General features: G+C 44.3%; 2 protein-coding genes and 2 long non-coding RNA genes across 15 annotated transcripts; all 4 read left to right on the top strand.

The window, feature by feature from the left end:
- The first annotated feature begins 3,044 nt into the window (after nucleotides 1-3,044).
- LOC127003867 (uncharacterized) lies at nucleotides 3,045-8,733 on the top strand. The gene is made up of 3 exons (XR_007757458.1): nucleotides 3,045-3,354; nucleotides 7,097-7,175; nucleotides 7,394-8,733. It is a non-coding gene; the product is annotated as an uncharacterized LOC127003867 (long non-coding RNA).
- A 398-nt stretch (nucleotides 8,734-9,131) lies between these two features.
- LOC127003866 (uncharacterized) lies at nucleotides 9,132-14,718 on the top strand. Of its 8 annotated transcripts, none has more exons than XR_007757457.1 (6): nucleotides 9,132-10,381; nucleotides 10,588-11,067; nucleotides 11,193-11,317; nucleotides 11,368-12,181; nucleotides 13,967-14,084; nucleotides 14,481-14,718. It is a non-coding gene; the product is annotated as an uncharacterized LOC127003866 (long non-coding RNA). The 8 variants fall into 8 exon arrangements; XR_007757452.1 differs by having other exon boundaries at nucleotides 11,193-11,571; nucleotides 11,801-12,181; XR_007757453.1 differs by having other exon boundaries at nucleotides 11,193-11,621; nucleotides 11,801-12,181.
- A 3,030-nt stretch (nucleotides 14,719-17,748) lies between these two features.
- On the top strand, nucleotides 17,749-33,284 carry LOC127003865 (dnaJ homolog subfamily C member 21-like). 3 transcript variants are annotated; one of them, XM_050870962.1, is made up of 12 exons: nucleotides 17,749-17,887; nucleotides 21,906-22,034; nucleotides 24,905-25,036; nucleotides 26,060-26,168; nucleotides 26,553-26,655; nucleotides 27,308-27,421; nucleotides 27,596-27,712; nucleotides 27,899-28,042; nucleotides 28,338-28,522; nucleotides 31,516-31,640; nucleotides 31,890-32,353; nucleotides 32,656-33,284. In XM_050870962.1, the coding sequence occupies exons 2-12, from the start codon at nucleotides 21,938-21,940 to the stop codon at nucleotides 32,785-32,787; spliced, it is 1,722 nt and encodes a 573-aa protein (XP_050726919.1). In that variant the 5' UTR covers nucleotides 17,749-17,887; nucleotides 21,906-21,937; the 3' UTR covers nucleotides 32,788-33,284. The 3 variants fall into 3 exon arrangements, with proteins under 3 accessions (XP_050726919.1, XP_050726921.1, XP_050726920.1); XM_050870964.1 differs by lacking the exon at nucleotides 17,749-17,887 and adding an exon at nucleotides 18,063-18,084; XM_050870963.1 differs by lacking the exon at nucleotides 17,749-17,887 and adding an exon at nucleotides 18,096-18,241.
- A 2,562-nt stretch (nucleotides 33,285-35,846) lies between these two features.
- LOC127003864 (zinc finger CCCH domain-containing protein 14-like) lies at nucleotides 35,847-54,224 on the top strand. 3 transcript variants are annotated; one of them, XM_050870961.1, is made up of 17 exons: nucleotides 35,847-35,973; nucleotides 38,652-38,694; nucleotides 39,721-39,918; nucleotides 40,851-41,420; nucleotides 42,428-42,708; nucleotides 44,193-44,399; nucleotides 45,329-45,508; nucleotides 46,654-46,725; nucleotides 48,173-48,328; nucleotides 48,700-49,012; nucleotides 49,140-49,263; nucleotides 50,030-50,162; nucleotides 50,827-50,977; nucleotides 51,162-51,246; nucleotides 52,309-52,439; nucleotides 52,677-52,789; nucleotides 53,434-54,224. In XM_050870961.1, exons 1-17 carry the CDS (start codon nucleotides 35,935-35,937, stop codon nucleotides 53,617-53,619), a joined length of 2,982 nt encoding a protein of 993 aa, XP_050726918.1. In that variant the 5' UTR covers nucleotides 35,847-35,934; the 3' UTR covers nucleotides 53,620-54,224. The 3 variants fall into 3 exon arrangements, with proteins under 3 accessions (XP_050726918.1, XP_050726916.1, XP_050726915.1); XM_050870959.1 differs by having other exon boundaries at nucleotides 50,027-50,162; nucleotides 52,680-52,789; XM_050870958.1 differs by having other exon boundaries at nucleotides 50,027-50,162.
- Nucleotides 54,225-63,743: the final 9,519 nt, after the last annotated feature.

Here is a 63,743-nt window from a genome sequence, read left to right as displayed (position 1 = left end):
GAGACTACAATCGCACAATGCAGTTTATTAAGGTGACTTCAAACTTTAATTATTTTTTGCATGAGAGAGAGAGAGAGAGAGAGAGAGAGAGAGAGAGAGAGAGAGAGAGAGAGAGAGAGAGAGAGAGAGAGAGAGAGAGACTACAATCGCACAATGCAGTTTATTAAGGTGACTTCAAACTTTAATTATTTTTTGCATGAGAGAGAGAGAGAGAGAGAGAGAGAGAGAGAGAGAGAGAGAGAGAGAGAGAGAGAGAGAGAGACATACCCCGAGTTCACTTCCTTTTGAATCATCCATCTGTCACATAACTTAGCTCTTTCTCTCTCTCCTTTTTATATAGGTAACAGATTCTCGTGTCATATGAAATGCCTTCTATATCTCCTGTGTCCCCTCCCCCACACCCAGGAGCTGCCGTGACCAAGGCCTATCTCAGCGCCTGTGTCCCCTCCCCCACACCCAGGAGCTGCCGTGACCAAGGCCTATCTCAGCGCCTGTGTCGCCTCCCCCCACCCAGGAGCTGCCGTGACCAAGGCCTATCTCAGCGCCTGTGTCCCTCCCCACACCCAGGAGCTGCCGTGACCAAGGCCTATCTCAGCGCCTGTGTCCCCTCCCCCACACCCAGGAGCTGCCGTGACCAAGGCCTATCTCAGCGCCTGTGTCCCCTCCCCCACACCCAGGAGCTGCCGTGACCAAGGCCTATCTCAGCGCCTGTGTCTTGTCCCACACCCAGGAGCGGCGATGATACTGTTCAATGTGCTAGGGAGGATAGGTCATCACTGGTTAGCTGGTGTTGGGAGAGCGGGGCACCACCACAGATATAAAGTTCTTTATATTACAGCAACACTTATAAAGTAACTCAATCCCTTTCCCTTGAAGCAATAGTTCCAACACCTTTGATTTAGTGATTGAATGTTTCCTTCCCACACTTTTCATTTCCTTGTTTCCTCTGACCCATTCTCTCTCCTCCTCCTCTTCTCTGTCTATCTTCATTCCTTCCTTCCTTTTAATTAATGTCTAAGTTATCCTTTGTGTGATGTTCCTTCTGGTGGTCAAATCTTGCATCTAATTTCCCTTCGTCTATTCTCTCTCTCTCCTCCTCCTCCTCCTCCTCTCTGTCTATCTTCATCCCTTCCTTCCTTTTAATTAATGTCTAAGTTATCCTTTGTGTGATGTTCCTTCTGGTGGTCAAATCTTGCATCTAATTTCCCTTCGTCTATTCTCTCTCCTCCTCCTCCTCCTCCTCCTCTCTGTCTATCTTCATCCCTTCCTTCCTTTTAATTAATGTCTAAGTTATCCTTTGAGTGACGTTCTTTCTGGCGGTCAAATCTTGCATCTAATTTCCCTTCGTCTATTCCCTCTCCTCCTCCTCCTCCTCCTCTTCTCTGTCTATCTTCATCCCTTCCTTCCTTTTAATTAATGTCTAAGTTATCGTTTGAGTGACGTTCTTTCTGGCGGTCAAATCTTGCATCCTATTTCTTATCGTCCATTCTCTCTCTTCCTCCTTCTCCTCCTCCTCTGGCTATCTTCATCCCTTCCTTCCTTTTAAGTAATGTCTAAGTTATCTTTCGCTCAAGGTTCCTTCCAGTGTGTTTGTGGTGCCCGGCTCTGCTTGCTAGTTTGTTTTGTCACTGTATAATTGTCAATCCTAGTTTTTGTCATTGTATAATTGTCAATCCTAGTTTTTGCCACTGTATAATTGTCAATCCTAGCTAGTTTTGTCACTGTATAATTGTCAGTCCTAGTTTGCTTTGTCCCTGTATAATGGTCGGTCCCAGCCAGGCGCCTCTTCCATGTAAAGATATCGGCAGCTTCAAGTCTTGCCGATATCTCAATCCGTACGTGAATGTAAATTAACCGAAATCCTTGTTACTAAGCCCTGCACGGTGCTCTCTCACATAATGCTTCTTTAAATTTTCAGTCTCACTTAACTTCCGGGGTTAGTAATATATTTTGCCATAAGTTAACTCCCCGTGATGGCCAGTTTCATGTACTATATATAAGTAATTTGCCTTTTGCATGGCTATAATTCTGCATCCGTGTCTAAGGCCCAGTTTCACAGTTCCTCATGATGGGTTAGTAAGCTCCAAAACCAATACCAGAGCCTTCGAAATTTCCTTGTACAGTGTCTGGAGTTTATATTCAAGTTCACAAATTTGACGAGACTATACAGGAAAGGTCTTGTGTGTTTATGCTACGAAGGAAAGGGAGGAGAAGGGAGATGAGATTGGGAGACGAGTGAGCTGAGATCCTGTTTATATTCAAGTTCACAAATTTGACGAGACTATACAGGAAAGGTCTTGTGTGTTTATGGTACGAAGGAAAGGGAGGAGAAGGGAGATGAGATTGAGAGAGGAGATCCTGTTTATAATCAAGTTCACAAATTTGACGAGACTATACAGGAAAGGTCTTGTGTGTTTATGCTACGAAGGAAAGGGAGGAGAAGGGAGATGAGATTAGGAGACGAGTGAGCCGAGATACTGTTTATATTCAAGTTCACAAATTTGACAAGACTATACAGGAAAGGTCTTGTGTGTTTATGCTACGAAGGAAAGGGAGGAGAAGGGAGATGAGATTGGGAGACGAGTGAGCCGAGATCCTGTTTATATTAAAGTTCACAAATTTGACGAGACTATACAGGAAAGTTCTTGTATATTTATGCTACGAAGGAAAGGGAGGAGAAGGGAGATGAGATTAGGAGACGAGTGAGCCGAGATGGTGTTTATATTCAAGTTCACAAGTTTGACGAGACTATACATGAAAGTTCTTGTGTGTTTAAGGTACGTAGGAAAGGGAGGGGAAGGGAGATGAGATTGAGAGACGAGTGAGCTGAGATGGTGTTTATATTCAAGTCCACAAATTTGACGACACAATACAGGAAAAGCTCTTTGTATTTAGTGTGTCATCGAAGACCGCGCCATTTTGAACAGTATGGGATTCTATAGCTTGGTTCGGGAGTGTTACAAAGACCATGATGGACTGTGGAAGTGGCCTTTAATGTTCCCTTTTCTAATATGCCTCTCTGTTTTTGCAGGATGCATGGACGGACCATGCAGAGGACTCATCGCGACGACACCAACGGTTTGGTTAAGTGGGTTCTTTTGTGTGTGCGTCTGTGTGTGAATGGCAGGCCTGTCGTATGATTGTGTGTGTGTGTGCGTTGGCGTTATGCCTTCGCACTATTATTTTGTTAGGATGTATTTTTGTGTGTGAACTTTTTGCACGTAATCTTTTTTTATACCCATAGCTAGCGTTTGTTTGTGTGGCAGTGTTCCGGGAGATGGACGCCGGGGGACATGGGCTTGGGGAGGCGCACATGACCTCCTCTGTCCGTGACCTCTTCAGCTGGGGAGACCGGTAAGCATTTCCACCAAGTTTAGTAGAAAACACTCACTTGTCATGCATGGTGGGTTGCGGTATGCCACAACCACCTACAATTAGCTTGAATCAGGGGATTTATGGCGAGCCCTTTTTAGGGTCCACCATACCACAGCCATGACTCGTGAAAGCCCAGAAAAGGGTCTGCCGATGTTCTTGGGTTAATCGTTGCTCCTACAGAAACAAAAGTTATGAGCGGCTGAAAGGGAGGTCAGTTTCGGGAGGAGAGGCGTCTCGATACGTCATTCCTCGTGAGAGAATTCAAGTCGAAGGCAGGAGGAGATATAGACACAGGAAGGGTGCTCCAGAGTTTACCAGTGTTAGGGATGAAAGAATGAAGATGTTGGTTAACTCTTGCATAATGGGTTTGGACAGTATAGGGATGAAAGAGTGGAGATGCTGGTTGACTCTTGCATAATGGGTTTGGACAGTACAGGGATGAAAGAATGAAGATGTTGGTTAACTCTTGCATAATGGGTTTGGACAGTATAGGGATGAAAGAATGAAGATGCTGGTTAACTTTTGCATAATGGGTTTGGACAGTATAGGGATGAAAGAATGAAGATGCTGGTTAACTCTTGCATAAGGGGTTGGACAGTATAGGGATGAAAGAGTGAAGATGCTGGTTAACTCTTGCATAAGGGGTTGGACAGTATAGGGATGAAAGAATGAAGATGCTGGTTAACTCTTGCATAATGGGTTTGGACAGTATAGGGATGAAAGAGTGAAGATGCTGGTAGACTCTTGCATAATGGGTTTGGACAGCACAGGGATGAAAGAATGAAGATGCTGGTTAACTCTTGCATAATGGGTTTGGACAGTATAGGGATGAAAGAGTGGAGATGCTGGTTGACTCTTGCATAATGGGTTTGGACAGCACAGGGATGAAAGAATGAAGATGCTGGTTAACTCTTGCATAAGGGGTTGGACAGTATAGGGATGAAAGAGTGGAGATGCTGGTTAACTCTTGCATAATGGGTTTGGACAGTATAGGGATGAAAGAGTGGAGATGCTGGTTGACTCTTGCATAATGGGTTTGGACAGCACAGGGATGAAAGAATGAAGATGCTGGTTAACTCTTGCATAATGGGTTTGGACAGTATAGGGATGAAAGAGTGGAGATGCTGGTTGACTCTTGCATAATGGGTTTGGACAGCACAGGGATGAAAGAATGAAGATGCTGGTTAACTCTTGCATAAGGGGTTTGGACAGTATAGGGATGAAAGAGTGGAGATGCTGGTTAACTCTTGCATAATGGGTTTGGACAGTATAGGGATGAAAGAGTGGAGATGCTGGTTGACTCTTGCATAATGGGTTTGGACAGCACAGGGATGAAAGAATGAAGATGCTGGTTAACTCTTGCATAATGGGTTTGGACAGTATAGGGATGAAAGAGTGGAGATGCTGGTTGACTCTTGCATAATGGGTTTGGACAGCACAGGGATGAAAGAATGAAGATGCTGGTTAACTCTTGCATAATGGGTTTGGACAGTATAGGGATGAAAGAATGAAGATGCTGGTTAACTCTTGCATAAGGGGTTGGACAGTATAGGAATGAAAGAATGAAGATGCTGGTTAACTCTTGCATAAGGGGTTGGACAGTATTGGGTATATGTAAGAGTAGTATTTATATATATGTGTGAAAAATTATTTAAATGGATATATAATGTTAGGAATTGCAAAAATGATTATATATGCATAATAGAGGAGATCGGTGATGACAACCATTTTTAGTTTAAGAAAAATTCAATTAAGTATGGAAGAGACAGAGATGGAATTTATACATTCTTAAAAATACTTAAAACTACTTATCCTCCCTAATTTCTATCTTTCCCATACTTAACTAAATTTTGGCATTACAATTTTGTTGACCTTAACCCGGTGGTAGCAGCAGGGATCATGTTTCTTAATGGTCCCTCCAAGCGAGAAAAATTAAAAAAATCACCCTCACACAAACCATTTCATAATATATATCAAAGCATTTGTGATCAGATTATGCATCATCTATTTTGGGGAGTTTAAATCATGGCACAAATTTGGCCCGTCGCTGCTACACGGTAAAGCCACAAATTTGGCCCATCGCTGCTTCACAGTAAAGCCACAAATTTGGCCCGTCGCTGCTACATGGTAAAGCCACAAATTTGGCCCATCGCTGCTTCACAGTAAAGCCACAAATTTGGCCCGTCGCTGCTACATTGTAAAGCCACAAATTATAGCCGGGAGCATTCTGGACCATCTAGAAAAGCATCATTTAATTCATGATTCACAGCATAGGTTCACAAAGGATAGGTCTTGCCTTACCTGTTGTCCTTCTACACTAAAGTAATAGAGGCGGTTGACCGAGATGAAAACTATGACATATTGTATCTAGATTTCAGTAAAGCGTTCGACAAAGTCCCTCATCACCGGCTATTACTAAAATTACAGGCTCACGGCGTAGCTGGTAAAGTTTTGAACTGGATCAGGGCGTGGCTCAGTGGTAGGAAGCAGACAGTGCAAATCAATGGTAAAAAATCTGAATGGGGCAGTGTTACGAGTGGCGTCCCTCAGGGGTCGGTGCTGGGTCCTCTGCTTTTTATTATTTACATCAATTTCTTGGACACAGGAATTAGTAGTGATGTCAGCAAGTTCACAGATGATACCAAGATCGGTAGTGTAACCCAATCAGACAGGGACGCTACCGTTTTCCAGGATGAGCTTGACAGACTATATGATTGGGCGGGGAAGTGGCAGATGGAATTCAATGTCGGGAGGTGTAGCATTCTGAGTGTAGGCAGGAACAACCCCTCACACAATTACTCCTTAAATGGCACTCCTCTAAGCAGGTCTGGGCTTGAGAGAGACTTAGGAGTCCTAGTGAGCGCTGACCTCCGTCCTAGGGCTCAATGCATTCAGGCCAAAAATTGGGCCAACAGAGTACTTGGTTTCATCTCAAGGAGCGTAAGCAATAGGAGCGCTGAAGTCATCCTCAAACTTTACTTAGCACTAGTTAGACCTCATCTCGATTATGCGGTTCAGTTCTGGTCCCCCTACTATAGAATGGATATCAAGGTGTTAGAATCTGTACAGAGGAGGATGACAAAGATGATTCAGGGGGTGAGAAACTTGCCTTATGAAGACAGGCTGAAGCAGTTAAATCTACACTCGCTAGAAAGGCGAAGGTTGCGAGGAGACTTGATCGAAGTGTATAAATGGATGAAGGGATTTAATAAAGGGGATGTCAATAAGATTTTGATAGTTAAAGAGCCAGGTAGGACGCGTGGCAATGGTTTTAAGTTAGACAAATTCAGATTCAACAAAGACATAGGCAAGAATTGGTTTACTAACAGAGTGGTGGATGAGTGGAACAGGCTTGGGGGCCATGTTGTGGGTGCCAATACCATAGATACATTCAAGAAGAGGTTAGATAAAGCCATGGCCTTGTATAACCTAACCAGCCTCTTGCAGACTCCTTATGTTCTTAACTCTTGCATAAGGAGTTTGGACACACAAGCCATTTCATAATATATATCAAAGCATTTGTGATCAGATTATGCATCATCTATTTTGGGGGTTTAAATATCATGGCACGAACTTGGCCCATCGCTGCTACACGGTAAAGCCACAAACTTGGCCCGTCGCTGCTACCGGGTTAATGGAGCAGCCACCTGTGTCTGAGCCAAGATGTCTGGATGTCTCTGCCGCTGCCTCTCCGCATGTCTGAGTCTCCCTGTACTTCCAGCGTGTTGCCCCGCCTGGAGAGACACGTTGATGGAGGTGGCCGTGTGTGTCACCCTTTGCCGGTATCCTCTGGCGCCCAGGTAAACAATGATAATGATTATGATAATACCAATAATAATAATGAATATAATAATACCAATAATAGTAATGAATATAACAATACCAATAATAGTAATGAAATGATAATCAGTCAAATAACGAGATCATTAAATACTGTTGCTCTTGTATAATTTTCATCATGTGTCTAATTCTCGTCACTGTCTCCTGGGTTGTGTCTAAGTCGGTCTTGTTCTTTCAGAGGCGCGTAAGTGGAGAGCATCGGCGCAGCGCGGGAGCAGCACGTCAGGGTGTAGGGTGTTTGTTTAGCTGGTGTAGGGTGTTAGGGTGTTAGGTGTAACAACGGTTGGCTCTTTCACAGAACGGGTGTGATTCCGTTCTGCGTTTGAGTCTTCCACCTTCAGGCGGTCTCCCTCCGAGATGTCTGAAGTTTTTTTGTCGGTTTTCTCTGTAGGAGGAAGCCGACTCTAGCTACTCTGGCCTCTCTTCCGGGGGTCAGAGCGGTCGGGCTCTGCTTGGCCAGGCGTTGCCTTTCGCGTTGTCTCCGCCGACGTTTTGCCAGACTCTTCCGTAAGGTTGAGCCTGGCTTTTTTATTAGGTGGATCAGGCTGCCTTCTTCCAAGGAGTCTGATGGGAGTGGAGTCTTTTTTTTGGTGTATGTCTGTGGGTACTTAGTGGGTAAGGGAGGGTGGGGTAGAATGGTTGGTGGGCTGGAAGTGGGTTGGGGGATGAGTCTCCTGGGATTTGGGTTGTGTCGAGCCTTACCGCCTGGTGTGTTGGGTAACCTTCACGCCAGGGGGGGGGTGCCAAGACCATATCCATCTCCTGGGCAGGGCGATTCCCCTTTCCCATGCTGGCCCTCCTCCGTCTGCCTCCCCAAACCCCCGCTGAGTGCTTGTGTGTGTTATTTTATTTAGGATGTCTTTTTTTTCTATGCCTTTTTCCCGTGTGTTTATACCCAATAGCTAGCGTGTGTGTGTGGCAGTCCGGAGGCGCGTGCAGCGAGGACATCACATCACGTCACTACGGTATATCCACGGTATTTGGTTTAGTGTGTGCTGTGTGTGTTTGTGTGTGTGATGGCAGGCCTGCCGTGTGTTTGACCTTTTGCTGTGTGTTGCTGTGTGACTGCTAGGATTTCATTTCTATGCATGTTTTTTTCCCCATAACCCCCTTCCTCCCTAGCTCTTTAGCTGTTGTCCCTGCTGGGTGGATGCTGCCGGGCGACCAACGGCGGTGGCGGTGTGCAACGCGGGAGCTGCTGAGGTTTGGGGTAGCACTACGGTGCAGGTTATGTAGGGTGTGTGAGTTTTTTTTTTGTGTGAGTGTCTTTTTTTTGTGTGGGGTGTTGGCGGGGGACTTAGCTAATCACTGTGTCAGGAAGGCATGGGCGTGGCCGTCTGTCCATCAGGCCGACGGGCGGGTGTGCCACCTGGCAGTCAGGCTAGCAGGTGACAGGCAAGCTGTCTGGTGGTCAGGCTGTAAGTCAGGCCATCAGATAGGTAGGCAGGCCACCTTGCGGTCAGGTTGTCGGGCGGGCACCCCACCCTCGGTCAGGTAGGCAGGCAGCAGCGTCTACGCTGAACCGTGACGGCCACACGCGAACGCACGGAACCCAGACGCTACGTTCCGCCGCACTGACGCTCGTCGTACCTCTGCTCGCACGCTTTGGCGGGTAGGGGCGGGGCGGATGGGCGGACGGGCGGGCGTTCGTGGGAACGGGCGGGCGGACGGGTGGTCGGGCGGGTAGGGAGTCGGAGCAACGCTTGAAAGACGCGCAGATAGATGTCAGATTCTCCCGTAGGGAGGTCTGGCAAGGTGATAGTTTAGGCGGCGGAGTTGTACACGGGCCAGTCTGTGTTACAGCTTTGCCGTCAGGGTAGCTCCTTACGAGCTGCCCAAACTGAGGACCAGTTTTCCTCACAGGAGGAGGCTGGTGGGGCCTAGGGTGTTAGGGGTACAACGGTTGTTCTTTTCACAGAACGGGTGTTTTCCGTTCTGCGTTTGAGTCTGCCGTCTTTGGGCGTCTCCCTCTGAGATGTCGGTTAGGATTTCTTTTTTTTATATGTCCGTGTGTGTAACTGTTGCCTTTTAGCCTGTTGTGTTCCTGAGCAGCAAGAAGAGGCGGCTGTGGTGACCCGCCCGATGCGGAAGGCTTCTGGGCCCTGTCGGCGGGGGCGCACCTCTCTGGCTGACTGGTTGACCAGGCTTTGACCAGGTGGCCGGGGAGGCGCATCCTCGCTGGGCGGGGTCTGGGGGCCCTCCGTCTTGGGGAGGTCGCTGCAGCAGGAGGAGGTAACTACTGCTGGTTTTGTAAGGCATTGTGGTTGAGAGCACCTTGCAGCTGTAACGCGAATTTCGTTCCGTAATAAACAATGTACCGCCATGCTGCCTGTCCTTCCTCCCTCCCAGCACTGTGTACGTCTGTGTGTGCGTGTGTGTTGCTTGATTCTCCCTCACTGCACTGTGCGTACGTCTGTGTGTGTGTGTTGCTTAATTCTCCCTCCCAGCACTGTGTACGTCTGTGTGTGTGTGTTGCTTAATTCTCCCTCCCAGCACTGTGTACGTCTGTGTGTGTGTGTTGCTTAATTCTCCCTCCCAGCACTGTGTACGTCTGTGTGTGTGTGTTGCTTAATTCTCCCTCACTGCACTGTGTACGTCTGTGTGTGCGTGTGTGTTGCTTAATTCTCCCTCCCAGCACTGTGTACGTCTGTGTGTGTGTGTTGCTTAATTCTCCCTCACTGCACTGTGCGTACGTCTGTGTGTGTGTGTGTGTTGCTTAATTCTCCCTCCCAGCACTGTGTACGTCTGTGTGTGTGTGTGTGTGTTGCTTAATTCTCCCTCACTGCACTGTGCGTACGTCTGTGTGTGTGTGTTGCTCTGTCTCTCTCTCTCAATCTCTCTCTCTGTCTCTGTCTCTCTCTGTCTGTCTCTCTATCTCTCAATCTCTCTCTGTGTCTTTCTCTCTCTCTAGTTAGTAAAGAACGGGCAACGTTTGCCATGGAAGACTCTACAGTATACATAAGAGTCTACAGTGTACATCCCAACCCTCTACGGCCGTTGCTGCTCCACCCGGGCATTACCACATCCACCCGGGTCTACAAGAAACCTCCACGGCCGAGCCTCAACCACAGAACACACCGCTACCGTTGATGAGGTTCCACGCCCCGGACTACCGCCATGTTAGCCTCCATAATAGTCCTCGGCGCACTTGTTCTGAGACGTCCTGGTTAGTGAGTGTCCTAATTGCCTTTACTGATAATGTCGCAGGTACCCAATGGTTCAGGTGTGGCTTCGGATATTTTTGTTATCGTGTCGTAAATATCCAGTGATTATTTCCGAGTCGCTGAATGTTCATCGCACACAGTTTGTCTTTGAGTAGAAACACTGATTAATATCCATGATCGGTTAGGTTACAAACTCCCTCGATTTCAGACTGGAGAGCTACACAACACTGGTCATCCGCTGAGTGGTTGAATTCCTGGTCTACCGGCCCCTGGAGGAGTGGTTGATTGCCTGGTCTACTGTGGATATGAGTGGTTGATTCCCTGGTCTACCCCTGGATGACGCGGCTGTTCCTATGCAGGGGAAGACTCACACAAGCGATAAGGTAAGGTTTTAATGGCTGGGTTTACAAGAGGTTTTAATGGCTGGGTTTACAAGAGGTTTTAATGGCTGGGTTTACAAGAGGTTTTAATGGCTGGGTTTACAAGAGGTTTTAATGGCTGGGTTTACAAGAGGTTTTAATGGCTGGGTTTACAAGAGGTTTTAATGGCTGGGTTTACAAGAGGTTTTAATGGCTGGGTTTACAAGAGGTTTTAATGGCTGGGTTTACAAGAGGTTTTAATGGCTGGGTTTACAAGAGGTTTTAATGGCTGGGTTTACAAGAGGTTTTAATGGCTGGGTTTACAAGAGGTTTTAATAGCTGGGTTCAAGAGAGGTTTTAATGTCTGGGTTTACAAGAGGTTTTAATGGCTGGGTTTACAAGATGTTTTAATAGCTGGGTTTACAAGAGCTTTTAATGTCTGGGTTTACAAGAGGTTTTAATGGCTGGGTTTACAAGAGGTTTTAATGGCTGGGTTTACAAGAGGTTTTAATGGCTGGGTTTACAAGAGGTTTTAATGGCTGGGTTTACAAGAGGTTTTAATGGCTGGGTTTACAAGAGGTTTTAATGGCTGGGTTTACAAGAAGTTTTAATGGCTGGGTTTACAAGAGGTTTTAATGGCTGGGTTTACAAGAGGTTTTAATGGCTGGGTTTACAAGAGGTTTTAATGGCTGGGTTTACAAGAGGTTTTAATGGCTGGGTTTACAAGAGGTTTTAATAGCTGGGTTTACAAGAGGTTTTAATGTCTGGGTTCAAGAGAGGTTTTAATAGCTGCATGGGTTTACAAGAGGTTTTAATGGCTGGGTTTACAAGATGTTTTAATGGCTGGGTTTACAAGATGTTTTAATGGCTGGGTTTACAAGATGTTTTAATGGCTGGGTTTACAAGATGTTTTAATAGCTGGGTTTACAAGAGGTTTTAATAGCTGGGTTTACAAGAGGTTTTAATGGCTGGGTTTACAAGAGGTTTTAATAGCTGGGTTTACAAGAGGTTTTAATGTCTGGGTTCAAGAGAGGTTTTAATAGCTGCATGGGTTTACAAGAGGTTTTAATGGCTGGGTTTACAAGATGTTTTAATGGCTGGGTTTACAAGATGTTTTAATAGCTGGGTTTACAAGAGGTTTTAATAGCTGGGTTTACAAGAGGTTTTAATGGTACATATCTACTGAATGTTTCTGTGTTATGTATCTTGACATGCTCTCAGGGTAAGGAGCGTTCTGATATGGTCCCTTCCCTCCCCAGCACCTGTCGGACCTGGAGACTCCCCCCTGAGCCTGACGGTGGAGCTGTGGGCCCTGCACCAGACCCCCACACCCCCCCACACCACCCACAGCAGGGGCAGGGCGTTGAGACTCCCCCCACAGGCTAAGACAGGGAGGGACTTGAAGATCCGGGTTTTTGTCATCTGCACAGGAATTGACACATGGTATTTGGGACCAGCGAGTAGCGGGCTTTTTTAATAGAGTTTCCTTTTTTGTGTGTGTCCTTGAGCTGTCTCCTTTGTTGTAGAAAAAAAATACTTGACAAGGCTTTCATAGGTGTTTGGGGCATTTCCAGGGGTAGTTTAATGACCCTGGTGGTAGTCTGACCCTTCCTCTGTGCAATGAACTTGAAAAAACGCTCAAAAACATGCTTATTAACCCAGTAGCAGCAGGGATCATGTTTCTTAATGGTCCCTCCAAGCGAGAAAAATGAGAAAAATTCACCCATCACACAAACCATTTCATATATATCAAAGCATTTGCGATCAGATTATGTATCTTCTATTTTGGGGGGGTTATATCATGGCTCACAACCAAGAGAGCCCGGGCAAAGTGGAAAAATTTGGGTAGCTTTTCCGATACCCTACGCCCCTGTCCACCCAGCAGTGATTGGGTACCAGGTATTAATCGGGGGTTGTGTCCCGTCTCCTGGGGTCTGTTCCCTTCTCCTATAATTCCTTCCCCTTCTGTCTCTCTCTGGCATATGATCACCGATGTTGCGCTGCCCACTAAACAAAACTTTCCAACTTTCCAACAGTTGAATTACAGTTTGATCCAAGTGTTGTCCCTGTGGCTCACCCTCCTAGAGAAATACCTGTTGCTCTGAGAGGTAAACTTAAGAAGGAATAGACCATATGGAAAGATTAGGTATCATTGTTGAAGAAAATACACCCACAGACTGGCTCAATAGTATGCTTGTAATTGACAAAGATAAAAAAAAGCCACAAATTTGGCCCGTCGCTGCTACTCGGTAAAGCCACAAATTTGGCCCGTCGCTGCTACACGGTAAAGCCACAAATTTGGCCCGTCGCTGCTACACGGTAAAGCCACAAATCTGGCCCGTCGCTGCTACACGGTAAAGCCACAAATTTGGCCCGTCGCTGCTACACGGTAAAGCCACAAATTTGGCCCGTCGCTGCTACACGGTAAAGCCACAAATTTGGCCTGTCGCTGCTACACGGTAAAGCCACAAATTTGGCCCGTTGCTGCTACACGGTAAAGCCACAAATTTGGCCCGTCGCTGCTACCAGGTTAAAGGTTTTGGGCAACTTAAATTTGATGAGACTTCTAAATGGGTGACCTTTAATACCTGTTTTGGAAGATATAGGCCTACCTTAGACTTACATTTGGAGTAAGCAGCTAGCTCTGAAATATACCAGAGAAGGATGCATGAGGCTTTTGGTGAAGGTGTAGAGATCATGATGGATGACATTTTGGTGCATGGGCAGCGCACAGAAGAGGAACATGACCATAGATGAACCCGGTAGCAGTGACGGGCCAAATTTGTGGCTTTACCGTGTAGCAGCGATGGGCCAGATTTTTGCCACGATATAAACCCCCCAAAATAGATGATGCATAAACTGATCAGACATGCGTTGATATATATTATGAAATGGTTTGCGTGAGTGATGATTTTTTTTCTCATTTTTCTCGTTTAGGGGGAGGAGCCTTTAAGAAACATGGTCCCCGCAGCTACCGGGTTAAAAATGTCCTAAAGAGATGCTGAGAGACAAATCTGAAGCCGAGCCCAATAAGATCGAGCTGAAAACCAAGCAAATTTAATATATTGTTCATGTTTTGACTGAAAGTGTCATTCATACTGATCAGCGAAAACTGGAAGCTGTTGATGCGTTTATTCCTGTCCCACAAAACAAAACTGTGTCAGAGGTTTTTGGGCATGATCAACTATGTGGGTAAATAATTCATACAAAATCTTTCCGCACTCACAGACCCGCTGCGTGTTCTGCTGGAGAAAAACACTGCATGACTGTTGTTGGGAGGAGACACAGCATGAAGGCTTCCAGGAGCTGCAAGACATCCTTGTGGGCGCCTGCTGGTCATTATGATGTAAGTGCTGTACCTGTCTTGCTTTGTGTAGATGCTTCAAGCCTTGCACTATGGGCCTGTATGATGCAAGAAGGTCACCCTGTAGCTATCTCAATTTTGTTCTCGTTCCTTTACTTGTCCTGTTCTTTACATATGCCGATGTGCGAAATCAAATTTATTATTATTATTATTATTATTATGCAGCGAGGTCATTGACAAAATCTGAAAAAAACTCTGCCCAGATAGAGAAAAAGTTACTTGCTATAGTGTTTGGGGTTGAGAGATTCCATTCCCAGCAGTACGGCAAACATAACATTGTTGTAGAGACAGACCACAAGCCCTTGGAAGCTATTCTTAGGATGCCACATAATTGCCTCTACACCTTTGAGAGACTAATGAATGCTGATCCTTTCCCAGGGAGCGTCGGCAGAGATCGAGCTGGCGGAAGGCTGGCGGCCGGGTCAAGCTCACCACTGACATGCGCTCGGCCGATGTTGTTGACCTCGGCCACATCAATGTTACTAAGGTGGTGGAGGTGGGGAACGGCATCTACATTGACGACGGACCCAAGGAGATCGCTGAGACTACTACTACTACTATTACTATTGCTATCCTCTATACTGCTATGTGTACTATTAAATCCTCTTTACTGCTACTATGTGTACTATTGAATCCCTTATATAGTACTTCCATGACAGCTGATCGGTGATACTATTACTACTACTACTATGACCACTCAATCCCTGGTAAGTACAATGTCATTATCATCATTATTTAGGTTAAGGTCCATTTAATTCAATCTTCCTGAGCAGTTGGACACTTTATGGCTCTCCTCCATTCTACTCTGTCTTCCGCCCAGTGCTTATACGGTCCTATCAATCCCAAGTCTTCCTGTACACACCTTCTCCATGTTTTCCTAGGTCTACCAACTGGTCTCCTTCCTTCTACCTCCATTCTACTCTGTCTTCTGCCCAATGCTCATCCAATCCCATCACTTCCAAGTCTTCCTGTACACAACTTCTCCACGTTTTTCTAGGTCTACCAACTGGTCTCCTTCCTTCTACCTCCAATCTTTCCAACACTCCCAGCACTGTGTCCTCCCCTGCTCTGTTTACATGTCCAAACCATCGGAGTCTTTCCCTTCTGAGCACTGTTTCCAGGTCCTCTACTAAAACTCCCAGCACTGTGTCCTCCCCTGCTCTCTTTACATGTCCAAACCACCGGAGTCTTTCCCTTCTGAGCACTGTTTCCAGGTCCTCTACTAAAACTCCCAGCACTGTGTCCTCCCCTGCTCTCTTTACATGTCTCTGCCAAATATTTCCCTCTCCCTGCCTCTGTCCCTGCCAAATCACTCTCCATGCCTGTGTCCCTGCCATATCTCTCCCTCCCTGCCAAATCTAGCCTCTCCTCCTTACCTAACCTACCTGACCCTACCCTAAGCTACCCTAACCTACCTCTCTCTCCACCAGGTTGACAAGCCCGTCCATGGTGAAGAAGCCCTGTCCTACCTGCACTGAGGTGACCCGTGTGGGCAACGCTACCATGGACGGAGCAGTGGGGGAGGCGGTGGCTGAGTGGATAGCATGATGGCGCCACATTTGGGACAACGTGAGTTCAATCCCTGCCCGGTGCCACCAAGCTGGGATTTTTCAGCCGCCGCCGAGTGGCTTAAAACTACCCACATGCGAGCAAAGTCTGGAAACTTATCTTCGGTACTGGGGCTATTTCCTTGCAAATGGGGACTCTCCTGGGAGAGTACATCACGGCAAAGCCATTTCTGGTCTCGAAATAGCAATACAGCGCCTACCGGTCGAGATAGCCTTGTCTAGTTCTGTGTCTCTAATCTCTGTGTGTTCTGTCCTTACCTCAGTTAATTCATTCTTCCTCATATATATATCTTGATTACCCTCTCATCTTTTTAATTAATCCTCAATTGCTCTCTCTAAATCATCCCAGCCAGTTGTTCCTCATAGTGGCACTCACACACTTGTGCACAATTTTCTGTACATACCAAGATCCATTTCTAATCGTCAGCCAACTCTAATATAAATTCTTTCTCCCACTCTGCTTTATAATACTTCTGTCTCTCTCATCTCTGTGTGTTCTGTCTTTACCTCACAGTTCATCATTTCTCTGTATCTCATAATTCTTGCCTTATGTCTAATTCTGTCTTATTTCTATGTGTTCTGTCTTTACCTCACAGTTCATCATTTCTCTGTATCTCATAATTCTTGCCTTATGTCTAGTTCTGTCTCTTATCTCTGTGTGTTCTGTCTTTACCTCACAGTTCATCATTTCTCTGTATCTCATAATTCTTGCCTTATGTCTAGTTTTGTCTCTTATCTCTGTGTTCTGTCTTTACCTCACAGTTCATCATTTCTCTCTATCTCATAATTCTTGCCTTATGTCTAGTTCTGTCTCTTATCTCTGTGTGTTCTGTCTTTACCTCACAGTTCATCATTTCTCTGTATCTCATAATTCTTGCCTTATGTCTAGTTCTGTCTTTACCTCACAGTTCATCATTTCTCTGTATCTCATAATTCTTGCCTGATGTCTAGTTCTGTCTCTTATCTCTGTGTTCTGTCTTTACCTCACAGTTCATCATTTCTGTTTCATAATTCTTGCCTTATGTCAGGGTATTGGGCTTTATTAACAGGACGGTAACCAACAGGAGTGCAGAGGTCATCCTCAGACTCTATTTAGCGTTACTTAGGCCACACTTAGATTATGCTGTCCAGTTTTGGTGCCCACACTACAGAATGGACATCAACTTGCTTGAATCAGTTCAGAGGAGGATGACCAAGATGATTCAGGGGATGAGGAACCTCCCATATCAAAATAGGCTGAAACTTCTAAACTTACATTCACTAGAGAGACGAAGAGTGCGAAGAGATCTGATAAAGTATTCAAATGGGTCAAGGGTTACAACAAAGGCGATATAAGTAAAGTATTGAGAATTAGCCAGCAGGATAGAACACGCAGTAATGGATTTAAATTAGAAAAGTATAGATTTAGGAGAGATATATGCAAGCATTGGTTTAGTAATAGGGTGGTGGGGGAATGGAATAGACTCAGCAATCACATAGTTAGTGCAGGGACGATAGCTTGTTTCCATCACCACCACCTCTTAAGGGGGTGCCAGAAGGGGGGGGGGGGGGGACATGTGAGAGGAGGAGGAAAGATGATTGGAAAGGAAGGAGAGGAAGAGGGAAAGACAAGTAAGGGGAGGAAAAGAGAAAGGAGAGAGGAAGAAGAGGAGGAATGAAGAGGAAGAGGATTAAGAGGAGGAGAAAGGAAAGAGAGGAAGAGGAGGGAAAGAGGAGGAGAAAGGAAAGAGAGAAGGAAAGAGTTCCTGTCTTCGGGAGGTGCGAGCCCTGTGTTCCCCTTCCAAGGCAGTGAAGCGGACCTCATTAAAACTAACCTATTGTACTATGCATACTAAGTTAACCGTGCCACACACTGCACCACATGACTGCCAGGCCTGATCCACTCATCCACCACCCTGTTATTATTGGCACTCACTCACCACATGACTGCCAGGCCTGATCTGTTTTTATTGGCACTCATTCACCACATGACTGCCAGGCCTGATCCGCTCATCCACCACTGTTAGTGAACCAGCTTTTTGCCTATGTCCTGTCTGAATTTATCCATTCTATACTCATTGCTACGTGTCCTACCTGGTTCTCTTGCCATCAGAACCTTATTAATATCCCCCATATTAAAAAAAGAAGATATGGCTGTGGAGAAATCTCAAGCCACCTGTGACATCAAGATCAAGGTCGTCTGCCCGACTGCAGTAGCATTCTTCCTCGGTATTCAAGGTATTTTACGTTATTTCCAGGTGTAAAACAATTGATCCAGCCTGCAGCAGATGCGTGCAAGACTAGTGCACCTTTGTGGACGTTGGTAGTATTTAGATAAGCCGCTAAAGGTGTTAAATAAGAGAAAAAGAAGTTTGTTTACCTCGTCCACTGCCCACATGTCTCGGTCATCTGGTGGACGGACACAAGTAGTTCAGGTGATGTTCACCACGGTCGACTTGGGAGTGCACCGCCCCTACACTGTGCTCCACTCCTAATGTGGCTCAGCCGGTCAGGGAGGGAGTTACTCCCTGCCCCCCTTGGAGTAGTCGTGTGTAGGACAGGAGGCTCATCAGGGATCCCCTGCAGAAACAGGTCCAATTTTCTCTTGACGGTCTCCGTGCTGCAGTTAATAGTGTCCCTGATGCCCCTCGGCAGGCAATTGAATAGTCTTGGTCCCTCGTTGGTAAAACTGGCGGCATGTGTGGACCTAAGGGCCGCTTTCACAGTCGTTTTGTTTGTTTTGATCGTTACCAATGGCACTGATTGACGCTATAGTTTTCCACGTGAAACTAGCCTATGGGGTAGTGGCGGCTACAGAGGAAGCGAGAGGTGTTGAGAGTGTGGTAAGGTGCGGGGCTTGGCTAACCCCGCAGCTGCCACTACCCCATCGGCCAGTTTTAAGTGGAAATTTTATAGTGGTGATCGCTGCCATTATTTGTAACGATCAAATCAAACAAAAAGACTGTGAAAGCGGCCCTGAGACGTTTACTGACTGCTTCAAAGGGGGGTGAGTCTGGCCTGTAATCCCTCCTTCAGTTTGCAGCGATGGGTTTGGCACTTGCTTCTCCAGGATTTCCAAAGTGTAAATTATGTAGTATCTCTCTCTTCATCTTTGGAGGTAGTAGAGTTGTAGAGTCCTGAGCCTGTCCCAGTAACTCAGATTTTTCATTGAGTTCCGCTTCCTGGTGAAGACCCTTTGTGCCTGTTCCAGCCGCTTGATATCGTTAAAACTCAACAAAACAAAAAAGAAAATGGTATTACGATGAGCTGAACTGTGAAGATGTTAAAAAGATGTTTATAACATGTTTTACTTTTGCTCGCTGTTTTCAACAGTTATTCATTGTCTGCAGAAATATATTATTACATTATATAGGAAAATCTCTTGTGAACACGATAGTGTTATCAGAATGCAGATAAAGCTTCACATATTGAAAACACAGTTACTTATAGCAACATGTTACTCGCCACAACCATCACGGGGTGGTGACTAAGTCTTATTTAGGTGTGTTCCAACTTACGTTGATTTATATTGTTTTAATTTTTTAGGCTAGAAAATGCTTATTTTCCCGCAAAAATATTTGAAATAATAAATATATAAAAATAACTATAAACTGCAAAATCCCCCGATATAGCGAAAAATCCGTGATACGATACAATTTTTAAATCTGCAATAAGTGAACTGCGATATGGTGAAGGAGAATTATACTTCTTTTCCTTATAAGGATTTTTCTGTCTGGGTATTTAGTTTTTCTTCAGGCCTTTTTTCAGGGGGACATGCTTCCAGCTTATTTTCTCCAAGCTGTCCAGGATGCAGTTTAGCATCTCCATAGCAGTGCTGGTTCTTGGCAGATAGTTCTCCCACCTCACTTCGGAGAGCTCCCTCTTCATTGGTATCCAATCGACATGGTCACTGAAAAAGTTGAGGCTCCTAAGGCTGCGCTAGCCTCCATTTTCTGTGCTGCTTTGGCCAATTGTAGTTGTTGTGACCTCAACTAGGTTATGGTCAGAGAAGATTGTCTTTGTGACTGTGGATCCTGTTTGGGTTATTAACCATGACCAGATCAAGAGTATTGTTTCCTCATGTTGGCTGAAGAAATATTTGCTCCAGGAACAGGTCATCCATGAGGTCTAACAGAGATCTGGCCTGGTGTTGATCCTCTGTCACCCCACCTGTGTCTTTTTGAAGGCCATTGCAGTTTTGGGAAGTTGAAGTCTCCCATTATAATAATTTTACAAGACCCCTCAGTATCTTCTTGTATTTTCTCACTGAGGTTCCTTAGCAGGGTTGTGAATCCTGCAGTGTTAGCTTTTTGGGGACAATACATTATGACCAAGAGGTGAGTGGCTAGATTTTCCACTTCACTGTTTGACTCACACATAATTGCCCTTGCTCTGGCGGCTATATTGTTCTTCACATAAAGTGCAACACTGCCATGGCTTCGGGTCTTTCTGTCTGCCCTGAACAGTGAGTAATTGCTGATGTCCACCTCCGTTGTGTTTGCCCCCTCGCTTAGGTGTGCCTCTGTTAAGGCCATGTATGCATAGTTTTGTACTTTTGCCATGTCTGCCAGGTAAGGTACTTTACTCTGGCTCATTAATGTGTAAAGGCCTTGAATGTTACACAGGAGGAACTTTTTTAGGGGTTGTTGAGTGTGTGTTACATTTGATGCAGTCCTGGGTACCAAGGGGTTGGGCTTTGCACCTGGTGTTGAGCCGGGTGGTGGTGTGTTGGGTGTTGTTGTTGGGGAAGTTGCTGTGGTGCTACTGGCTGTTGCTGTGGGATGTGAGGTTGCTGGGGCTGTTGTTGAACAAAATGTTTCAGATTTTGTTTATTTGTTGTTGGAAGTGATCTAGCCTTTGGTTCAACATTCCTGAGTCTAAAAAACTTTCTGTGGTGTGAGAGTCTCTGTGGGTTGCAGCCACAGTACGTGGATCCCTAGACTGCATCGGCAAGCTGACTCTAAGGGCAGAGGAACATGCTGAGGACGTGAGCCATTAACTCTTAGTAGTGGGGCAGTACCTGAGCCTGGGCACGGCACAGCTAACCAACTCCATAAGTGGTGATATGTCATTTGCAGCGATAGGTTACTCTCCATGGCAGCGATAGGTTACTCTTGATTAAATTCAAACAGCTTATTATCTGTTAGGTTTCATTGCTGTTCTGTTCTGTGTCTTCTCTACCCTCGGTGGGATGTTTGAAATGTTAACTCATTATTTAACCAGGTATTGCTGTACAGTCAAACCTTAACTTCCACTGATTTGAATATCAGTGGGGTAGCCCGTGGATATTATCAAGTTAAAGATTTGGGTATCTGCGGGTTTTCTTGAGCACTTTTGTGGCCAATCAGGGCTCCACTGGCTAATTGCACATCTCAGTGCCACCACACCCACCTTCATGCCTTCAGTAACCATGCTAGTGGTTGCTGTAAGTATATAACTATCTCTTAGCAGATATCTGTGGATACTCCGCATCTGCAGGTGTGTCTGTTACCTAACCCCTGTGGATGTTAAGGTTTGACTATTGTTGGCCTGGTCATAAGTTGCATATGTCGTAACTTGAGGACTATCTGTAGTTGGTGTCCCAGAACAGTGTAATATCTCTGGAAAGACTGCGTCAAACTGGTGGCTACTCCGTGAGACTGATTCAATACATATTACCCGTATAGTCCTACAGTGCTAACTCTGGCTGTACGGGCACGTGGCATGCTGACCAAAAGACAGGCCTACTCACTGTGTTGTTTCTGTAAGAAACTTCCCTGAGTGGAGGAGGCCAAGGGGACGCCCATAAAGTTCATAACTTGAGTGAGCTGAAAGATCCTGCCAGGAGGTGCGAGGGATGGGAAGGGGGCCTGCATGGAGGCTTGCCTAGAGAGACCCCTGAGCTTGTGCTGTAGGGTGGGTGAGGTGATGTGCCCCCTGGCGTATGCCCCCATTGAGTGAGTGATTGGTTATTGTTGTTGTTATTATTGTTATTATCATTATTATTATTATTATTATTATTATTATTATGGACATGCTAAGGCGAGCTGAGTCAACCCAGTAGTTTGAGCCCTGGCTGGATTGTTGTTATTATTATTATTATACTTATTATTATTATTATTCATGAACGCATTTATTTTTTATTATTACCAGTATTTCTCTACATATTATTCTTATTTGTTTATGCAATTACTATTGTCAATTGTAGTCGCAGTAAAATTAGTAGTTGAAGAAGAAGAAAAAAGAAGCAATATTTTGATTGTAGATGTTTTTTCAGAGTGAGTAACTCAGGAAAGGAAGGCGTACAGCATGAAGTGCCACTATGAGGTGCTGGCAGTGGCCCAGAGTGCCACAGACTCAGAGCTCAAGAAGGCCTACTACAAGATGGCTCTGCAGTGGCACCCAGGTGAGGCCATTACATGTGTCCCTCACTAGACACAGGCTAGTAATAATAGTAATAAAATATAATGGTAAGCTTGGGGCATACACTATAGCTGTGCATCTCCACCTCATTGACCCTTGAGCTAGTGGTGGGTGAGAACCATTGGGTCAGTGCAACATCTGGATTGCCATAGTTTACCTTCCCCAGGTGTCCCCAGGTACATACCCATTTATTGACCTGCTTGAAAGGGAAAATGAACAGCTGGATTGGCTGCATGCTGATTGTCCAGACCAGGATTTGTAGCTAGGCGTGATAACCACCTCACCATGGAGTAATAAAATATTACTGAATTTTGAGAGCATTAATCCGTCCACTTCGATTGGCATGGATTTCACCTTCACTGGTAGCCTGGTAACATATAGACCCAGGTCTTTCTCTGCCTCTGTGGTAGATAGTGTAGTGTTTCCCATGTGGTATTGGTATGCTAGATTTCCCCTCACAAGGTGCAGGACATTTACATTTCTATTCATTGAACTGTAGCAGCCACTTTTTGTTCCATTCCTGTAGCTTAGTGATGTCTTCTTGTAGGAAATCCACAGTCAAGGGGTTAATAGTAGATATCAATTCTTCTACTGTAATAGTGATAGAAGACCAGTGAATGGAGTATGCATTCATAAACCACAACACTCAAGAGCCTGGCATCACAGTTTACAGCTGAGGCAAGATGAGATGAAAGGCCAGCTGGGGCGAGGTGACATGTGGCGAGTGTTTCTGTGGATGGAAGAGGGCAGGGGGTGGCACGCAGGCTGAGACTATTGTTGCCTGGGCTGAGCATCTTTTTGGACAATGGTAGCCCTTAAATAAGCCGTTAAAGATGTTAAAAAAGGGAAAAAGAAGTTTGCTTACCTCTCGTCCACAACTCACATGTCTCGGTCAACTTGTGGACAGACACAGACCTTCGCCTTGTTGTAGTATTTTCTCGCCCGCTTTATAGCATGGCCATCTTGTTGTCTATCCGGGCCGTGGAATTTACGGCAAGAGACTCGTGTGTCTCATCTAGACCATGGAGTTTACAGCATAAGGTGTATTTACCTGTTGTTCTATACAGGATTTGAGTTCAATTATGTTAGCCTCAGGGGTGTGGAGTCGGAGTTGCCTACCTCTAGCTGGAGTTGGAGTTGGCAAAAATATCTCTGACTCTGACTCTTTTATGATACATGTGGTGTGGCTGGGTTTGATTTGCCCACCACAGTACTGCAGAAAAGGGGAGGGGGAGGAGTTGGAGTCTGGGTGGAAAGCCTTTCTCTCTCTCTCTTTCTCCTCCCTCCTCTCTCAGGCTGTACATAATCTCTTGGCTGTGTGGGCAGTGAGTGGTGTGTGTGTGGCCAAGCTGTCAGTTTATTGAGTGTAAGCAGACCTTTCCATGTTCCATAGTTGCATCTACATCATGCTATAAATGTTGTAGTCGACAAACTTATCAAAAAATTGAGGCGTCTAGAGCTCGAGCGGCGAACACGCCAACATGGCGGATTTTGAGGTTTTGACGATGTTCGGTAGATGGAAGCACGTGAAAATGGGAAATCGGTCTCTATGTCCCAGTAGAAGGGTGGTGAGAGTAGCGTGTTTTTGCCTGTCTGCAGAGTATATGAAGTCGGCTGTATCAGGGCTCTAAGGGCAAAGAGCCTTAGTAAAACACTCATAAAACACCTCAGTATGGAAATTTTGTTTTTAAATTTAAACTGACTGTTAGTTACATCATGTTCTTTTCATTTTCCAAGTTTGGATTAAATCAGATAATAAACATGCATTAACCCTTAGATTACGGCGATCGTATATATAAGTGCACTACCACACGCCCCACCCGTACGGGGATCATACATATAATCATCACACTCTATGCTCCCTACGTTTCAAATATACCTCCAGTTCTTGACTCAGATGAATGGTGGAGGCATCTGGCATCCGTACACACACTCATTCATCTCTAGCGCACAGCCTACTGAAGGCCACAGATCATTTTCCACTTTTGTTCGGAATACATCTGTCATGTCTCCTGACGCGTCAAGCAGTTCCTCTGCTCTGGGCGGAAGTAGAGCGCGGGCGAATTAAAATGACGGTGACTTTGATGACTGCTATGGTAGTGACATTGACAGAGGAGGGAGGGGCAAGTAGGTAGAGAGAGAGAGAGAGAGAGAGAGAGAGAGAGAGAGAGAGAGAGAGAGAGAGAGAGAGAGAGAGAGAGAGAGAGAGAGAGAGAGAGAGAGAGAGAGAGAGAGAGAGAGTGGTGCTTCCACGCGACGCATCACGGCCACAAGAAAATGCGCAATATTTTCGGCTGTCATAACTTTTTTATTATTATTAGGAGAGAAGTTTTATTACACCACCATATATACTAAATGAATATACAATTATTGGAAAGAAGAAAGACACCATTTCCACCTCTTTTAAATGCCTAAATTTTCCCCGTGCACAGCATCCAGAGATATATGTCGCCACTCATACTTTAAGGGTTAATAAAAAAAACACCTTTGTGTTTTTTTTTATAATTAACATAATTTCACACAAACACTGATTCCATTGAATTTGTCTAGCTGAAAACTTTCTATTGTATGATGATATTGCTATGTGTGTTTTTCGTTATGTTTTTGCTATGCTTGACTTTGAAGGCCTGTAGCTCAAAACTAGGTAAGTGGCTTGTTCGCCCCTTGAGCACTAGACGCCTTAGTTACCTTGTTTATGCTTGTTGGTGTGAGCGGGATTTCTCTCCGGCTTCTTTTCAATCGGCTTTTCCATTTTTTTTGCACCAGTGAGAGCCAGTGTTGAATTCTCTGCTTCTTTTAACATGAATACTTTGTGCTGGGAATAATATGTGCTTTCTGATTTTTCCCTTCAAGATAAAAACCCTGATAGGTTGGAAGAAGCGAAGGTTCAGTTCCAGCTGATCCAGGCAGCGTATGACACCCTCTCAGACCCTCAGGAGAGAGCCTTTTATGACCGCAATAGAGAGAGCATCCTGCGAGGAAAAGGTCAGTCCAGCTGAGGGCCTGTTGCCTGCCTCACAACACTTGGTCTTATAGGCTTCATGGAGCAGTTTGTGGTTGTTGTATTGTTTGCCTGCTCTTATGATTTGTATCATAATAAGTGTATACAGTTGCTTTATTTTCAGGAATATTAAATTTTAATGCAGTAGTTAGTTTGAAATATTTGGCAGCCTTTTACCAATTATGAACAAAAATACAGTAAATGTTCCCACATCAGCTCATTCAAGTGAACCCAATCTGGCGGTGTAGCCTTCCCTTCCACAAGGCCCCGAACCAGAGGGAGTCAAGGCTAGAAGCAGCGTGGGTGTCACAGTTCTGGCTTGCCAACCCCAGCATGGGGCCTCAAAAGATTTTCCACTTTTTGTTACCGTTTCACAAGGCGAAATTTAACATGCTTTGGCTTGAGCCAACACATTGGTGCGTGTAATTCATTGTTTCTCATGTTGTCCCCAAGCTTCCTGTGGTTGAGGGAGCCTCACATGGAAGAGTCTCCTCCTGACACCTCTGAGTGTGTGGGGCAACTACTGCCTCTGTCCAGAGGGGGCTCCAAGATTTTTCTTATGGGAGGAGACTCGGGAAAACTTCTCTGGTACAAGGGGGAGATAAGATTTGCCAAAGAGAAAGTAATATTTTTATTTGTTTAAAAGTTAATATAGAGGCTGAGAGGATTGTGGAGAGGGTTCAGCTCTCCTTACCACTGACACTGCATACATCTGATCACATAGTTGCTGGTACCACTTAGGGATGCACTTCAGCATCATTTATTTCCTCATTAATTTTCAAGCATCCCTGTTGCACTAGTTGTTGCCCCATTTATTTATCTACAGCCAGGCTCATGGATTGTGGGCATGCCTCAAAAGTATTGTTCCCTGAGCACACTCCAGATTTCTATCCTGGAGGCAGGACACAACTCAATAAATCCCGCCTGCCAGTATCTGTTGTGTCAATATAACACAGCCATGTTGTTCTGCCTGATGAGGTGTTGCTCATTAATGCTTCTCTTTGCAGCGTCCGGGGGAAACTCAAAGCCGGAAACTCTCGACTTGTTCAAGTTCTTCTCATCCCAGTGTTACTCTGGCTTCAATGATTCTGAGAAGGGATTCTACACTGTCTACAGGTGATGGCTGCATGATGTAGTGTTTGTTTTAAGAATTCTCTCTAATTTATTTGATTTCCAATATGAATGGCCTTACATCATCATGACCATCACTTGTATGATCACCTGCTGTGTGTGTAAGTCAGCCTGGTGGTGTGGCTCAAGGTGGCAGGGTGCAGCAGGAGGTGCTGGGGAAACTTTAGTGGGCTGCTGTTGTTTTGAGACTTAGTGGAGAGGTAGCATTTAGTTTTCTTTTTTTTTTTTATGAAATCCATAGATGCTTAAAGTAATCTCTGTAGTGGTATTGGCCAGTTATCACATAAATATTGATTAATATGATATTTTCTTAACATAATATATATTCAGTTTATGCCATCTAAAAATTTCTTTTGTTATTTTCACCAGGCAAGTGTTTGAAAAGCTGGCAGCAATGGATATGCCGTACATGGATGATGAGGAGGAAGAAATATTCATCCCTAGCTTTGGACAAAGTGACTCTGACTTAGAGGCAAGTATCCGTGAACCCAGCAACACCTGAGAGGGAATACCAAGAGTTATGAATGATGGCAAACATTCCTTGGAAGCTGTTACCCAGTGTGAGAGTGAGGGAACTATCCTGCCTGTGTAAGGGGAACTGTGGTAAGTTGGGTCTCAACTCTGAAGAAAGATGAGGCTCACGGGCATCAGCAGACCTGGCTGAGCAAGATGGGAAGGGTGAGGACAGTACCGGGGTGGGTGGCGTGGGAACACTGGGATATTTGAATTGTCAGCTCAATATTTAACCAAGTATTACTAATATTATTGGCCTGCTCATAAGTGCGAGTGGTCGTAAGTCACATATGCTGTAATTTGAGGACTAGTATAAATATGCATTCAGCATCCTAATTCTCTTGTACAATTTTGTCTAACAATTTACATTATTAAAAAATAGGAATAGAATCTTGTCAGTTAAACAGTAGTTATAAAATATACCTCACCTACATGACCAACACATATCTAATGGCTATCTAAGTTGCCTTGTTCATTCTTCTATATAATCTTTATAAAGAAATGTTTGTAAACTCTTGTTCTCCCTGTAACAAGCTAGCACAGTGGACCCAAAGCTCAGGCGAGGCTCATGAGTGTACAAAGCTTTGTGTAACATGGAGCATCTCTTTCAGGATGTTGGCAGGTTTTATGCCTACTGGTCAAGTTACTGTTCCTCCATGGACTTTCACTGGGCTGACGAGTATGACATCCGGGAGGCCCAGCGCATGGGCCGCTGGGTGGAGAAGGTGAGCAGTGCAGGTCTTGTCTTTACGTGACTTTTCTTACTCATTGTACCGGATAAATTTTATGACTACTATACTGCAGCTTTGTTCCCATGCTTACTGAAACCCATTGATAATTTTTTCAGCAGTAACCAGCATTAGAGGAGTCATGGTTATTAATTGTGTATTTTTATTCAGAAAATCGAGAAGGATAACAACAAGGCTCGTCAGAGAGCTCGGAGAGAGTTCAACGAGGAAGTCAGAGCTCTTGTGGCCTATGTCCGCAAGAGAGACAAGCGGTGGCTGGAGCGCAAGGTGAGTGTGGACGCCATCCTGCAGTGTTCCCGTGAGTGTGGCAGCATTGGAACTCTGATTAATATTTTCTCCTGATAATAAGCAATCATTTCACATTTAGTTTACAACACTTCTCCACAAACTTCCTTTAAGGTAATGACTTTCAGAGCACTTTCATACTAAAATAGTCACTTTTTTTCCTACAAGAAACAAATCAATGCCAAGATTGCGGAGAATGCCCAGAAGCAGCTGGCCTGCCAGCAGCGGCAGCGAGAGGAGCGGCAGAAGTCCATGAAGGAACACGTTGCCAAAGAGAGAGCAAACCTTGCCGCCTACGAGGAGCAGCTCAAGGTTAGTCCCGGGCGGCAGGGCGGTGAGGGGTCACAACATGCTGCAAGGGGACTGAATGCCCCTGGAATGAGTGACTTTGCCTAAATAATGAAACAAATTAATAGATAATAGTATTATTAAATCATTTGTCAATAATAAGAGGGTTCATGATTCTTTGTGGCACAGAAAGAGAAGTGTAGCAGTAATGACTTGTTGTCCTTCAAGCTGTGTGTGTCCACTTGTTCAGTATGTTCTGAACACTCAAATAAGACACGCAAAGAAGTGTGTTGACAGCAATGTTCACATTTCTCCTCAGCTACTGGAAGGACAGTTTGCTCGTGATTGGGGCACGACAGAGAGTGAGGAGAGTGACTTCAGTGAGGAGGGGGAAGCTGAGGAGGGCGCCGAAGGGACCATGGAGGCTCAGGAGGCCGAGGAGGACCTGCTGCTGGATGACCTGTACTGTGTGGCCTGCAACAAGACCTTCAAGACAGAGAAAGCGTAAGGTTCCTTATCTTGACGACCATTGTTTATCTTGAACCCTGATTGACCAAGAAATCATTTCCTCTAAGAAACAAATGCTTGTGCTCATTGCCATTGTAAATGACAGGACAGCAGAGGCACCCATTGGCCTGGGCACTCTGTCCCAGCTGACTCATTAGAGCTCTGGTGCCCTGCTTCTAGGAATGCCATTCAAGGGGGTGGCTTTGGTAAAATTTTCTTGTTTTCCCTTTTCATAAACACCTGTTTTGCAACATTCACCACCCCTCCCTCCCACCTCTGTTGCATGTATTCTGTGGTCCATGAGGGGGGGGGCGGAATTCACAAACATACTCACTAACTACGAACTAACATAACTACACACTATTGATTTAGCGACTGACGTTAGCGTCAGATTCACGAAGCAAACCTTAGATGGTAGTTAGAGGCACGCTAAGTCAGCGAGGCCGCTGATTGGTTGATGACATCATTGGCCTTGCAGCGAATCGCAAGTACGTTTACGGAACCGTCAGCCAATCCTAGGGAGCTCCCTCCAGCTGCTGGCTCAAGAAACACATTCTCTTTTCATATAATATATAAAGTGTAATTTTCTTTTTTTTTTGTTTCACAGACTTTTATTTTCAGTTAATCGCTGTGAAAAAAAAAACATAGAAACTTTGTTTACATATCTACATTTGGTATTTATAAAATTGTGATATGTTGTTTTGTCTTCGAGCAAAAAAAATTGCAATTGTTTTTCACTTACAATTTTCTCTACTCTGTGTCCCGTTTTCTTTTTACATTTTTGAAATTTCATAAATACAAAAAATTGCCCTTTAGTTGTAGTTTTAGTTGGTACCAAACAAAAGTCGGACAGACTTTTTCCTGATTTTGTGAAATTTTTTGAAGCGTAAAAAACTACTTTCAGAGATATTGGCTCCTAAAGATTTTTTTCCATTCTATCCATGTCTTGCCATTTGTATTTATCTGATTGGCATGAAATTTTCACATATGATTGTGTATACCTTGTTGACTTACTGGAGAATGCTAAGACGTCTGGTCCCCCTTTATAAAAAAAGTTTTACTCACTCGCAGGTGAGGGTGTCAGAAGGCACCACTTTCCTCATTGTAGAAGAGGTTACGGTCAAGGTATTCCTGCACGACCGTACTGGGCACTTCTGTCTCGCGATGAGTGTCTGTAGCTGGAAAAGCAACACGGTGATGAAAGTTTCGCTTGTATCAGAAGGAGGAGGGTTCAATTGAACACCTCTGTGCAGAATTTGTTGTTGGAGCTGCAGTGATGTTTCATGTGGCAATGATTCTGCAGCTGGTGGTGGTGGAGTAGGTGGTGATGAAGCAGGTGGTGGTGGAGAAGGGCGTGATGAGGTACTCGGTGTAGGGAGTGGCGAATCAGCTGGTGGTGGTGATGAGCGGCGGGTGAGCGTGGCAGGATCACAACTCGCTTCATAAGCTCCGAAACTGCTCCCTTCCTGGTCTTGGTCGCTCCATCTTGTTCAGTAAGCCTTCTTCATGTTGATGGCTCTCTTATTACTCAACTTGCGTTTGTACGTCATTTCTAAAGACCTTTATTTGGCTGGAGTACAAACGAACAGGTTGCGTGCCCTTCCCCGTTGTTGTCTGGGTAGGGACTGGCTCCACCACACTCCTCTCCTCAACTCACACCCTCCCTGCTACCCGGGACGAAAGGAATGACAGATGACAAAATTTACGGAGCAAAAATATTCTTATGCAAATTTAACGTACATACAAGCACAGAATGATATAGCGTGTGTTGGCGCGCGAGTCAGGCTTTGACGCAATTGCGTGGGCCATTTAAATATGGCTTCCAGGGGTGAAGGGCTTTAATTTTACAAAAACAAACCTCACCACATGGCAATTTTGGTTATCCCGGCCATGCTGAGCGAAAAAAACGTATTTTTCTGATTTTAAATATATTCATAAAAAAATACCCTTGGTCGCCCCCCTTAAGATGAAGAAAAAGAAGATATGGAGGAGATTGAGGCAGGAAGAAAGCAAAGAGAAATATGGGACATATCGAGGCAGACAGGAATGAAGGACGGAATGAAGGAACAAGGGAAAATTAAGACTGTCTTGCCATATCTGCAGCCCAACTCATGGGCTAGCTGTCACCCGACAAAGGTCCATGATCCCTCCATGGAGGGACAAATCTAGAGATGGATGGATGAATGGATGAGGAGGTAGAAAGATGAAGGAGGAGGGAGGTCTGGCAATCCCCCGGCCGGGTGTCGGTGTTGCCATACCGCCCACTCTTATTAAATACCTCTCAAAGGGTGTATATCTCAGCATTTTATAAAGAAATGGGCTTCCTCTACTCGCAAAGTTATATTTGAAGTTGAAAAACGTGATTTATAAGCATATATACGTAAATATGATAATATTGTTAGCGTTTACTACACCCCTGAGGCAGTAGTTATTTAACAACATATTTAGCGTCACACAGAGCGCGGTAAAGCTTTGTAAATCCGCGCACTAACCCGTGATGTCATCGATTAGTTGGTAGTTATTACTGCGCAAGCTTTGTGAATCTCAGTGTTCTCAAAACTACGCACTAAGGGCCCAAAACTACGAACTTAGCCTTTGTGAATTAGGGCCCTGTCTCCAAATGGGTGAGAGCCCATTACCCTTTGACACAGGGCCAGTGTGACATCCAGGTTACCACAGTTTACCTTCCCCAGGTTTCCCCAGGTACCCATTTATCAACCAGCTCCAAAACAAGGATTAACAGTTGGGTTAGCTGTGCGCTGACTGCCTGGGCAGGGATTCAAACCTGAACCTGTGGATTTGCAGTGAGGCATGCCAGCCACTGCACCACGAAGGCACATAAGACTCATAAAACTGCTCATAAATTACAGTTTAGGATAGAAATATTTTCCTTTACATAAAAAGGCCCTCCCTGCTGTGTTTACTTTCTTCCAGACATCTATACCTTGACACCTAAAATTTTATTCAGTGAAAATCCTCTTGTTTTTCAGCATGGAAAATCACCAGCGATCAAAAAAGCATAAAGAGAACTTGGAGGCCCTGAAAGCTACCATGACTGCAGAGGACAGAGAGTATTTTAACTCGAGCACTGCTGACATGGAAGCTGAACAACAAAGTAAGTACAGTTGTGTATAATAATCTTCATATTTTTGGTGAGACAGGATCTTAAAATACCTGCTTTATATTTTCTTACATGTAATAGATCACAAAATAGAAGAGTGAGGGAGGTTGGAAGCCCTCCTCCCTGCCTTCATATTTCATGGATGATGAAAGAAAAAGAGATTGAGTTTGTCTCTTCATAAAGAATGTAAAACTAAATATTCTGTGTTGGATGTGTTGCAAACTGGTTATCCTCTGTGCTCAGGTCAGGAGAATGGTGCACCCACTCAGAAGACATCCAAAAAGAAAAAAAAGAAGAAATCATCACAGGAAACCCCACCACAGGCCACAGACTCCACTGGTAGAAGAAACAAAAGGAAACAAAAAGATGGAATTAGTCTAGGAGTTAGTGGCTTTTCATCTGAGGATGGTGACGGAGAGACCGCTGCCCAGCCTCCCAACAACTCAACCGATGATGTGGATGCCAGCGCCAGACCTGATCCTGCTGACCAGAGTGCCAGCAGTGGGGGGGAGGATGGGGACCAGACTAGTGATGCAGAGAGAGTACTTAATGGGGACTCAGGGGTAGGAAAGCCAATGTCTTTTGGTGAAGAAGACAAGGATGAGGAGGAGAGGCTTCAAGCAAAACAAAAGTTGAAAGGGAAAAAAGCTAAAGATGCCAGAAAACGTGCAAAGGAGGCGAGCAGTGCAGCAGAGCCAGAGGCAAAGGTAAGCTACAGCTCTGTGGGCTCACCTACCTGTATGGGATGGAGCTCAGGTGATTTCTTTATGCTAAAGGATCAAGTAAAAGACAACAAAATATTAAAAAAAGTCTGCCATGTGGTCTTTTAAATTTATACTGAAGATATACAAATGATTATCAGTTTTGGTCAGAATTGTCTCCTCTTGAAAGAGTTTGCCATAGGAAGGATAAAATGCAAATGAAGAAAGGCTGTTTAGAGTGCATCGGGGAGAGGGAAGGAGGGCTGGTGAGGATGAGTCTGGCCTAACAGCGGCATCATTGTTTGCAGGAGGTGCTGTGCACGGTGTGTGGCAACATTTTCCCCTCCAAGAACAAGCTCTTCCAGCACATCAAGAAGGAAGGTCATGCTGCCCTCAAGACAACAGGGAAAGAGATAAGAGGAAAAGTTAAAAGAAAATAACCTTAAAAGTGATAATTGCTTTAGTTTGTTTATTTTTGAAGTGTAAAGGCAGTTACACACTGGATGCTTGGCCATGCTGTGGGCACACTCTCAATTCATGACAAGTGACTGTTCACAACAAAAGCTGTCTCTTAAGGGGTACATGCCTGGCAGCCTTTATGAATGGCCCCAGTGAAAGCAACACAAACTTTTGGGGGCTGCATCCCTGTCCCACCAGTGTGGAACTGCCTTGACTGATGAGTGAGATGGTTGCTTTTAATTGTATTTAACTTCTGGAAAATATTACACAAGTTCAGCTTTGGTACATATGAGAGTTCAGAGTGACAGGAATATCAATCTTGAATTGAATATTCATTTTGGTATTGTTCACCAGCGGCTGCTGAACCTTGTCAGCTGCCTGAAGCTATGGGGCACTGACAACTGGCTTACAACTGTAAACTGTATAGTATTTATTTTGTATCTTTATTACAACCCAAATCTTATAATCTTAAACTGAATATTATCTTATTTCATTTATACAGCTCTAGAACCCTTCGCTGTCTCTCCTCTGCCATTTACGCACACTCTGTGGTGCAGCTGGTTAGAACGCTGCACTGCCAGGCTTCACAGCCTGACAGGGTAGCAGTTCAAGTCCACTCAGGCCGGATTCTTTCTGTTGACTAGGAGTGGTTACTGTTCCCCCTTGAGCAAGGGGGATGGGGTGTGTGGTGTGTGAGGTCCTGGCAGTATATATAGATCGATTATAAAGAGCACTTGCTCATGTCGGGAGGGTACCTGGTGGCGATTACGAGTCCAGCACGTGATCAGGCCATGGTGAATCACACACACACACACACACACACACACAAACACACAATAAAGTTTGATAAAGTTCCACATAAAAGATTGCTGTGGGAACTAGAACATAGAGGAGGATTAGGGAGAAAAATGACAGAATGGATGAAAAATTACTTGACAAACAGAGAAATGAGTGTGGAGTGCCACAGGGATCTGTGTTAGCTCCAATAATGTTTTTAATATACATGAATGATATTCCAGAAAAAAAGTAAAGAGTTGTGTGAGTATGTTTGCAGATGACACCAAACTGCTTAGAAAAATAAGAAATGAAGAAGGTGAAGGAAAATTTAAATGAGATACATGAATGGAGTAAAGAATGGGAAATAGAGTTTAAAGGAAAAAAAATGTCACACAATGAAAATGGAAAAGAGTAAAAACAGACTGTGCAGTATATAGATGGGAGGGACAGCTATCAACACAGTGAGTGAAGAAAAAGACTTAGGCATCATAATACAAAATACACTGACACCTGAGAAACACATAAATTAGATGTTTGGAGAAACATATAGTTTGCTGCAAAATACTAGAGTGTCATTTCACTACTTTTGTCTGTTGTGGGAGCAGTGAGTAGCAGGCTTTTTTTCCTTCACTCTTTTTGTTGCCCTTGAGCTGTCTCCTTTGTTGTAAAAAAAAAAGACAAAGGGGAGGCAACTAAGAGGACACAGCAAGAGAAGCACTGGAGGGCAGCATGGGCCAAGTAGAGTCATACATCATGGCAGCCACTATAAAAATAATTTGCCTGCACCACCAATGGGCTAGGGTAGTCGAAGAGACCCCTAAAGAAAGCCTACTGGCACTACAGGCGGCACCTTGAAGCAAGAAAAAAAAAGTGGTGTGGGAAATATCTAAGAAAACATAAATGCAGGAAGGGAAGCTGGTAATGGCAAGTGATCGAGGTATGCCACAGATATCATGATAGCTATGAGTTAGTAAGAAGACCTCCAAAGACTGGCAGAGATGGTAAAGGGCCAAGCGAGAGATTCTGAGGTGAGATTTGGTAATGAGATATGTACAAGTGAGTTTTGTATGGTTATGAGTGAAATGTATGGTTATAAGTGGGATATGTATGGTTATGAGTGAGATATGCATAGTCATGTGAGATATGTATGGTTACGGGTGAGATGTGTATGATTATGAGTAAGATATGTATAGTTATGAGTGAGATATGTACTATATACTTATGGGTGAGATATGTATAGGTATGAGTGATATTTATAGTTATAGGTGAGGTATGTATATAGTTATGAGTGAGATATGTATAGTTATGGGTGATAGGTATGAGAGAGTTATATTATTAATAATTATGAGTCAATCAGCAGAACTCCAAAGACTAAGATGTATTAAGGGTGCAGAGATATGGCAGTGAGGAGGGCCAATATACGACAATAAATGGGTCAAAGGATTAAAAAAATGAAACGGAGGTTATATTTTTTTTATAGTGACAGTGAATGACTTTCCAGATAGAACACGAGAAACTATTCAGTGTGTGCTGGAAGCTTCCCCCTGGGTCTATGGGCCTCTGGAAGACTCCGGGGGAAGCTTCCAGCACTATATATAGGAGGGAGATGAAGAGGAATCAAAGGTGGAAGAAAAGATGAGAAGGCGTGCGAGGAGGAGAGGAGGACCTACGAAGTGATACTGGTCAAAAGAAGAAGGAAAAGAAAGAAGGCGTAGCTGCATGACGGATTGGAGTGAAAATGAGATAGATTGATTGATTGATTGTTAGTTTATTGTTGCAAGTAAAACGACAATTCAAGGAGAAGGGAGGAGCATGCCATCCCAACTCCCAGGCAGTACAGTGTGATTATACAACTAAGGATACATGTGTAAGTACCACCAGGAAACTAAAAAGATTGATTGATAGTTTATTGTTGCAGGTAAAAGATACAATGGTGGGGGACAAGTGATTGATTGATAGTTTATTGTTGCAGGTAAACAACAAGGGAGAAGGGAGGAACATGCCATCCCAACCCCCAGGCAGGACAGAGTGTGATTATACAACTATTAATACATGTGTAGGTAGCACCATGAAATTAAAAGATACAATGGTAGGAAGGCCGAAAAAAGAAATTATCAGTTTCAGGCCCCTAAAACTGCCGTAGCAACACTTATAACGGTATCCAATTAAAGTTAGCGTTAAGACCTTAAAGTATCGATGTCCTTTGTATACTTGAGGGTAAAAAAAACTATAAAAAAAATGTGCTAAAGTATGATAATCTGGTAACGTTGCCCAGACCGAGCCCCGGGGCGTGACGTCACCATCGGCTTGTTTACGGCAGGGCAGGCAGCGGAGGCGGCAGCGGCGGCACCATGGAGGGCGTAGCGTCCGAGGTCAGCCTCAAGATACGGGTAAGTGACCGTGATGACCCCCAGGGAAGGAGCGGCGTGCCCCGGCCTGGCTGCGGCGCGGGACGGGCTGGCCGGGGGGACTGTTAATGGCCGGGAGTGTGGGGCTCAGAGGACCAACGTTTACCTCCATAGTATCCTTAACCCTTATACACCGTGATGAAATGAGTGGGCGGTTTTAAGTTACGTACATAAAAATACGGGTAACTAATGTTAATAGGTGTTCCCTTGCTTACCTTTGTGTTCAGTCAAATTATTGTAACAAACACTGGGACAAATATATGTAATTTGAAAGCTTAGAAGTTGCTCTTTGCTATGGTATAATGATAAATGAACAAGGGGAACTTATATATTCCTCTAGATGGGAAACCTCCAGTATCACCTCACACTCGTCATCCGACATCATCCTCGTGGCACACTCCGCCCTTATCTAGGTCAATAAGAAGACAAAAAAACAATTCTCACGTATTGTCATGTATCATATCATATGCCTGAAATACTTATTTGCTCATGGAAATACATATATATCTGCTGTCTTGCCTAGAAATTGTAAAAAAATGATAAAATTCAGCACACATCGTGACCTCGTATTCACCGCGGGAAAATCTGGAGCCTGACCACAACATAAACAAATCCTTGTAAAAGCTAGGACGTGATTGGTCAAGTATCCAGCATGTTGAAAACAGTGCCAATGACAGTTTGATGTATGACGCATAGCCTCAGTCATAAACAAACTGTTTGTCAAAATGAGCACAATATTTGAAGAGGAATGACGGACACTAACATAAAAGCCGTGATTGTGCCTGACGGGGTATAATGGTTAAGGGGCAATTACTCTGGGCAAATTTTCTGTGGATCTTCAGTCAAACCACAATTTCCGCTGGCGTGGTTCTCATATTTCCGTGGTTTTCTGATGTGTCCACGATCCTCCAAAGCTACGGTAGATTTCACTGAAGGACGATGGTATTAGTCACCATCATCATCAGCAGCAATAACAAGAAACAAATGAGAACCATGCCAGTGGAAATCGTGGTTTGACTGAAGTTCCACGGAAAATTTGCTCAGTGTAATAGCCCCATATTAGTTTTGTGTATCGGCCAGCGCCTCACAGTCCACACGGCTAGTTTGCCAGCTGCTTGTACTGGCACCTGTAAACTGGCCCTCTACTTGCCCAGTGTTAACTCCTTCAACACGAGGGCGCGTATACAGCGTCCTTGCGTGCCCCGTACCATATCCGAGGATGCGCATACTGCGTCCTGGGTCGCTTTAGCCAGTATACAAGTTATTTTATCTCTATATTTATGCTTACATCTCAAAATTATCAATTAATTTATGTTTCTTTATGTGTGCCATTTAATTCTGCATGTTTTCATATATAATACATGATGATTATGTTGAGTTTATGGCTGAAAACTTGTTGTACTCAATAGCGACATTTGAAATTTGGCACACGCGGCGATCCCGGATACGGCGCGGGCGCTGTTTTGGCAAGGCCGTAGTGAGTTTCTTTATGTGCACCATTTAATTCAGCATGTTTTAATATATAATACATGATGATTATGTTGAGTTTATGGCTGAAAACTTGTTATATTCGAGAGCGACATTTGAAATTTGGAGCCTGCGGCGATCCCGGATACAGCGCAGGGCGCTGTTTTGGCCTCGCCGTAGTGAGTTTCTTTATGTGCACCATTTAATTCTGCATGTTTTCATATATATAATATATGATGATTATGTTGAGTTTATGGCTGAAAACTTGTTATATTCAATAGCGACATTTGAAATTTGGCGCGCGCGGCAATCTCAGATACGGCGCAGGGCACTGTTTTGACCCGCCCATAGTGAAGGGGTTAATGGAAAGTTAGTTAACTTGCCCCTTGCCGTAACGGTCGTGAGTCAGTTGATGTCCTGGCCATTGTACTGGCTGCTTGCTGGCCCTGTGACACACCAGCGGCCACACCTGTCCCCATGTGAGTGCCAGCTTACTGTGTTGGTGGACACATATCAGATTATCTGGACGCAAACATACACAATTAGTGGAACGCTGAAGAGATGTTCAAGTGTTCGGAAAATATGTGAGGATTATGAATATCTGTGGAATATAAGGCACACTACATGAATAGAAATAGTGTGATATGGCTGTGAATATGTAAGCCAACACTTTGCTCAAGGAAGGCCTTCATGTTTGCAGTGGTGATCTGTTAAAAGGAAATTAAAGTTGCAAAAGTGTATGCAGACAGGAATGGATGAAGATTAAAAAATCAAAGAAAGGTGGATCAGGCTTGGATGACATTTACCCTTCTTGACTTACTTTATCTTTAGTGTCTAATGGTGGTGATGGTGGTGCTAGCTGAACACTTCAATATTCAGTACATGCATGCTGGGATAAGATTTTTAATAGGATAAAATTTGAGATCAGCATTCATGCTCCTAAATGGCCATTTTGAATAATTATACTACATGTAATGCTAACTTAATTTTAATGTGTGTATTTTGATTCTTGCAGTTGTATAATTACAGTTTCATGTTGTTGACCATCAGCATCATATTTCAGTAGCTAAACCAGCCCACTAGTCATCAACATTTGCACAAGTAATGTTTCGATGTCAGTGTATGTACTAAGCTGTAAGCAAGTTGGCAGCTTCAGTAAGTTTCATTAACATCATTTTTTCCCTTTATTTCAGTCTGCCATCAAAGCAAAGCTTGTTGAACTTGGAACCTATGTAGGTAAGTGGCTGTGTCTGTGTGGTGCTTTGTATTACATCTAATATACATTGTTAGTTCATATTACTTTTTTAATTCCTTTTACAGTTACTAAGTCATTTTCATCTATTTTATGTAGTTTAGATTTATAATATTTTTTTTGTTTTCCTTGTTTTCTGCTCATATTGATCAATGCAGCAGTCAGTCCAGTCCCTGATCTTCATTGAGTAAGGGGGGAGGGTTGTAAGCCTTTGATCCCTGCTTGATACAAATGAAAAGTAGAGGCTGAGGTTGAGGCTCAAGTCTATCCATGCTGTGGCTCCCTTGATATATTCACTGCAGGAGGTCTCCTATGACAGGTGTAGGACAAGGCTTATGGTACAGCTGTGAAACATGGACACTAAATCGTGACTAGGTGAGGCAAATTGGTGCCTTTGGTAATATGTATCTTCATAGAATCTTGGTGTATCACTGAATGACTCTGTGTCAAAATGGCAATTACTTTGTGCAGCTGAATTACCTACTTAGTCCTACATAGTCCATGAACAGCAACTTAAGTTAATGGGGAATGTGGCAGACTACCCAGTAATTGACCCTGTTCTGCTGTTGTGTCTGTAGGTAACAATTCTGAGTGGGGGAGGCCAAGGGATGCTCACAGGTCTTGTGTATTGAGCAAGACAAGGATCCTGCTGGGAGTTATACTTGGTGTGGGAATGGAGCCTGCATGGAGACTTACTCAGAGGACTCCCCATGAATGGGCTCGTAGGGTGGGGCAGGCAATGCCCCCCCACCTCCTGGCATATGCCCCAGTAATTGATTTATAAGTTTGATTGTTTTATGGATCATTAAAATTTTGGAGTATAATATTTACCAAACTTTGCTTTAGTTTGTGACGGGAGAGTTGATTGGGTGACAGGTGGCTTTCATGGCTTTGAGTGGGATAGCATATTGTCTGAATCAGTTTCTTCCTGAAGGTAAAGAACACCAGTGGTAGACTGTTTCCTTTCTAGTGATATTGGTAATGATGGCTAATCCTGAATTATTTTGTAGATGAAGAGTTGCCAGACTACATCATGGTGCTGGTGGCCAATAAGAAGACCAAAGACCAGATGGATGATGACCTGAGCCTCTTTCTGGGCCACAACACCGAGCGCTTCACCTCCTGGCTCCACCATGTCCTGCAGAAACTCAATGCTGCCGCCCTGCTGCAAGGCACTGCAGCCTCAGCAGAAACAGGAAGAAAACAAGGTGAGTTTTCTTTAACCTTGAGGCAGCCCATGAGGAAAGCTTGACCTGTACAGTGTTTAGTACGTACATATACGTACATCTTAGGGAAATGTTTAGTACATATATATATGCAAGCTCTTTTGAGGGCTTATACACCCTTTATTTTGTTTGTGTATGTAACATTGTTCATTGACAGTAAAGAGGAATAATTTGACAAGTCTTCATATTTTTAAATGGATGTTAAAGGGCCTTTCTGTATATTTGTCCGCATTCCAACAAAAATCATTATACAAGAAGGTAAGTTACTTTCTTCTAGGTAATTACTCCTTGATTCTATAATCAGTAAGGCATGTGGAATTGTAAATTATGGTTCAGAGTAATCGGAAATGAAAACTTATCGTTGGAAGCTTCATAGTGTTTTGTTGAACTTTGTGAACTATGGTTGTAGTACAGACGGCCTTGAAGCGAGCGGTGTTGCCTGATGCCCATCCAATCATTTTCTTGTAGTTACAATGCCTGTTTATTTTTTGAGGTTTTTGTGATGTGAAGAAGTACGTACTTAAACATTACTCACGCTTTAGGGTAGTGAGAAGTGTTTATAATGGAAAGAATATAGGCTCTAAAAAAAATCAAAGATAAATTTCCGTTTCTTGGTATGACATCATTAACTCTGAGACGGAGAAAAATAATACAATGAACAATCTAGGTTCCATTCCTCACAAATGAATAATATATATATCAAATAATATGTATTTTTTTTAACATTTTTAGGGGCAAATAAATAAAAAAAACAAAAAAAATGCAACCTGGCATGACCCCTATCGATGACAAAAGATGACACTGTACGGGTTAAGTAACATTAAGAGCTCCTGCAGAGTGCATTGTCATTTATTGCAGTTATTCCTTGTTTGATGGTTGATGAATGGTTTTGAATGTCATCTTCTCTTCCCCAGTTGTTGCACCACAAGAAGACATTAAGAAAAAGGAAATTGAGGAAGAGAAGAGGAGAGAAAAAGAGGAGGAAAAGAAGAGAGAACGTGAGGAAGAGAAGAAGCGACTCAAGGCGGAAGAAACCAAAAAACTGAAGGAAGAAGAAAAGAGGAAGGCCAAGGAAAAAGAGAAGGTGGAGCGCAAGAGGAAGTCAAGTGAGAGGAAAAATGAGAAGAAGGAGAAGAAAGTGAGGAAGTCTGAATCACCGCCGGCCCCTGAAAAACTTGTCAAGGAGAGGAGGCTGGTGAGTGAAATGGCCAAGCAAACCAAGCCAAAGGAACCTGTGAAGGAGAAGGAAAAAGAAAAGTCCAAGGTCCCAGCAGTGGCCAGCAGCGAAAAGACCGTCCTGGCAGCAGCAGAGGTGGCCCCGGCAGAGTCCAGCCTTGACGTCTCTCTCAGGAAGATCAAGCCACTGGTGCGGGGGAAGATCTCCTCCGCCGACATCTTCCGTGCCGAGAGCCAGGCGGAGCAAAAGAAGGATGAAGAGGAGGAGGAGCTGGAGGAGGACTTGCTGGTTCTTCGGGCAGATGTTGGTAAGTCTGGTGTGGGTCTTCCTAGTTTTGTCGTCTTTGAGCTTTTACTGAATTTTTAACTACAGGAAACCCTCCATTCACTGAACCTCTATGGAAAAAAAGTCAGACTCATTGAACCGTGTAAACCTATGGACATTTTTTTTTGCTTAGCTTTTACTTATAGCCTTAACCTGTCTGCTGCGATTGGCAAGGATTTGACCTTCACTGGTAGCCTTGTAACACATACTCCCAGGTCTTTCTCTGCCTCTGTGGTGGATAGTGGAGTGTTTCCCATGTGGTATTGGTGTGCTGCAATTCCCCTCCCAAGGTACATGACTTTACATATTTCTTCATTGAATTGTAGCAGCCACTTTTTGTTCCTTTCCTGTAGCTTGGTGATGTCTTCTTGTAGGAAATCTGCAGTCAAGGGGTTAAAGAGAAGCCTAAACACACCTGTGGGACTAATGATGCAATATTCTTTGTTTCTCTGCAGGCCTCTTGAGCATCGTTTTAGTAGACAGTTGTATGTTCCTGGCTCTTGGCATGCCACTTGATGCTTTAAAAATGTGGATGTGAAAGTCAGGCCAGTTTTAGGCACCAGTGATACATGCAACCAATGGCTGTTCCTCTGTTGTAGAGATTCCACATATTTATTACTTAGAAAATTATGAATCCAGTAATGTTTGAAGGCTTAAGGTAATATGATGGAGGACTCACAAGGCTGTTCTTATTCAGAGGGCAGCTCTGTGTTTCTTGAGGTGGAAGCAGCATAGAAAGTCTCCCATTATCCTTCGTCACTAGAGGCAGGGGCTCCCTGTGGGGGCTTAAATATTGACCTCTTGTTCTTTTTTTCCTTTTCCAGAGTAGTATTTTTGTTGCTGTGTTTTTTTTTTTCGCCCTAGAGCTCCCTCCCTTGCAGTAATACACACACACGCACACACACAAAAAAAAAAAAAAAAAAATCACGCAAGTGGCCCCAGACTAAAGCCAGGCCTGATGATAAAGGATATGCCCCTCCCCTCTCACAGATGACCTTGGCCTGGAGCTGGAGGATGAGCCGGTCCCGAGGCGGAGCAAGCAGGAGCACCCTCACAGGGCCATCCAGCTCAAGCCAGAAGGGAGGGAAGCGAACAGGTCAGAGCCAAAGGTCACGCTGAAGATGGAAGGAAGAGAGAAAGCCGACCATAGAGAGAAAATTGACCACAGGGAAAAGGGCAAGACCAAGCCCGATCCTCCTGCCCCTCGAATCTCAGCCAAGGAGAGGTTAGGAGGCATTGTCCCTCCTAAAGCCAACACTTCTCGAGAAAAGGTATGAGGCTCTAGAGGTAAAGAGTAATTTTCTTGAACATTTTGGCACCCAAGCACACATTTATCAAGGCTATTGGAGGAGTTGTGGGCATTTCCAGGGGTAGTTTAGTGGCCCTGGTGGTAATTGGACCCTTCCTCTGCACTATGAACCTAAAAAAAAAAAAAAAACATTTGACAAGGCTTTCGTAGGAGTTGTGGGCATTGCCAGGGGTAGTTTTCTGGTGGTAGTTAGACCCTTCCTCTGCACTATGAACCTAAAAAAAAAAATATTTGACAAGGCTTTCGTAGGAGTTGTGGGCATTGCCAGGGTTAGTTTAATGGCCTCTGGTGGTAGTTAGACCCTTCCTCTGCACTATGAACCTAAAAAAAAACATATTTGACAAGGCTTTTGTAGGAGTTGTGGGCATTTCCAAGGGTAGTTTAATGGCCCTGGTGGTAGTTGGACCCTTCATCTGCACCATGAACCTAAAAACACATATTTGACAAGGTTTTCATAGGATTTGAGGGCATTTCCAAGGGTAGTTTAATGGTCCGTGGTGATAATTTGACCCTTCCTCTGCACCATGAACCTAAAAAACACATATTTGACAAGGCTTCTGTAGGAGTTTTAGGCATTTCCAGGGGTAGTTTAGTGGCCCTGGTGGTAGTTGGACCCTTCCTCTGCTCCAAGAACCCAAAAAACACATATTTGACGAGGCTTTTGTAGGAGTTTGGGACATTGCCAGGGGTAGTTTAATGGCCCAGGTGGTAGTTTGACCCTTCCTTTGTACTGTGAAAATTAAAAAAAACATGCATGAGGACCCAACTGATCTCCTTTTTGGTCTTTGAAAATATCTGATGTAATGGATGGAAGTGTGGAAAAATACTGATCAAAATTTCTCTTATACAGTGAAAGTCTGTTAATCTGCTTTATATTTCTATTTTATTATTACCTTTTTCTATTAAACGGCACTAAAAATCACTGTTAGGTTGTAGATATGTGTTGATTGGTACCAGATGTTTGTGTGGCCTGTGTGTTTGTCAGCCTTAACCCGTCCGCTGCGATTGGCACGAATTTCGCCTTCGCTGGTAGTCTGATAACACATACTCCCAGGCCTTCCTCTTCCTCTGTGGTGGATAGTAGAGTGTTTCCCATGTGGTATTGGTATGCTGGATATCCCCTCCCAAGGTGCATGACTTTACATTTTTCTTCATTGAATTGTAGCAGCCACTTTTTGTTCCATTCTTGTAGCTTGATGATTTCTTCTTGTAGGAAATACACAGTCATGGGGTTAAAGGAACATTTGTTTCATGACTTGGTGTAAGGTTGAGAAGAATTGTGATTAACAGTCACTTGCTGAGCCGTACAAATAAACCCAAGGAATAAATATGACATGTTCTGAGAGACCAAAACCCCATATTGTTGTTTGCCTCTCCCCTCTGATGCTTCCTCATGGCTGACTGAACATGCAAGAAAGGCAACACTTACCAGCTCTGCCCTTTCAGCCGTCAGTGCTGGACCGTCTGGGCGGCAGCGCCGGGGGGAAGCACATCATCAGCCTCCGCGAGGAGTCTGGCAGCTCTGCCCGCTCTGAGTCTTCCTCGGCCCCATACAGCCAGGGTGTGGCCCGGGCCGTGTCCAGTGCCATAACCTCAGCCCAGAGGTCGGTGTGCGTGCTGCCGCCCTCAAATTCATCGGGCAAGAAATTGGAGGTGAGTTGATGTGAATTATTCCCATGGTTAGGTCAAACTGCCCTGAGCTGCTGAGTCTGCTGAGGGAATTTGAGTAAGAAGGCCATCAGCAGCCTTTCATGCTAATGTATCAATGCCAGTGGTGGTCTCAGACTGCATCAGGCCTTCACAAGGCAGCTGGTTCACCCTCCCTGTTTTAGCCTGCTGGAGCCTCCTTCCCTTCATTCTCCAAGTCCCTGCCTGGGGGCTTCATGGTGCAGTGGTTAGCATACTCGGCTCACAACTGAGAGAGCCCGGGTTCGATTCCCGGGCGGAGTTGAAAAATTTGGGCGGCTTTTCCGATACCCTACGCCCCTGTCTACCCAGCAGTGAATGGGTACCAGGTATTAATCGGAGGTTGTGTTCCATCTCCTGGGATCTGTTCCCTTCTCCTATAATTCCTTTTCCCTCCAGTCTCTCCGGCATATGACCACAGATGTTGTGCCGACTAAACGAAACTTTCCAACTTTCTAAGTCCCTGTTGCCCCAAGGCTGTGTGCTGGCTGCTCTACAAGTTGGATTCACATGATTTTTTGTCTTTATAAATTCCTCATTCATCATTGCATAGATTATGGGCTGATGTTGAATATTTGTCCATCATAAGTCATAACAATCAGATCTCTCCTCAGCTTCCTTCTCCTCTTTTCAGTATACCATTTAAACTAACTTTTTTTTAGTCCGCTCATCTCTTGTGTACCAACAGTCTTTCATTGACATTGTCTTCACATTCACTCATTACTTATTGAATGGAAGTAAAGTCTGTGACAATTACTATGTAGACTTAAGAATTGTAGGGATGTAGTGAGGTAACAAAGCTGTGTACTTATATAATTAATGTTTTAAAAGTAGATTATTTTTCCATGATTTAAATTATTTGATTCTACTAAGTCTCATGTAATCCCTTCCCGCAGGCACGAGTCAGGCCGCTCATGTCAAGGCAGGTGGAATCTAGTCACGGCGGTGCCAGCCGAGGCGTCTCAGAAGTGACGTCTGCTGGCAGCGAAGCTCACACAAGGGAAGGCGTTGGGCGCCTCTCCTCCGGCAGAGTGGTCTCGGCAGTGGGGGCGGTCCTCAAGCGGCCCCACGCCAAGGTAGGCCATGGCAACTTGGGCAGATAGCGCAGTCAGCCCTGCTTGTAGTGAAAATATAGCGAAGGGATATAGGATGATTCTTAATACAGCTTGGTATGAGTGCTTGACCACTTGAAACTTGTGAGCAAAGAAGTTTGCTTTTGGTCATCACTACTTGGACCTCATAAGTGTGTTTGCAGAAAAATGAAATATAATAATGAAAAAAAAAGGGTAAAAAAATTACTTATTTTTAAATCATCAGATTTTTTTCCCATTCTGTTTTCCATTAACTCTTAGATGGCAGCAGCATTTGAAGGGTAGCTCCCCCCAAAATGAATGGTCTATATATAGTCACTGCCGACCCTAGGACTGTAGCATGAATATGGTTACGCAGCATAATAGATGTGGGAAGGGAGGGGCGGAAGTGAGAGTCAGGTCATGTCCTGACTGAAGCCCTGACCTGACTCTCCCTCAGGACCTCACCTGACTCTCCCTCAGGATCTGACATGACTCGCCCCACTGTCCCTCCCTCCCCACACCCTTCTCCTTGATTTCATCCTCTTTATCTCTCCCTGTTTCCTCCAGTACTTTTCCTTGTTCTCTCTTCTTACATCCTCTATCGGTATTTTTTTCATGACTCACTGTCCCTCTTCTCCCTTTCCCCTTCTGTATTTACCTAATTGTGATATAAAAGAAGTGAGCTTCGCTCATATTGTCCTTTCTCTGAGTATTCTTCCACCCCACCAAACTAATTCCTGCGTGAAGTTCGTATTTACGAAGCAAATGTCGAAAGTCGAAACAAGAATTATAGAATAATTTATTGGGACTGCGTCGTAACAAGAAAACGTCTTTGGAAGTGTTTATAAGAGTGTGGGAAATGTCAATAGGAGTGTGGGAAAGGTTTGTAAGAGTGTGGGGAGGGTCTATAAAGCCTTAATATATATATAAATAATAAAAAAATATAAGGTTGCTACTTCGCGGATATTCGCCTATCGCGGGGGGTTCTGGAACCTAACCCCCGCAGTAGACGAGGGATATATTTTTTTTCTACTGCAATCTGGAAGTGTTGTTATATTTCAGCCATACAAAACTGACTGACTGAATTTTGGACACTCTATATATAGCTCCACCACCATCTAAGGGATTAATGAATGTGTCTCCACCAGAGCGACTCCGAGGAGGAGGAGGAGTACGACCCCAAGAAGCCCGGCCTGAGTGGAGTGGCCAGCAAGGTGGAGGTGAGTCACCCACCAACACCACATCAACCAGTATTAGTCCAATTGAGCTTGGCTTGTTGGTTATGTTATTTGTCTCCACAAGTAGTAACCATCATCCCCCAGGCTCTGCAAACACTGTTATCACCTTTTCTCTCATTGGTCTGTCATCCTCGTACCTTTGTATGCTCTCACGCCCTCTCCGTTGAAGTCCCTCAGGTGGGTGGCAATTGAAGGGTCAGTGAAGTAAAGGAAGCAATTGTGTACTTCCTATCTTTTCATATGCCTGGCTCTGGAAGCTCCCTGAGAGGATCCACCACACCAGCCTTATTAACATTGTCATTTTCCATTTTCTCAGCTTTTCTAATATAGTTATCTGATGTTTAACCCATCCGCTGCGATTGGAATGGATTTGGCTTTCTCTGTTAGCCTGGTCACATATACTCCCAGGTCTTTCTCTGCCTCTGTGTGGATAATGGAGTGTTTCCCATATGGTATTGGTATGCTGGATGGATATCCCCTCCCAAGGTGCATGACTACATTTTTCTTCACTGAATTTCAGTAGCCACTTTTTGTTCCGTTCCTATAGCTTGGTGAGGTCTTCTTGTAGGAAATCCACAGTCAAGGGGTTAATTAATCCTCTCGTGCACCGTAAGTTCCCAATAAGTTTCTGTTCCACTCATCATATATTTCTCAGGCCCGACCGGCCTTTTTTTGCTGCTGCGATACTCTACATTCCCGGACGTATTTTACCCTCACAGATATATTGTACCCCAATAAATTTGGTATCAATGGCTTCATAAAGATTTGTACTAGAACATGCACAAATAAAAATAGAGGAAAATACATATATAAACAATACAAACTTGTTTCAAATCTCCGTATTGAGTATTGTAGACAATAAATCCAAAGTACCTACTCTTCCCCACTCATTAGCTCGAAATTTTGTGGGCCAACTTTTTTAGCAGAATATATGTTTCAAAACGGAATTTAGTGAGGATTCTTATGGTATCTTCAAAATCCTCATATGCCTATGAGTTCCCGAGTTACACCAAGAAAACTGTATTTTTTTCCTCTCCCGTCAGAGTAGGCTAACAAATAAAAATCACTCAAAGCTCCTTAGAAAGGTTGCCATACATTACCATTAAGAAACTTATCCCAACAAATGACGCTCCTAAATTTGACGCACTTTCACTGAAAACTTAATTTTTAATCAATTTTTTTAAACTTCTGTGACGCATTTCGCATCATCGTGTGCCAGGACCTTTTACCGTTGATGACGTGAAACGCATCATCGTGCGCGAGAGGGTTAATAGCAGAAAAGTTAAATCATGTGAAATGTTATACATGGGAGAATAAGTCAGTTTTCTAATGAGAATTACTAAGTATGCATCAGCTGTTACGTGATAGGTGTTTTAGATAAAAGTTATTCAGTCCAGTTTGTGATGAGCCTGTGTCCTTGTCCTGCCAGGTGACCCCACGCCCCCGGCGGCCCCGAGCCATCCAGGCCAACACGGCGCTCATCCTGCGGGCTATGGCTGACGCTCACAAGTCCGTCAACAGGCCGTCGCGTCACTCAAGGGAGAGAGAAAAGACGGAGAAGCAAAAGTCTAGAAAAAAGCACAAGGTCAGTACATACATGAGGTTTATTTTCTGTAATTCTTAATTTATTTGCGAGACTACGGTGAAGTTCTTGAGTGAAGGAAACTTGTAGTGTGTACTTGAGTGTAAAGAAGTTCATGTTTTGGAGTGGGAACAAGCAGCAGGAAGCCCAGATAAAAGTACAGGCCAGGAAGAGAAATAATAGTTTAGGAATTAAAGGAAAGAAGAGCCTTTGGAGCAGCAGTAGTCTCTGCTTGGGAAAGTACTTTTGATCATTCTGAAAGACTCCATGTAGCTTGTATGTGTTGGCCTTGCTCTCCACATGGCAGCTCTCCAGTCAATAGGATAACTAGAATCCTGGGCTGCCGTATGAATGATGAACAACCTCTGTTCCAGGGAGAGTTGTTCAGCCGCAGCTACAGGGAGAGGGAGGACGCCAGTAGGGAGAAGGTGACCTCTGAGCCGCACAGCAACGTACAGGAGCCAGTCAGGATCCGCAAAATAGCCATCACTGTTCCCAACGCCACACACAAGGAGAGTGAAAAACAAGTCAAACCAAAGAAGGAAAAAGTGAAAGATGAAGAGGAGGTTGAAGTAGAGGTCTCAGTAGCCATGAGGCAAGATCTCCCAGAAGAACCAATGGAAACTGCCAAAAAAGAACCTGAGGAGGAGGCCTTGGAGATGGAGGAGGACAAGGCACAGGTCTCAGGTAAGGCACTGCCACACCAACCAATAAAACTTGTACTAGAAAGCCTCAGCCTAGCTTATGATTGTTTTACAGACAAATGCAAAATTTATGGAGCATAATGGAATAATTATTACAATTTGTTTGGCAGATAATGAGTATAATATGGAAGAAGTTGAGGAGGTGGAGGAGGAGGAGGAGGAGGTGGTGGATGAGGGCATTGAGGAGGACCAACCACCTGTGCAGCACCCTCTTCCACCGCCTGTCTTGCCCAGGTGAGTGGTCATGACACAGGAGCATTGAATCACATATACTTGTAGCATTGTAGCATAGAATTATAATCACACATACTTGTTTAAATTTAACATATTATTCTAATCACAAATACTCACACACTGCCTGTATAATTTTAACAAATTTTGTTTCTGGAGGTTAGCCACTGTACTCTCCATACTGTCCTTATTCAAGGCAACAAACTAGTCTCTTTACCTCACAGGGTCTGTTGAAATAGTTTCTTTATAACATTTTCCATATCATAGTCATTTCTTGGTGCTAGACACAGGTGGTGGGGGCCCTAGAGAGGGCTTGGGGAAAATGTAATGCCAGAAGCTTTCATCCTGCCAGCCGGGCCGTGGGAGGCACACACGCCAGGCTCCATGGGGGAACACACATGCTGGGGGGGGGATAGTCTTATGGATAACATTTATACAAGTAAAGAGTTTCAAAATACAAAAGTAAGTTATGTAGAAGTGTTCCATTCCCAGCTCCTCTCCCACCTCAGACAAGGTGGATGTAAGAACACCCCACACTGATATTTTGGTGTGTCAAAACTTACGTCTCAGTCAGTGACTGTGTGGATAATGAGCATGCATGAAGTTAGGCTTGCCTATGGTGTGCCAGGTGGGACATGTCTTTGGGAATTCTTTCCTGGCTCAACCATAATGTCTTGTTTCTTAGGTTTTCTTGATCAACATTGCCTGTTTAGGAAGTAAGGTGTAGAAGTTGTAAACTTGTAAAAAATTAGAAATTTTATTTCAGTAGAGAGAACACCAAGTTCATTGTGACCCTTGAAGGAGTGGACAGCGAGGTGTTTCCAGAGAAGGAGGAACCACTGGGCATCAGGTCCCGCCTGGGGGCACGCCCGCTGCCCTCTGACACTGACGACCAAGTGGAGGTGAGGGGGATGGGGTGGTACAGCTCTGCTCCCTTCAGCAGGCTTTAATCCTTTCCATCCATGACGCAGACGTCGGTGTCACAGTATGGAAAGGGTCAAGAGGATATGGAAGAGGATTAATCCTCTTCTAAACATCTCAATCCTCCTTTAAATTCCTCTTAATCCTCTTCCATTTCATCTTAAGAGGTTTAGAAGAGGACTAATCCTTTCCATACGTTGACGACGTCGGCGTCGCCGGAGTGAAGGTGTTAAAGCTCCACTATGAATCATACTGCATCTTGTCTGCTTTCATGGTCCGCTAAAAGGAAATAAGTACTTTTTTGAAACGGTAGAAGTTTCATTTTAGTGGGGTTTACTCTGAAGATTCACTTTATAGTACTGGGCATCAGGAGCAGTGAGATCTTGCTTTCAGTGGTGCCCACTTTGGAGATTCACCATTTTGACAATGAGCAGCATTTGGTGCACCAAGTTTATCATTCTAGGGAGAGATGTAAATATTTTATTTTTACGACTTAGCTGTAAAGCTTCTCAACTTATTAGGGGAAGGGTGCCTGAACCTAGCTTTTTTTTTTTTTTTTTTTTCAGTGTATTGATTTCCTTTTTAAATCAATGGAAATTTGGAAATTAGTAATCCTCTTAAAATACAGCATGTACTTTTCCCCAGGAATACATTGAGGAGGTTGAAGAATGGGAGGAAGAAGAGGAGATGTCTGAAGAGATGGAAACGTCATCGGAGCTGCCTGTTGGTGGAGCAGTGACCGGTGTGAAGGCACGGCTCAAGGCTGCAGCCACCCCGGCCATTCCCTTACAGCCTGGTGAGTGACACTGCCATGCCAGACTTGCCAAGGAAAACATAAAAGAGCTGAACTAAATGAGCCTGTCACTCTAGCTGAAGAAAGTGTTTGCCCTGTGGTGATATAGGATAGGTAATGATGGCTTAAGCTTCAGTTAGCAGCAAATGCATGAACACAGTCCCATAAACTCTAACTCTGGTTCCAGGAGGCAGCAAGGAGCGGTGCAAGTACTGGCCCCTGTGTAAGGCTGGGGAGGCCTGTGTCTACCACCATCCTACGGTCACCTGCAAGTAAGCATAGGATGTTGCTGTTTGTGTGCAGTCATGTGATTAACGTGGATATTAATGTCTGTGCAATATTAATTTGGTTTAACCCGTCCACTGCAATTGGCACAGATTTGGCCTTCACCGGTAGCCTGGTAACATATACTCTGCATCTGTGGTGGATAGTTTAGTGTTTCCCATGTGGTATTGGTATGCTGGATTTCCCCTCCCAAGGTGCATGACTACTTTTTTGTTCTTTGAATTGTAGCAGCCACTTTTTGCTCCATTCCTGTAGCTTGGTGAGGTCTTCTTGTAGGAAATCCGCAGTCAAGGGGCTTATAGTATTTTCCTTACTAAGAGTTAATTTATATGGATTACAAAATTAAAAATTATTTAATAGTCAGCTGTGATACCAGGCTCAGAAAATGGAAAAAAGAACACATTGGTCCTTGTCAACTCAATCCTTAAGGAAACGGTTCCATTGGGAAAATTTTCAGACTGTAGGAAACCAAATGATATTACAGGACCAAAAAATAGACAAGCTGAAATATAAGACATTAACCCCTCCGGTGTGATTGGCACGGATTTGGCCTTCACTGGTAGCCTGGTAACATATAGTCCCAGGTCTTTCTCTGCCCCTGTGGTGGATTGTGGAGTGTTTCACATGTGGATTGATATGCTGGATATCTCCTCCCAAGGTGCATGACTATACATTTTTCTTCATTGAATTGATCCACTCCTGTAGCTTGGTGATGTCTTCTTGTAGGAAATCTGCAGCCAAGGGGTTTAAACACTTGCTGCTTAATCCATTTGTTAAATAAATGTAAATTGCCCTGTTTTTATTAGATTTTTTGTTTAATTTTTTTTTTCCTCAATGCACAGTCCACGGTGCTTACAGGCTTTCTCTGAGGGCCGGGTGGTCAGCCTTGACGTGTGGGGTTTGAGGGTGGATTAGGACGTTCATGTACTGTTGTTGAAATACTGGCAGCAGCTTCTGGTGGATGAGGCAGATTGATTCATCTGTTGTGGTCATGTATTCTTGACTATTCCAGCTCTAATGTATTTTACAATTTTGTACAAATATTTCAGATCATTCCCAGCCTGCAAGTTTGGTGACAAGTGTCTCTTCATTCACCCCAACTGCCTGTATGATGGAGCCTGCACCCGCATAGGCTGTCCCTACACCCATGCCAGCTCCCGGAACTTTGCCATGGTCTCAGGTATGCAGAGTTGGGTCATGGTTGTGAGAATCGCTAGGCAAGGGCTTATTGGCAGCTTTGGAAGGCCTGTTGTTTACCATCTGTCAGCGTTACACCCATCTCTTCAACCTACTTTTGAATTGTTATTTTTTTACGATTATTATTATTATTATTATTATTATTATTATTATTATTATTATTATTATTATTATTATTATTATTATTATTATCATTATTATTATTTTTCTTTCATTCCAGCAGCTGCCTCAACTCAGAAACATAAGCCTACAGCCCCAACAAGGACATCACAGATCAAGTGCAAATTCTTCCCAAAGTGCACCAATTTATCCTGTCCTTTCCTTCATCCAAAAGTGAGTGAAGAGTTTTTCATGAAACATGCATGAGTGGAAAGAAGTGAGCATGTGAGACGGGAAGATGGGGCATCAAATAAGGGGGTGATGAAAATGTGTTGTGTGGAGGACATGGTGAGTGAGGCAGAGGTTGAGGTGGTGTGGGCATGTCAAGAGGAGGGAGGAGGAGGGCCATGTACTCAGATGAGCTGTGGAGGGAGAGGTAGAAGGGAGGTGACCAGCTGGAAGACAGTCTGTGGAGGAAGACATGAGAAGGTTGAGCATCAGAGAGAGAGAGAGTATACGATCGTCAAATGTGGGAGAGACTCATAGCCCTTCCATCCTCATAAGGGAAAGTAAGGACATCAAACAAGAAGAAGAAGAAGAAGTAAGAGTAGTTGTGAGAGGAGTTATAAAACAGAGTATACTCATGGAGTACAAGTAAGCTCCAGAACTGAACGGTGGATTATAAAAGTTGGCCCTGCTCCTCCACTAGAAAGTGTAGGGTGAAGGTGATGGAGTATGAGAAGGAAAGAGATAGTGTCTGGAGGGCATTGGGCCTTATAGACACATAGTTTAGTCAGTTTTCCAATATTCATGGACAGGAAGATTTTTTCTTATTTTTTATTACATAAACCATAACCTCTTTCTTTGAAATTTCTCAGGCCTGTTACTACGGGGCATCTTGCAAGACACCAAACTGCTCTTTCACTCACCCAGCAGTGCCCATGGGTGCCAAGCTCAAGTGGGTGGCCCCCAAGGCCCCTGGCACCCAGCCTGCAGCTCCCGCCACACCCTCCACAGACAGCAAGGAAGTGGGGAAGAAAGAAGAAACTTTAGTCAATAAGTAGTGTTGTTTAAATAATTTCATAGAGATGAAGTAAATCATTTGTGAAGTCCCTCACAGACTTGTTATAAGTTATAGCAAATTGCTCAGGAGCTTCATAATTCCCTCAGAAGTGGTTACTGTTCACATATGAAGTGTGAAACTAAGGAATGCTTTATTGTACATAAGACTGTGGTTAGTTTTATTTGGGAAGTTTAACCTTTCTGCCTGAATCATTCTGCCTAGAGAGTTCTAAATTCCCCTTTAAATCATGTATGAGGAAAACTGGCACCAACCTTCACAATGCATTGAAACTGTAAATGTATGGAAGACTGTGCCACTTTTCTGAGGAAATCCTGGTGACCATTTCATTTTTTGTGCATTGCACATTGCCCTTCAGCAGGGCATGTCTTAGCAAGGAAAGGCTGTGATTCTAAGAGTGAAATGTCACATGTTCCTTGCATTTTTATTGGAAGTGTGTCACAGTCACAGATGCCTTAGAACCTCATGCAAAATACTATTTAAAGACATGTATCAATATCACCCACTTCAGGTCCATTATTTGCTGTGCACCAAGCACATCATTATATTGCTGTTCTAAAATATTACAATAAATGAGTGAATGAAAAATTGTGTTGTGTTAATATTCTGAAGTGATGTGACAGTAATTATATCATTGCAGGCAATACTGTGCTTTTAAGGTGAAAGTTACAAATGTGACCATGCTATGTGTGATCTGAAAGTCTAGGGAATATAGCAGATGATAGTTGAATTAATTATGTAATCGTGTGTAACAATATGTGACTACAGAGAAGTTGCACAGCTTGAAATACCATCTCTGTCTTCACCTCCGTGGTGCAGGGGTTAGCGTGCCTAGAATGCACAGGCCAGGGTATGAATCCTGGCCTGGTGTGCAGCCCACCCAGCTGTTCATCCTTTCATTCGAGCTGGTTGATAAATGGGCACCTGGGGAAGGTAAACTGTGGTAACCCGGATGTCACAGTTGCCTTGTGTCCTGAAGTAATGGGTTTTTGCCCTCCACAGGCTCAAGGGCCTGTGAGATTGAGCTGAGCACTGAGCCCACAAGTAGTTATAGTGTATGCCCACAACTTTATCTTTTACCTTACTGTTACTAACTACTACTACTACTACTACTACTATAGGGGCTCAAATTCCTGAGTGGATCATATAGCACCGTCTTTTGAGGTAGAATAACAAGAAGACAATTTTTGCAATGATGTGGTAATATTAAGGCATGGAAGGGGGGGAGGGGGAGCAGTTCAGTTGTCTTCATAACACTGAATTTCTTGGAATATAAGGATTTAGGAGATGGTAGAAGCAGCCAATGAATGGTCCTTGAATGAGTGGACTTAGTAAGGGAAGCTACTGGCAGATTAAAGATGAAGCTGCATGTGTGAAAGGACTGGGTGCTACACCAGCTGACTTACTGTGGTTCACGCATTCTGCTCTACTTGTTCTAATGGTAGTAATCAATCAATCCGTCATAAAGGGCATATTTTTATTTATTTTTTCTTTTTAACGTGGCCTATTGCGCCGGTAGGCTTCTTCCCGTTGGATCCTGAATTCCTGATGGTCGGTCCAAGGCTTCTTGCCGGTGGGGCCTGATGGTCAGCCCAGCCCGTTCTGGCACAGGCGAGTGTTTATAGTGGCGCCATCTTGCATTGGCTCATGCTGCCCTCCCGGAGGTCATCTTTATTCCTAGAATCTAGAGTCCGGGTTGATAGGTGGTCTTCTGGACAGCATGTGGGTAGTTTTAAGCCACTCGGCGGCGGCTGAAAAATCCCAGCTTGGTGGCACCGGTCAGGGATTGAATTCGCGTCCTCCTGAACGCGGGGCCGTCACGCTATTCATTCAGCCACCGCCTCCCCTACTTACACTCTTTGCTTCCCTCGCATTCACAGACTATACAGGTAACAGGCCTCAGGTAAGCTATAATGTAGGTAATGACTAAAAAAAAATGCATTTCCATCACAATGCACTTTATTTTATTTTTCCCTCCCCATCACCCTACAAAAATAATTAGTAGGCTAATTCTCTCTCTCTCTCTCTCTCTCTCTCTCTCTCTCTCTCTCTCTCTCTCTCTCTCTCTCTCTCTCTCTATATATATATATATATATAGCTATATATATATATATGTGTGTGTGTGTGTGTGTGAAATACAGGAATAGAGCCGTACTAGGCTTGTGCTGCCCTTTCTCCATAACGCTTATTATCCCAGTTTGGCTTTAAATTCATGAATCGTTTTTGCACACACAGTCTCCTCGTCAAGTCCGTTCCATGTTGTTATGCTTCTGTATGGAAAACTATATTTCTTGATGTCTCTCCTTCAGTCGCTCTTCAATTTCTTACCATTGCCTCTTGTTACACTTCTGTCACGTACCACTAGGTCTTCCCTGTCCAATTTCTCCAATCCCTCTTGTATCCTGTACAATGGTATTAGGTCCCCTCTCTTTCTTTTGCTCTTCAGTGTTGTTAGTCCCAATTTCTCCAGTCTTTTTTCATAAGTATGTTCTCTCAGAGTTTCCGGTAATTTAGTCGCTGTTCTTTGTAGCTATTCTTTCCAACTTTCTAATGCTGCATATTCCAGTCTTGGACGTATCATCGATGTTATTAGTTTCTTCACCATTTCTTCATTTAAATATGTAAATGCTGCTTTTATATTTCTAAGAAGATTGTACGTTTCCCCAGTTATAATGTGTGTGTGTGTGTTAGTTACTGCAAACAGTCTATAAGTCCAAAAAACTTCTCCAATTTACAGGAAAAGATAATATCGGCCTGAAAGATGCTAAAACGAAGGAAAATAAAAGTGGTACGCATTAAAATTACTGGCAATCACACCCTCGATCCCATATTGTTTACACTTTGACGTCACGTGACCGGCAGCTGCAGTAGCGTTCAGAGAGTAGGACGGGTGACACCGCGCGGGGGCTCAAAGCGTTTTACCTCAAATATCAACTAGTGCGAGGAGTAACTATGGTGTTTATCGTCGTGTGCCTCCCTGAAGGACGCCGTGCACATGTGTTGCGGCCAAGGGTGAGGAAAATGGCAGACATGGGCTTCATTTCCTTCACTGTCTTAATTTCCTTTACTGTGTCTTAATTTCCTTCACTGTGTCTTCACTTCCTCCACTGTCTTCATTTCCTTCACTGTGTCTTCATTTCCTGCATTGTGTCTTCATTTCCTTCACTGTCTTCATTTCCTTCACTGTCTTCATTTCCTTCACTGTCTTCATTTCCTCCACTGTGTCTTCATTTCTTTCACTGTCTTCATTTCCTTCAGTGTCTTAATTTCCTTCGCAGTGTCTTCATATCCTTCACTGTCTTCATTTCCTTCACTGTCTTCATTTTCTTCACTGTGTCTTCATTTCCTATTGGCAGTTGGCTCTCGCCGAGTGTGGACGTGTTTTCCCTCTCTCCTTCCCTCCCTTCCTCACCCGTCCCAGCACAAAGTGAATCTACACATACACAACACTGTTTTAATCTACTGTTAACATTAATTTCTTACCTAGGTAATGTGTAATTACAATGTGATTATATATTTCTCACTTCTTTTTCAATTTAGGCGTAATATGTAAGCTGTTGCTATATCATAGTACTGTTATCCTTTTCTAGTGTCCAAAATAGGCATATTTTTTCCTTTATCTACAAAGTATACTGGTATATAGTTTTGCTAAAAGATATGTCACTTATATGCTGATTTGTGATGATCTACATAATGGAAATAGAAAATTATATTTTTGAGCAGAGAGAGAGAGAGAGAGAGAGAGAGACACTCTGGGGAAATTGTCAGCCCGTGTTGTGCTGCAGGTTGGACGTTTGTCACTCCGACGCTCTACAGACGTTGCTGCAGATAACACACACACACACACGTCAACGTCAAAGGCACTTCAAGGAATTTATTTTTCTGGTGTTGCGTACACACACACACACACACACACACACACACACACACACACACACGCACGCACATATAGATAGATAGAGAGATAGATAGTTTATTGACCACAGCAAGCAATGCATACATTCAACAACTTACATTAGCACACATATACATACAGCATCATACACACACACACACACACACACACACACACACACACACACACACACACACACACACCGCAGAATAAATAACTAATGTATAGGAGGTAGGTGCAAAATTTGACTGAATTTCATGAAGTATTTCCCAAAGGTGGCTCGTGTTTAATATGTATTGGCGGGGCATTACGTGTGGAATGGCCTTTCGTATTTTCGAATGGCGGTGCGTCGTGCATTTTGCTCTATTTAGTTCGAGGGATTTGATACGCCTCATCAACTCCCCTTCTGCTAATGAATGTGTTCTACCTTTAAAATTTCGCCACAGTGTTGCCTCCCTCGCTTTCTTTTATTTCCATTTTCTTGCTGACTGCCCTTCTCAACTTCCTAACTGGTCGCCTTCACCACGCTGTCAAGGCTTTCTATACTCTAGCTCATCTCTGTGAAGTCCAGTTTCCTATTGCAAGAGTCAATTAGTATCTTCATTGTTTCATCCCATCCAGGTAGTTTCTTATAGTTTTTCATGCTGGTTGCTCCTCTCAACTTCCTAACTGTTCGCCTTCACCCCTTCCCCGGCCCCGCTGTCACGACTTTCTTCTCTAGCTCATCCCTGTGGCGTCCAGTTTCCTAGTGCAAAAGCGAGCTAGTATCTTCATTCTTTCACTCCGTCTAGGTAGTTTTTTACGTATTATTTTTCATGCTAACCGCTCCTCTCAACTTCCTAACTGCTCGTCTTCATCCCCGTTGTCACGACTTTCTACTCTAGCTCATCCCCCGTGGAGGCCAATATTCTGATGCAAGAGTGAGTCCGTATCTTCATTCTTTCACCCCGCCAAGGTATATAGTTTCTTATAGTTTTCACATATTCCTCCATTAGACTTACCCTTTCCGAGAACCTTTTAATTCTTCACATTGAGGAGTTTTGTACTTTATAGATTTGTAGTTTCTCTTATAGTTTCTTATATTTTTCACATGCTCCTCCGTTAGACTAACTCTTTTCGAGAACGTTTTCATTCATCACTATGAGGAGTTCTGTACTGTAGAGTTTCTGTTCCTATTGCTACAAGGCGCCTATGAAAGAGTGTCTATATCTGTCTATCTGTATCCATCTCTCTCTGTCTATCTATCTATCTTTATATATATATATATATATATATATATATATATATATATATATATATATATATATATATATATTTAATTCACACAGGCACAGATATGTGGTCCATTGGGGGTGGAGTTTGTGGGTGATCTTGGTATACACACACACACACACACACACACACACACACACACACACACAAACACGCGGAAGGAGTGGTGGTGGTGCAGGAGTCAGGGGGGCGTAGGGGGAGGGGGAGGGCTCGGTGCAGGCATAACATCCCCGGACAGCAACACGACAGGAGGTGGACAGCCCCGGCCCGGCCCTCGCATTTTTCCCGCCCCGGCCGCCCAGGTGTCGGGTGTCCGCCTCGCCCGCTCTCCGCCGCGCCGCCCGTCGGAGTGTTCGCATGAAATATTTAAATGGATGACTCGCAAATTGATTGGGCTCAAGGCCGCCGCACGCAAACACACCCACTCAAACGCACACCTTTCCATTAACTTTTTACTTATTTTATTTTATTTATTTATTTTCTATTTTTTTGTATCCTGACGTGATCTTAGCCGTGGCAGACATCTCTTCGTTCTTAGGTTTAAATGGAAGACCCGCTAGTTGATTGAACTTAAGAAGGCCACCGCACGCAAACACACACACGCACGCACTTTCCCATTAATCCTTCTTTTTATTCTGACGTGATCTCAGTCGTTGCAGACTCCTATGTTCTTATTTCCAAATGGGTGCTTCACAAATTGCCTGAGTATGAGGCCACTCCCCGCAAATATACGCATTCGCACGTACTTTTCATTATTATTATTATTTATTATTCTTACGTGGCCTTAGCCGACGCAGACTATATATTTTTTTACAGCAAGGAAGGCAGCTCAACGGCGAAAACTAGTAACAGGAAGGAAGGAAGGAAGGAAGGGAGGGAGAAAAGAAGGAAGAAAGGAAGGAAGGAAAGAAGGAAGGAAGGGAGGGAGGGAGGGAGAAAGGAAGAAAGAAAGGAAGGAAGGAAGGAAGGAGGGAAGGAAGAAAGGAAGGGAGGGAGGGAGAAAAGAAGGAATAAAGGAAGGAGGGAGGGAGGGAGGGAGAAAGGAAGGAAGAAAGGAAGGAAGGAAGGAAGGAGGGAAGGAAGGAAGGAAGGAAGGAAGGAAGGGAGGGAGGGAGAAAAGAAGGAAGGAAGGAAAGAAGGAAGAGAGGGAGGGAGGGATAAAGGAAGGAAGGAAGGAAGGAAGGAAGGGAGGAAGGGAGGGAGGGAGAAAAGAAGGAAGAAAGGAAGGAAGGAAGGCTAGACGCTGCTGCTACCAAAGAAAACCGAACGAGATGCCAGAAGAGAGTTCAGTTTCGGAGAGTTCTTTTGCTGTTTGGTTCAAATTGGTGTTTTGCAAATTGCCTGCCACGCAAACACAACCAAACACCCTCAGAAGGCGCGCAGACAAGCACAAACTTTTCCGGGAACTTGCGTCAGGCCTGATCTTGACTGTTTGTTCCCATTTGATATAATTATGCTGATGGACTTTCCTGAAATTGACGAACCAAAGGCCACTCACTATACCGTACGCGGACGCACTTAACCTATCCACACGCACGCATATTCCTGGAACTTGCGTCAGGCCTGATCTTGACTTTTTGTTCCCATTTGATATAATTATGCTGATGGACTTTCCTGAAACTGACGAACCAAAGGCCACTCACTATACCGTACGCGGACGCACTTAACCTATCCACACGCACGCATTTTTCTGGGAACTCATTACAGGCTTGGTTTTACGTTGTTGTTTCTAATCGTACCTGGGAAATATACTAATGTAAATATTCGCTGATGGACGCCGTACAAACTTACTGAACTCAAACCCACGTATAGGTATTGATTAACGCGTGCACTCATTTCTCCGGGAACTTTAGTTAGGCGTGATCTTAGAGGTCGTTCTTCATGGTTGTGTTCGCCGACGGTTCAACTCCGTAATGCAAGAGTTGATCCGTGTCCTCAATCTTTCATTTCTTTCACTGGTTAACTCTGGGGCAGCTTTCCTTCTTTCCTTCCTTCCTTCCTTCCTTTCTTTCTTCTTTTCTCCCTCCCTCCCTTCCTTCCTTCCTTCCTTTCTTCCTTCCTTTCTCCCTCCCTCCCTCCCTTCCTTCCTTCCTTCCTTCCTTCCTTCCTTCTCTCCTTCCCTCCTTCCTTCCTTCAGTATTTCCTCCTTCTTACGCCTTAATCTCATTCCACAGGGGAGTAACAACACACTTCTCGACCTAAATGTGATCACACACACACACACACACACACACACACACACACACACACACACGCACGCACGCACACACACACACACACACCGGTCAGATGCGTCGGGGGCCTCGTCATCCCCTGGGGGCTCGATGGCGCACCGCTCACAGGGCAGCATCCGTAGCCAGGAAGACGGGGCGGGGAGCTGCATGTGGGGGTGCTGGGACTACGTAGGCGACGGATTCTAAAGTGTGCGTGTTGTGTAGAACAGTGTCAAATGCGTGTAGTGTTATCAGTCGTCGAGGTCATGATCTAGTGTTATCAGTAGATTACTGAACGGTTTATCAATTTTGTCAACTCTGGGATCACTCTAAATAGGGTCTCTTGTGTCTTCTACGTAAGCCTAAAGTTAACAGTGCATGTATCTAGTGTTATCAGTTATCTCGTGTGCGTGTTATGCATTATGAACTGGTGACATAAGTGAGTCAGGTCAGCCTTGCGGGTTGGGAAATATATAGTGTCCAAACGTGGTTATTCCTGCATGATGGAGGATGAAGGCTGGGCAGGAGGAAGACCAATGTTTTTTTTTTTTTTTTTACTCTTGTCCTTTTGTCGTGCGTTAGATTTGAAGAAGGCGACCCCAATTACGTGAATCAGGTCAGCCCTGTATGGGAACTAGTGTCAAAACGTGGCTATTCTTGGTGGAGGATCAATGCTGGGCAGGAGGAAGATCAATGACTCTTTTTTTTACTTTTGTCTTTTTGTTGTCTTGAACTGGTGACGCAAGTGAATCTGTTGAGCCTCGTGGGGGAACTAGTGTCCAATCGTGGTTATCCATGGTGGAGGGTGAATGGTGGGCAGGAGGAAGACCAATGATTAATTCTTTATACTTTTCTTGGTTTGTTGTGCTTCAGATTTGTAGAAGGCGACTCCAATCTTCTCGCGTTCCTGGACATACGTATTTCCCATCAAGTGATGTTAGTCGAGGCCGAAAGTCATCTGAGGGAGACTTGGACGCGTAATTTTCTGCCTTCGTTTCTGTGAATGGGAAAGTAAAAAGTTTGTGCCGTGTTCTCGCTGAAGAGGCTGACGACAAGAGCCGACGGGCAGGGCGGTTCGGGGAGTGACGGGGCGGGGCAGGGTCGACATCGGGGCCACGAGGAAGCGAATGTGCCTTGTCTGTGTGTGTGTTAGAGGAGGCTGCGGGGATACAACACGTCTCGATGCTCTTGTTGTGGACGCTATAATAGAAGAAAAAGTCATCTTGCCGAGCCGCCGTGAGACCTAAAGGAAGGAAGTCGCCCATTGGTTTTGGTCAAGACGCGCCCGAGGAGAGTGAGGCGAGGCAGGAGAGAGTGAGTGAGGCGAGGCAGGGACGAGGCGAATGAAGGCCGCCGGGCACAACTTTGAGCCAACAACAGTTTCCGACCTGCGTAAATACAAGGAGTTGACGATTTCTTGGGCGCCACCTTCCCTCACACACACACACACACACACACACACACACACACACACACACACACACACACACACACACACACACACACACACACACATAAACACATACCAATCTATCTATCTATCATCTATATATCAATCAGTCTATCTATCTATATGATTGAGATGAAATAAACAGTATGTACTTCCTAGTATGATCTGTGGTAGCGGAAGAGGATGCTTTCTATAACGGTCGACTAGTAGACACGCCACAGCCAGTGTTGGAGCAGCCATCTGCCCAGTGCCTTCGGTCACCAGCGGATCTGAGCTCAGAAAAAGGGCGCACACCACTCTTTTGGCCACTCAGCAAGCAACGGCTCTGTAACCTTAGCCAATGCTCCTCAGTTGCCGCCTCCCTCCCCTGCCAGTCCCTGATCCTCGCCGCTCTCCTGCCTTCTCAAAAACTAATTCCCAACAACGCGTTTAGAAGCTCCACTTTGCCTCCGTATATGTCTTTTGTCAAACACGAACGGTCTGGCACTGCGCTGAAGTACCTTGACAATCCGAGGCTCTGGGTTCATCGCTTGGAAACTGTACACTCGTTTCAAGTCACAGGCGCCACCCACCTGTCCTCAAGTTGGCGTACAGAATTGGCTCACCGTGCTTTTCGTTTGGCTCAGCATTCACATATTCTGTGGTTCGTTTTTAAGGTCAAAGAAGCGAATACGCCGAATGCTCTATTTTCGCCGATGGTTTCGTAGTTTCTATTTGAAGAGAATTGGTCTGAGCAGGGTGGTCGGTGCCCCGTCGCCGCGGGGCCAACGTTGGTGCATGCATGCTGGGGAGGCTGTGGTCGCTGGGGCTCACAAGAGCAAAGGACGAAGAGAGAAAAGCTTCCAGCAGCCATGTGGCAAAGATTCTTGCCGCGGAAACACGTTCATGGAACGACACGAAAAGTCATTTGGCTTATATTGGATTACTGAGTTTTATAAGTATTCTCGCGGTGTACTCAGTTTGCTGGGGGTTTGAATCAAGGAGCAAGTGTTAGTTCTTTACCCCGTACATAACGTTGTCCTGACACAAATAGCGGCGTGTGCTGAAAGGAAAGACCCATAATGCTAATACCTGTGCAGGCCGGGAGGGGCCCAGTAAATAAAGGCTAGAATGGTCCGAGATGCTTTGTCCAGAGTTATGGCGTAGTCTCGCGCGTGTGTGTGTGTGTGTGTGTGTGTGTGTGTGTGTGTGTGTGTGTGTGTGTGAGAGAGTCACTGGGTCAGCGTTTACTTCAGTGTTGGACGGCGGACAATTGTACTGAACTTGTTAGAGTTTTG

Source organism: Eriocheir sinensis, chromosome 26 (genome assembly GCF_024679095.1).
Source record: "Eriocheir sinensis breed Jianghai 21 chromosome 26, ASM2467909v1, whole genome shotgun sequence".
NCBI lineage: Eukaryota > Metazoa > Arthropoda > Malacostraca > Decapoda > Varunidae > Eriocheir > Eriocheir sinensis.
Note: the sequence above shows the minus strand (reverse complement) of the source record. Positions and strands in the feature narration are given on the sequence as shown.

Bases quoted from the DNA above. Each gene is read 5' to 3' on its own strand.
- LOC127003864 (XM_050870958.1), top strand. From the start codon at position 35,935: ATGGAGGGCGTAGCGTCCGAGGTCAGCCTCAAGATACGG. The intron at 35,974-38,651 runs GTAAGTGACCGT...CCTTTATTTCAG, and splicing joins AGGTCAGCCTCAAGATACGG to TCTGCCATCAAAGCAAAGCT. The intron at 39,919-40,850 runs GTGAGTTTTCTT...TCTCTTCCCCAG, and splicing joins AGAAACAGGAAGAAAACAAG to TTGTTGCACCACAAGAAGAC.
- LOC127003865 (XM_050870962.1), top strand. From the start codon at position 21,938: ATGAAGTGCCACTATGAGGTGCTGGCAGTGGCCCAGAGTGCCACAGAC. The intron at 27,422-27,595 runs GTGAGCAGTGCA...ATTTTTATTCAG, and splicing joins TGGGCCGCTGGGTGGAGAAG to AAAATCGAGAAGGATAACAA. The intron at 27,713-27,898 runs GTGAGTGTGGAC...TTTTCCTACAAG, and splicing joins AGCGGTGGCTGGAGCGCAAG to AAACAAATCAATGCCAAGAT.